The sequence below is a fragment of the Oncorhynchus mykiss genome, chromosome 10 (genome assembly GCF_013265735.2).
Source record: "Oncorhynchus mykiss isolate Arlee chromosome 10, USDA_OmykA_1.1, whole genome shotgun sequence".
In the NCBI taxonomy this organism is placed as follows: Eukaryota; Metazoa; Chordata; class Actinopteri; order Salmoniformes; family Salmonidae; genus Oncorhynchus; species Oncorhynchus mykiss.
The window spans coordinates 10923840-10995928 of NC_048574.1; the positions used below are offsets into that span (position 1 = coordinate 10923840).

General features: G+C 41.1%; 4 protein-coding genes across 8 annotated transcripts; 3 read left to right on the top strand and 1 right to left on the bottom strand.

Moving 5' to 3' along the window:
• The first annotated feature begins 17960 nt into the window (after positions 1–17960).
• Positions 17961–22147, top strand: LOC110533334 (V-type proton ATPase subunit e 1). Its single transcript, XM_021617446.2, has 3 exons — positions 17961–18521; positions 18768–18815; positions 21116–22147. Exons 1-3 carry the CDS (start codon positions 18427–18429, stop codon positions 21207–21209), a joined length of 237 nt encoding a protein of 78 aa, XP_021473121.1. The 5' UTR covers positions 17961–18426; the 3' UTR covers positions 21210–22147.
• A 177-nt stretch (positions 22148–22324) lies between these two features.
• crebrf (creb3 regulatory factor) lies at positions 22325–50757 on the top strand. Of its 5 annotated transcripts, none has more exons than XM_021617442.2 (9): positions 22325–22715; positions 32514–32615; positions 34271–34396; positions 36385–37609; positions 38324–38518; positions 38894–39083; positions 40333–40406; positions 40618–40740; positions 40860–50757. In XM_021617442.2, the coding sequence occupies exons 1-9, from the start codon at positions 22701–22703 to the stop codon at positions 40976–40978; spliced, it is 2169 nt and encodes a 722-aa protein (XP_021473117.2). In that variant the 5' UTR covers positions 22325–22700; the 3' UTR covers positions 40979–50757. The 5 variants fall into 5 exon arrangements, with proteins under 5 accessions (XP_021473117.2, XP_021473116.2, XP_021473118.2 ...); XM_021617441.2 differs by having other exon boundaries at positions 22329–22715; positions 36385–37624; XM_021617443.2 differs by having other exon boundaries at positions 22330–22715; positions 34337–34396; positions 36385–37624.
• Positions 50758–59784: 9027 nt separating this feature from the next.
• On the top strand, positions 59785–62588 carry bnip1b (BCL2 interacting protein 1b). The gene is made up of 6 exons (XM_021617447.2): positions 59785–59917; positions 60133–60225; positions 60321–60412; positions 60513–60617; positions 60856–60974; positions 61423–62588. The coding sequence occupies exons 1-6, from the start codon at positions 59834–59836 to the stop codon at positions 61617–61619; spliced, it is 690 nt and encodes a 229-aa protein (XP_021473122.1). The 5' UTR covers positions 59785–59833; the 3' UTR covers positions 61620–62588.
• A 2361-nt stretch (positions 62589–64949) lies between these two features.
• On the bottom strand, positions 64950–69954 carry LOC110533336 (stanniocalcin-2). The gene is made up of 4 exons (XM_021617448.2): positions 69673–69954; positions 68418–68560; positions 67357–67568; positions 64950–67218 (listed from the first exon to the last, which is right to left on the bottom strand). The coding sequence occupies exons 1-4, from the start codon at positions 69815–69817 to the stop codon at positions 66840–66842; spliced, it is 879 nt and encodes a 292-aa protein (XP_021473123.2). The 5' UTR covers positions 69818–69954; the 3' UTR covers positions 64950–66839.
• Between the last annotated feature and the right edge of the window lie 2135 nt (positions 69955–72089).

Sequence of the window (72089 nt, forward strand, 5' to 3'; positions counted from 1 at the left end):
ATTAGATAATTTGTAGTCATGTTGGGCGAGTTGGAACCAGTGTTTTTCTGAATCAAACGCGCCAAATAAATTGACTTTTTGGGGATATAACAATGGAATTAATCGAACAAAAGAACCATTTGTGATGTTTATCGGACATATTGGAGTGCCAACAAAAGAAGATCTTCAAAGGTAAGGCATTAATTATATCGTTATTTCTGAGTTTTGTGTCACACCTGGCTTGTTAAAATATGACTGTCATGTGTTTGTTTGATGGGGTGCTATCCTCAGATAATAGCATGGTTTGCTTTCGCCGTAAAGCCTTTTTGAAATCTGACACGGTGGCTGAATTAACAAGAAGTTAAGCTTTATTTTGGTGTATTGCACTTGTGGTTGTATGAAAGTTAAATATTTCTAATAATTTAATTTGAATTTGGCGCTCTGCCATTTCACCGGATGTTGTCAAATCGATCCCGTTAACGGGATTTGATCCCACTCACCCATTGTAAACAATGTTCTCTACGAGTATGATATTTTTTTATAAGCTCTCAGCAAGCCTTTTTAATAATGTACATATAAAATTGTATTTTTTAAGTGTATCTGAATGCTTTGGAATGTAGACTGCCTATATATGAGTGGGACATATGGAGTATTTTCCTTCTTCCCTTGCTCGCACCCCTGTTCATGCCATTCTGCTGTGGGGAAGCCCGTCTAAATCTATCCGGGTCTTCATTGACTCTGGGGCCAATAAGAGTTTTTTTGGACGCTACCCTGGCTTCCGAGCTGAACATCCCCAATCAGCCCCTCTCAGCTGGATGGGCACTCTATAGGCTGGGTCACTCATATTACCACACCCATCAACCTACGGGTGTCAGGGAATCCCAGCGAGACTATTCAATTCCTGCTCATCAAGTCTCCTCAGATTCGTGTGGTATTTGGATTATCCTGGCTCCAGCGACACAATCCCCTCATCAACTGGTCTACTGGTGCCATCATGGGCTGGAGACCGTTCTGCCACATCCAGTGTCTGAAATCAGCGCAACCTGCCCCGGGACGTTTTCCTGAGGGCTCGGAGGGTGCACCGCACCTCTCCACCATTCCCGCGGAGTACCAGGACCTTCGGAAGGTGTTCAACAAGGCCTGGGCCACTTCACTTCCACTGCACAAACTATATGACTAGGAGAGGGGGACGAGTGGAAGACCGCCTTCAACACGGCCAGCGGCCACTACGAGTATCGGTCATACCATTTGGCCCCACCAACGTCCCTGCTGTGTTCCAGGCTCTGGCAAATGATGTTGTCTGCGACATGTTGAACCGGTTCATCTTTTTCTACATTGATGCCATCCTTGTCTTCTCCCGCTCCCCACAAGAATATGTGCTCCACATCTGACAGGTTCTTCAATGCTTCCTGGAGAACCAGCTAAAAGTCAAAAAAGGCAGAGAAGTGCGAGTTCCATCGCTCCACCATCCCCTTTCTGGAGTACATCATCTCCGCTGGGAGTATCCAGATGGATCCCGGGAAGGTGAGAGTGGTGGCGGATTGGCCCCAGCCTTCGTCCAGGGTGCAGCTGCAACGTTTCCTGGGGTTCGCCAACTTCTATCGCCGCTTCATCCGGGGTTACAGCACCCTGTCTTCCCCCGTCAGCACTCACTTCTCCCAAGGTTCCGTTCACATGGTCCCCTGCTGCTGACTGCGAAGTTCCGGAACCTAAAACACCACTTCACCGATACGTCGGATGTAGAAGTGGGGGCGGTTCTGTCCCATCGTTCTGCCCTGGACCTGAAGCTACATCCCTGCTCCTTCTTCTCCCATCACCTCAACGCTACAGAGAAAAACTATGATGTGGGAAATTGTGAACTTCTCGCAGTGAAGATGGAGTTGGAGGAATGGAGGCACTGGCTGGAAGGGACGGAACATCAGATCATCGTATGGACCGACCACAAAAATCTGAAGCATCTCCGCACCACCAAATGCCTCCACTAGAGGCAAGCTAGATGGGCCCTGCTGTTCACACGGCTCAACTTCTCCCTCTCAAATCAGCCGGGAACCAAGAATGTCAATCCGGATGCACTGTCTCACCGTTATAGCCCCACTGCTATTACCCCAGAGCCCGAGACCATCCTTCCCACCTCATGCCAGGCAATGGCACTCAGCTGGGGTATAGGGAAACAGGTCAGGGAGGCTGAACCCCGGTGGGGCCCCGATAAACGGATGTTTGTGCCTGACGCAGTCCGCTCCGCGGTCCTGGAGTGGACCCACTCCTCCTGACTGGCCTGCCACTCGGGTACCTGCCGGACCATGGCATTTGTGCGACAACGCTTTTGGTGGCCCACCATGGTCCCTGACCTCTCACTTGCACAGTGTGTGCTCAGAAAAAGACTCCTCGGCAAGCTCCGGCTGACCTTCTGCAACCTCTGCCTGTCCCTCACCATCCCTGATCCCACATATCCCTGGATTTCGTCACGGGTCTTCCCCCATCTGAGGGCAACACTGCCATCCGGACTGTGATCGATTGTTTTTCCAAGGCCGCCCACTTCATTCCTCTCCCCAAACCACCCTCGGCCAAGGAGTCGGCCCAGCTCATGGTGCAGCATGTCTTCCGGATCCATGGACTGCCCCTTGACGTGGGGTCCTCAGTTCTCGTCCCAGTTCTGGAAGGCGTTCTGCACCCTCATTGGGTCGTCGGCCAGCCTGTCCTCTGGGTTCCACCCCCAGTCCAATGGCCAGTCGGAACGAGCCAACCAGGACCTTGAGACAACTCTGCATTTGCCTGGTCTCCGCCAACCCCACCACGTGGAGCCAGCAGCTTGTGTGGGTTGCCTGCTCTGCCACGGGCCTATTGCCCTTTGAATGTTCCCTGGGGTACCAGCCCCCGCTCTTCCCCAAGCAGGAGGAAGAGGTTGGCGTATCTTCTACCCAGATGGTTGTCCGCCACTGTCGTCGTACCTGGAGGAAAGCCCGGTCGGCCCTCCCATATTAATATATGTAGCCTTAGAAATAAGATTCATGAAATCAATAACTTGCTAACATCAGATAACATTCATATATTAGCCATTTCTGAGACTCACTTAGATAATTAATTTGATGATACACCAGTAGAAATACAAGGATATAACATCTATAGAAGAGACAGAAATGCTTATGGGGGAGGTGTTCCTGTATATATTCTCAGCTTGTAATGCTTAGAGAAGATCTTATGTCAGGTGTTATTGAAGTGTTGTGGTTGCAGGTTCACTTGGCACATCTAAAGCCTTTCTTTTGGGGTGTCGCTATAGGCCACCAAGTGCTAGCAGTCAGTATCTAACTAATATTTGTGAAATGCTTGATAGTGTACAGTGGGGCAAAAAAGTATTTAGTCAGCCACCAATTGTGCAAGTTCTCCCACTTAAAAAGATGAGAGAGGCCTGTAAGTTTCATCATAGGTACACTTCAACTATGACAGACAAAATTCAGGGGAAAAAATCCAGAAAATCACATTGTAGGATTTTTAATGAATTTATCTGCAAATTATGGTGGAAAATAAGTATTTGGTCAATAACAAAAGTTTGTCTCAATACTTTGTTATACACCCTTTGTTGGCAATGACAGAGGTCAAATGTTTTCTGTAAGTCTTCACAAGGTTTTCACACACTGTTGCTGGTATTTTGGCCCATTCCTCCATGCAGATCTCCTCTAGAGCAGTGATGTTTTGGGGCTGTTGCTGGGCAACACAGACTTTCAACTCCCTCCAAAGATTTTCTATGGGGTTGAGATCTGGCTGGGCCACTCCAGGACCTTGAAATGCTTCTTACGAAGCCACTCCTTCGTAAGAAGTGGCTGACTAAATTCGTAATATAAATTCATAAAAAATCCTACAATGTGATTTTCTGGATTTTTTCTTCTCATTTTGTCTTGCACAATTGGTGGCTGACTAAATACTTTTTTTGCCCCACTGTATGTGATGTAAACAGAGAGGTCTACTTTCTTGAGGACCTGAATATTGACTGGTTTTCATCAAGCTGTCCGCTCAAGAGGAAGCTTCTTACTGTAACCAAATCAAATGTATTTATATAGCCCTTTGATATCTCAAAGTGCTGTACAGAAACCCAGCCTAAAACCCCAAACAGCAGGCAATGCAGGTGTAGAAGCACGGTGGCTAACAAAAACTCCCTAGAAAGGCCAAAACCTAGGAAGAAACCTAGAGAGGAACCAGGCTATGTGGGGTGGCCAGTCCTCTTCTGGCTGTGCCAGGTGGAGATTATAACAGAACATGGCCAAGATGTTCAAATGTTCATAAATGACCAGCATGGGCAAATAATAATAATCACAGGCAGAACAGTTGAAACTGGAGCAGCAGCACGGCCAGGTGGACTGGGGACAGCAAGGAGTCATCATGTCAGGTAGTCCTGAGGCATGGTCCTAGGGCTCAGGTCCTCCGAGAGAGAGAAAGAAAGAGAAAATTAGAGAGAGCATATTTAAATTCACACAGGACACCGGATAGGACAGGAGAAGTACTCCAGATATAACAAACTAACCCTAGCCCCCCGACACATAAACTACTGCAGCATAAATACTGGAGGCTGAGACAGGAGGGGTCAGGAGACACTGTGGCCCCATCCGATGACACCCCCAGACGGGGCCAAACAGGAAGGATATAACCCCACCCACTTTGCCAAAGCACAGCCCCCACACCACTAGAGGGATATCTTCAACCACCAACTTACCATCCTGAGACAAGGCAGAGTATAGCCCACAAAGATTTCCGCCACGGCACAACCCAAGGGGGGCGCCAACCCAGGCAGGAAGATCACATCAGTGACTCAACTCACTCACGTGACGCACCCCTCCTAGGGACGGTATGAAAGAGCCCCAGTAAGCCAGTGACTCAGCCCCTGTAATAGGGTTAGAGGCAGAGAATCCCAGTGGAAAGAGGGGAAAGTGCCTGTAATCTGGTTCAGGTTATTAATCAACCTACCAAGGTGTTTACAAACACTACAGGAACAAGATCATCCACATGTATTGATCACATTTTTACTAATGCTCAAGAACTTTGTTCTAAAGTTGTATCCATACCCATTGGATGCAGTGGTCACAATATAGTTTCTATATCCAGGAAAGCCAAAGTTCCAACAGTTTGGCCTAAAAAAGTGAATAAGAGAAATGGCATGTCTTTACTATGGATTCAATTATATATAACATGCTATTTTATTAAATCAATTCTCTGTAATTAATATTACCTTATTAAACTAATCATGTAAATGTAATTAACTAGGAAGTTGGGGCACCACTTCCTAGTTATGCTTATAGAGCTGTTGTCTTCTCTTAAAGACTTGGTAATCTATCAACGTAAGCATATTGTCCATGTGAAAGTCATGGAGTGCCTGGGTCTGTGCTCTTGGTAAATCCCTGGATAACTCTTGTGAAATCTCCAGCCTGCAGTAGCACAATGACCAGTGTCACAAGGCATCAGAACTGCCAAGACCATATTATAGTCCTTCAGTTTACTTAACTCGTGTAGGCTAACGAGTGTGTAGGTAGGCCTCATTTGTTTAAAAAAAATATTTAAAAGATTTGGAGCACCTTAAATGACATTTTGGGGGGAAAAGCCCCCATTTCATTGAATCAGATGGCTCATTTATCACAAAACCCACTGATATTGCCAACTACTTTAATTACTTTTTCATTGGCAAGATAAACAAAGTAGGGATGACATGCCAGCAACAATACGCTAAACACTACACATCCAAGTACATTTGGCCAAATTATTAACTTTCACATGGACAATATGCTTAGCAAGATGGCACCAATAGAGATGGCAGCTTTGCTTCTAGTCCTTAGGAAACGGTGCAGTATTTTTTTATGTATTATATCTTACATTGTTAGTTCAGAAAACCTTAAGTGTTATTACATACAACCGGGAAGAACTATTGGATATCAGAGAGACGTCAACTTACCAGCACAACCAGTACTACAACCAGGAATACGACTTTCCCAAAGCGAATCCTTTGTCTGCACCTCCCAGGGGATTTGAACTGACTCCAGAGGCAGATCCAAAACAACACGGAGGAGAGGGTGCCGGAACGGTCTTCTAGTGAGGCTTTGGATGCGCACACACCACCCACCGCTTCCCGAGTATATTCCCGAGTATTTGTTACAGTCCCTAGTTAACAAAGTCGACAAAATCAGGGCAAGAGTTACTTTCCAAAAGAGATATCCGGGATTGTAACACACTCCGTTTCACGGAAACATGGCTAGCTGGGGACATATACATACACGTGCACATGGATTTTGCGTTGTAGATATGTGGTAGTGAAATATGGGCCTGAAGACACACACTTAGTGTGTTGTGAATTCTGTAATGAAAGTATTGTAATGTTTTTCAAATTAAGGATCAACCCTTTTTTTCAATTTTTGTTTAAAATGACATACCCAAATCTAACTGCCTGTAGCTCAGGCCCTGAAGCAAGGATATGCATATTCTTGGTACCATTTGAAAGGAAACACTTTGAATTTTGTGGAAATGTGAAAGGAATGTAGGAGAATATAACACAATAGATCTGGTAAAAGATAATACGAAGAATAAAAACAACGTTATTTTGTATTTTTTTGTACCATCATCTTTGAAATGCAAGAGAAAGGCCATAATGTATTATTCCAGCCCAGGTGCAAATTAGATTTCAGCCACTACATGGCAGCAGTGTATGTGCAAAGTTTTAGGCTGATCTAATGAACCATTGTATTTCTGTTCAAAATGTTGTATCAAGACTGCCCAAATGTGCCTAATTTGTTTTCATGTTCAGCATTGTGAACTCTTCTCAAACAATAGCATGGTATTCTTTCACTGTAATAGCTACTGTAATTTGGACAGTGCAGTTAAATTAACAAGAATTTAAGCTTTCTGCCAATATCAGATATGACTATCTCCTGGGAAAATTTATTGTAACTTACAACCTCATGCTAATCGCATTAGCCTACGTTAGCTCAACCGTCCCGTGGAAGGGACACCGATCCCGAAGAAGTTTTAATTTTGCCAGATCCCAGGAAGAGTAGCTGCTGCCTTGGCAGGAACTACTGGGGATCCATAATAAATGCAATACAAATACAAAACACAGTTGCTGTAACAATTAAAAAGGTACAATGGCAAACTAAGGTTTTAAGACTTGACATGATGTGTTAATTTAGTCTCTATTCAATCTATCCAACCGTACACCTGTGTAAATGGGACAGATTACTTTGGCAGTTACACAGATTTATCACAGAGTTACACACTTTATCAATGATTTGGTTGATAAAGGTGTCCATTTGATTACAACACCATAGGAGCAAAATTGACAAAAACTTTGTGATTTTTTTTCTTCTTCTGTGGATGCAATTTATTTAGTTCAAACAGGCCCGGAGTTGTGTGTTTAAACTCCTCTAAAAACACAGCATATGGGCAACTACTGATGACGTTACCCAAGCAGGCCGTCTACTCGATCCATTAGTGTGGCAGGCTGCCTCTCTCCTAAGTCATTCAAGGTATCAGGCACACATCTATAAGAATGTATGACACAGTATTGTTTAATGACAATATAAAAACAATGACCACACAAAAAGCGCTTTACATGTTTACTTGTTTTTCTCTGAAAGGCTTCTTTGTCGTTTTACGAAACATTATAACTGTGGTCGGCACACAGTGAACAGAATACACAGAATCTTGTCGGATCACAGAAAATGAAGGAACGTTTCCAACAGAGCACATAATAAGGTGTCTAATAGCTATCATTAGCAGCCTTACCTCCCCACACACCCCCAGGTGGGGATCCATCTACTGGGCTCTTACAACAGAGTTTTCCCTACTTATTAACAGGTAATTATTATTAACAAATAATGTAGGGTATGTAAACATTATATTAAGTAGCATTGTTTAAAGTGGCTAGTGATATATTTGACATCAATTTCCATCAATTCCTGTTTAACAGTCTGATGGCCTTGAGATAGAAGCTGTTTTTCAGTCTCTCTGTCCCTGCTTTGATGCACCTGTACTGACCTCGCCTTCTGGATGATAGCGGGGTGAACAGGCAGTGGCTCGGGTGGTTGTTGTCCTTGATGATCTTTATGGCCTTCCTGTGACATCGGGTGGTGTAGGTGTCCTAATGAACTGGACACATTGTTATTTTTTGGGAAACTTCTTAAAAGACATTTGTTTATTTGTGCTGGATGAGTAGTGATTAATGAATGGATACTTTGACTTGTTTTTATAAAGGATGGTGAGAAAGTTCCACAGTGAGTTGATCTTGTTTTGATCCGTGTCCTCTTCAGCTGTGGAACATAAACTAAATAAACAAAATATTTAATAATAATATTGCGACATTTTCATTGTTCATTTGTACATTCTCAAATTAGCTCACTATGGAAAAAGGCTGACACTGAGGAGAATCGGCAGCAACCGTCTTGAGCTCTGAGTAAACCAAAGATACAATATTTTGGGCTAAAATTACAGCCTGGTCTATTTATGTTTAATCTACAATATCTTCTATCAGGCCTACGGACAAAAAGGAGCCATAGAGCCCATTTAGAGAATAGTCCAGCAACATTCAAACTGACACTTAGCCATCAGTTAGAGACTATCACAGCATAAGAAAAGGCAGGTGATATATCTGCAACAAGTACACTTTAAAATCAAGAAAATATCACAAATGTTGGGGTTTAAAGACAAATGTGTACAGCATAATAACCAAATCCAGGGTTTGATTGAAATCTTTTTTTTTTTTTTACAAGAATGATATTCGAGTAATAATACTATGCAATGGAGGTAGTTACTTTGGGTTATTTCTTTCCGTTTTAGGTTGCTCTGGTCACATATCTGTCTGTGCAAGATTAGGGAGCGTCCAGGCTTAAGAACTGAGCTCCATGGGCTGACTTCAGAAATACAACCCTTGGAATTCAGTTCTCAAAGCTAAGAACTCAGGGTGTGTTCAGTGCATTCATTTACAGATGAATGAACAGCTCATCCTTCCTGTAAAGTGATGCGATCACACAAGCATAAACAAAAAACAGCCATACCGTTTATTTAGTACATGAGTTCAATTAAAAGATAACTCACTTTAAAAAGTTACATCAGTATGAAAAAAAAATCTAAAATATGTAGACTATTCCCAAATTTGAAAAGTATTTGGTGATTGATTCTGTCTCATTGTAATACCTTTAGGTACAAAGGACATGATACTGTGACTGAGAAAACAAACTATCCCTTGAAAATATGTCAGACTTGATTTTATTTTTTATTGTAGGCTACCTCCAAGGATCACTTGTATATTTGCAGTATTGTTGCATCCATTCCCATGATGCTGCACTGAAGTTACACGCTGGCATGTCCCTGTTTTATGTAGACAGATGACCGATACCAGGTTTTCAAGTGTAAAATGTTCACTTTTAAAGAATTTTATATTTGTAGGTTTCTATTCTTCAACGCAGGGCACGTGACTGAAACACAATAGTGCCAATTGCCAAACATCCAGCATAAAAACAGGAACTCACTAAGAAAATATTAAATTAAAGGCCTGTTCAAAGATTTGAACAATTAAATTAAATCTGGACATTGCTCTTTAATTTGACTATTTTCAAAGCAGATATTTGCCCATAAATTCAAATAATTAATTAATATGCAATAAAACAAATATATATAAAAAAATACTAGGCTAATAAAATAACAAGAATAGGTGCATTTATCTGAATATTACTTGTTTCTGTTATTATTGTTGCAACAATACTAATGGATTATTTAGAGCTGAAGTAGACCTATCTTTCTTCAAAGTATATGACTTTACATTAAAGGTTAGGTTTCACTATCTAACAACACAGTGTCTTGGTATTTCATCATGTATCACATGAATTCTCATAAACTGTTTTAAATCAAAAGGGATACCTTAGTTGGGGCATAAAATGTAATAGCAGTTTGTTGGTTGATATGTTACTAATTGAACAATTTAATCAGAAGTTATTCAGAAGTTATTTGTAGTCGCTAAATTGTTAAATTGTCTTAGGAAAATTGTACTAGTTGCAAACATATTTAGAACATGTTTCAATAAGTTACAATTACTAGGGCTATAATTGTGTATCGAATATAAAATGTTTAACAATCTCTTGCCATGCGTTTTTAAAATTTTAATTAGGCTATAGTCTCCATTTTAGCAATACTTTTTGATGATTCAACAACATTATCAGACATGGGTCTATTTCACGTGGATTAATGACGCTATACATGTGATTATCCTGTAATTACATTATTGTAGCCTATTCATATCATAGAGTACTATAAAGTATTGTGCTTTAACGTTGTAGGGAGATGGCTAGCCTAATGTTAGAATAGTCTAAACCCTTAAATGCAGTAACCTCACCTCTGAATGCATTCTGCACAAATTACTCCGTTTATTTAAATAGAGGCCATTAGACAGTACAGGCCTAGTCCTCTTAATAAAATAACCATGAATTTGAATACAAATTAGACAGCTTAGAACATTCTCATTTACCCCTATAGCCTAGGGTTCTTTCATTAGGTAGTTAGTCACTTTCTTTTTGTACTTACCATGAGGTTCTCTCTCCTTTTTCTTTCTTTGGCTTCATCATCAGGATGAGTCATTTTGGTAACAGTGCTGTCAGCATCACGGCCGTGCCACTGCTGAATCATCCTGCCGTGCTGTCTGGGTAAAGAGGCGCTCTGGAAGATCATTAGCCGCCTTCTCCACACTCACAGCGTTCATGATGGGCCTCACATAGTAGTTGGTATATAAGGGAAGCGACGACTGCTCATTTGCATAGGCGTATATTCCAATATAGTCATGGAAAGTCCCTTTTATTATCCCACTGCACATAGAGAGATTGCACAACTCTATGACAATGCTCATGACGCGTACAAGCGCATATCCAAACAGACATAATTTTCAATCATTCTCAATAAATTGCAACATCGGACAAATAAAAATTTAGTTTTTTCAATTTTCATGTTAATGTAAACATACAGGATGGTGGGTTTCAACCGATGTCTGTTGAGAAAACGCCAGAAGCCGGAACAGGAGGAAATGTTGGTTAAGTATTCAATACAGCGTTTCCGCTCTGTAAACTCCGTGGGTTGCGACGGGGAAATCCTGTGACCTGGTACCAGCCACCATAAGACATCTATTTAGATCGAATCTTCACTGATGACTATGCAACTATGCTGTCTTTCTTTTGTTTTCATCAGTGGTGATCAAGGTTAGACGTGATCAACAAAATAAACCAAATAAATACAGTTAGCATGACAACAATAATTATTGCTTTCCTATGTGTGGGTGTGGGTGTGTGAGCGAGAGGGGAGGGGGGGAGGGAGGGGGGAGAGAGCAACCTCTGGCCTCCAAAATGATAGAGAAAATGTAGCTGGACATCCATCTTTATGAACAGTTTGTTCCAGCTCTACAGGAAAACAACAACATATGGAGCACAATGGCCTTGCACAATACCTGGGAATGTCCCTCAGTGAAACCATTGAGGTTGTGTCTTGTTTATCTTGTGATATCAAGTTGTGTGTGTGTGTGTGTGTGTGTGTGTGTGTGTGTGTGTGTGTGTGTGTGTGTGTGTGTGTGTGTGTGTGTGTGTGTGTGTGTGTGTGTGTGTGTGTGTGTGTGTGTGTGTGTGTGTGTGTGACAGAGAAAGAATCATGACATCTCTGCATGCACTTGTGCATGTCTTGCGGTGTGAGCCACAGCAGAAGGTCACACAAACAGGAGAGGCGCACACAAAATATCTGAAGATGTGGCTGGCCTAAGGCATAGAAAGACATTTAAGTGAAGAGGACGCATGAAAATTCTACATTTTGAATGCACTTGTAATAGGCACATCAAACATAATTGGTACTTCTTGTCCATTTAACTTCATGTGAAAAGAGTTTGGAAATGTTTAGATATTAAACCGTTGGTTTTTAATTTATAACTTGAAAATGCTTCACGAGGTTAGTACCTTCATGAGGTTAGTACCTTCATGAGGTTAGTACCAGCTCTTTCTAAACTGAAAAAAAATATACAAATGCAACATGCAATAATTTCAAATATTTACTGAGTTACAGTTCATATAAGGAAATCATTCAATTGAAATAAATTCATTTAGACCTTAAATTCATTTAGACCTCAGACCTTAATAGACCTTAATCTATGGATTTCACATCGCAGCCAGGGGTGGGCCTGGGAAGGCATAGGACCATCCACTTGGGAGCCAAGCCCACATACTTGGGAGCCAGGCCCAGCCAATCACAAAAGGGCTTTATTACAGAGAAATACTCCTCAGCCAACTACTAGTAAATAACCTTTATCATTTAATTAAACTTTTATACAAATAAACAAACAATATATACTTTAAAATGTCATGGTCACAAAATGGTTGCTCTCACAGAAATGACTATCAAAGCAGTAACACCGCACAGAGCCTATAAACAAAGGACCACGTGAAAGCTCTCACCTGAAAGCTATATCATATTAGTGTATACTCACACTGCTCTCAGGGCAGGTCTGCTGGTTTTGACTAGCAGAAGAAGTGACTTTTTGTAGCAGCTTAGGAGAATTAGCATTAGTAGGTTAGAATAATTCATGTGGCAGGTTAGGAAAATTAGGTTTGGGTTAGCTAAAATTGTCCCAGATGCAACATATCTAGCTACAGCCAGGCCTGCACTGAGAACAATCTATGCTTCCACTAATACGATGCTGCCACCTGAAACAAACTAGGGTCAGAGATTGGATATTATGACGAAAAGCTTATTGTTGTCCACAGTGTGGAACAGCGGGCTGTCAGTCTCCCACCTATTCCTTTCTTTGGATTGGTGGATACATCTCATTTATTTTAATACTTTTTTGAATATTCACTGAGGGGTTGACGTCAACTGCTTGTATTCAATGGAGAGTGAGATGGATTCATGGTTCCAGCGAAGGGAAATCTTAACGCTACAGTATACAATGACATTCTAGAATCTAGACGATCCTGTGCTCCCAACTTTGTGGCAACAGTTTGGGGAAGGCCCTTTCCTGTTACAGCATGACAATGCCCCCGTGCACAAAGCGAGGTCCATAGAGAAATGGTTGGTCGAGATCAATGTGGAAGAACTTGACTGGCCTGCACAAAGCCTTGACCTCAACCCCATCGAACACCTTTGGGATGAATTGGAACGACCAACTACGAGCCAGGCCTAATCGCACAACATCAGTGCCCGACCTCATTAATGCTCTTGTGGCTAAATGGAAGCAAGTCTTCCCAGAAGAGTGGAGGCTGTTATAGCAGCAAGGGGGGGACCAACTCCATATTAGGGCCTATGATTTTGAAATGAGATGTTTGATGAGCAGGTGTCCACATACTTTTGGCCATGTAGTGTATATATAGAGTACCAGTCAAAAGTTTAGACACACCTACTCATTCAAGGGTTTTTCTTTATTTTCACTATTTTCTACATAGTATAATAATAGTGAAGTCATCAAAACTATGAAATAACATATGGAATCATGTAGTGACCAAAAAAAGTGTTAAACTATTTAAAATACACCACCATTCAAAAGTTTATGGGTCACATTTTTGTCCATTAAAATAACATCAACATCAAAAAATACAGTGTAGACATTGTAAATGTTGTAAATGACTATTGTAGCTGAAAACGGCATATTTTTTATGTAATATCCATTGCCACGCAGATGAGCTCAGTTCTGCCAAGAACATTGCTCTGCTGGCTTACCACCGCTGGAGCAGGCAGCTGGAGATGGTTGACCAGAAAGATCTGATGGACTAGATCAAGACTGAGCTGTGACACATCCACCCCCACAGGCTCAGACTCCGGCTAGCTGCAGGGGTTGTTTCTACGGCGTGGCTGCGGTCTGACTTTTCTGGACCGCTCTTCCCAGGGGCTAAAGGTCCCGAAGCTTCTGCACATGTGCCGGATTCTCGACATACGTACAGTCTCAGCTCTACTAGTAGAGAGTAGGCTACTCTGGCGAATGGTGCTCTTTTAATAAAGTCTTATGTAGCTAAATTTGAACAATGGGAAAGTAATTCTGCTTTGAAAGTTGATAAACTTGTAACCTCACTTTTGAGAAAATGGCCTTTGAATATTTCCGTACCTACTGGAGAGCTCTTCTTTGTCTACACCCATTCAGCATCGTTCACACCTTCTTAAGCTTTAGCACCACCCATCTCCTTAACCTCTCTAGGCTAGGGGGCGGTATTTTCACGTCCGAATGAAAAGCGTGCCCAAAGTAAACTGCCTGCTACTCAGGCCCAGAAGCTAGGATATGCATATTAATATTAGTAGATTTGGATAGAAAACACTCTGAAGTTTCTAAAACTGTTTGAATGATGTCTGTGAGTATAACAGAAGTTATTTGCAGGTGAAACCCAGAGGACAACCCAACCAGGATTTTTCTTTTGAGATCACTCTCTTTTCAATGGGTTTTCAATGGGAATCTAGAATTCTAAGGCAGTTGCTTGCAGTTCCTATCGCTTCCACTGGATGTCAACAGTCTTTAGAAATTGGTTGATGTTTTCCCTTTGAGAAATGAAGAAGTAGCCCTGTTCAGAATGAGGGTCGAGTGAAGTGTACTGTTGTGGTTGAGGCGCGTGACCTGAAAGCTCGCTCCACTTTGTTTTTATCCGCTATTGAACGCAGTTTATCCCGTCTTCAATTTTATTGATTATTTACGTAAAAAAATACCTAAAGTTGTATTAGGAAATTTGTTTGAAATGTTTGGACAAAGATTACAGGTAACTTCTTAGATATTTTGTAGTCATGTTGCGCGAGTTGGAACCGGTGCTTTTCTGGATCAAACGCGCCAAATAAATGGACATTTTGGAGATATAACAACGGAATTAATTGAACAAAAGGACCATTTGTGATGTTTATGGGACATATTGGAGTGCCAACAAAAGAAGATCTTCAAAGGTAAGGCATGAGTTACATCGTTATTTCTGAGTTTTGTGTTGCGCCTGGCGGGATGAAATACGATTGTCTGTGTTTGTTTGATGTGGTGCTATCCTCAGATAATAGTATGGTTTGCTTTCGGCAGTAAAGCCTTTTTGAAATCTGACACAGCGGCTGGATTAACAAGAAGTGTATCTTTAATCATATGTATAACACTTGTATCTTTCATCAATGTTTATGATGAGTATTTCTGTCATTTGATTTGGCTCTCTGCAATTTCACCGGATGTTATTTGAGACAATGCATTACTGAACATAACGCGCCAATTTAAACTGAGGTTTTTGGACATAAAGAGGGACTTGTTGAACAAAACAAACATAGAGTCCTGTGAGTGCCACCAGATGAAGATCATCAAAGGTTAGTGATTAATTTAATCGCTATTTCTGCCCTCTCCTTGGCAGGAAAATGTCTGTATGTTTTTTTGTGGCTAGGCGCTGTCCTAACGTAATCGCATGATGTGCTTTCGCCGTAAAGCCTTTTTGAAATCGGAGACTGTGGTTGGATTAACAAGAAGTGTATCTTTAAAATTGTGTATAATACTTGTATGTTTTAATTATGAGATGTTTTAATTATGAGATTTCTGTTGTTTGAATTTGGCGCCCTGCAAATTCACTGGCTGTTGTCGAGCCCAGAGAGGTTGATCTGAGCGTTCTGTCCTAACAACAGCAACAGTCAAGCACCCAAGCTAACTGGCTAACATTGGCTAGCCTGTTAGCTATTTCCAGACACAAATGAGAGAACAGCTCACTGACCAATTTACTTGCCCTAGCAGAGCTGGTTAGGCTGTTTTTATGCTATCCAGGGCGTGGTTGACAGCGACTGTGCTGCTGGCAACAATTTATGCTTTTTTGCCAACATTTACTGACATCAGCCAGATTCAACGGGTGTTGAGCGTTCATAAATGTATCAGTTATTTTGCGCTCAGAGTAGATAGCCAGAACGAATTTACCTGCCACGTCTATCAACAGTTGTCACAGTGACATTCTATTGAAATAATTACTTGCATTGTGGAGTCTTTTGTTAAGACATGTAGCTAGCTAGCTAGCTAGGTAAACAATGAACCATAATCCCAACTCGTGACATTACTACCCTGCATGAATCTGCAGGTAGCTAACCAACAAGGTTCAATGTTAGCTAGCTAACATTAGGCTATAATTAGCAAAGCAAATGGTTCTGAGTTACGAATAATAAGATCATACACTTAACGTTGGCTAGCAAGCTAACAGTACATTAACTTGAAATGAAAACAACCTTCTGTCAAAATTAGAAACGTGTAATATCTGAAAATGTAGCTAGCTAGACTGTCTTACTCATGCTCTGAAATCGGAGTAGATAGCCAGAGTGAATTTACCAGCTACGTCTATCAACAGTTGTCGCAGTGACATTCTATATAAAAAGTTACTTGCCTTATGGAGTCTTTTTTTAAGACATGTAGCTAGCTAGTTAGGTAAACAATGAACCATAATCCCAACTCATGACGTTACTACCCTGCATGAATCTGCAAATAACTAACCAACCAGGTTCAATATTAGCTAGATAACATTAGGCTATAACTAGCAAAGCAAATGGCTTTGATATACGAGTAATAAGATCATACACATAACGTTAGCTAGCGAGCCAGCCAACTAACGTTAGCTAACTAGCTAACAGTACATTAACTTGAAATGAAAATGACTTTCTGTCAAAATTAAAAACGTGTAATAACTGAAAATGTAGTTAGTTAGACTATCTTACCCATATACAGTTAGGCAAAAAAGTATTTAGTCAGCCACCAATTGTGCAAGTCCTCCCACTTAAAAAGATGAGAGAGGCCTGTAATTTTCATCATAGGTACACTTCAACTATGACAGACAAAATGAGTGAAAAAAAATTAACAGTGTGTGAAAACCTTGTGAAGACTTACAGAAAACGTTTGACCTCTGTCATTGCCAACAAAGGGTATATAACAAAGTATTGAGATAAACTTTTGTTATTGACCAAATACTTATTTTCCACCATAATTTGCAAATAAATTCATAAAAAATCCTACAATGTGATTTTCTGGATTTTTTTTCTAATTTTGTCTGTCATAGTTGAAGTGTACCTATGATGAAAATTACAGGCATCTCTTATCTTTTTAAGTGGGAGAACTTGCACAATTGCTGGCTGACTAAATACTTTTTTGCCCCACTGTACATTGTGGATGGACGCTTCTCCCTGTCACGGATGCCATGGTTGCCCTTAGTTTGAAGATGTAATCCGGAGACAGGTGTTTTCTCCATCTCCTTAGGTATCATACTCTAATTACCCTGTTTTCAAAACTCGGACCTCCAGAAAGTGGAGAGCCACACTTTTGCATTTCTACTACGTGATAAAAATTTTAAAAACAGGTGTTAAACTTGGATTAGCTATACATACTGACCAGCTCAGGCAGAAGTGGGCTATATGGCAGACCAATCCGAACTCATCTCTCGGCATGTCCAGCCCACTCGTTATCTCAGCCAATCATGGCTAGCGGGAAGGTTGCTCACTTTTTCTGTGGCTAAACCAACTAGGCTCATAATTTAACAATTGTATTAATATTTACTGATGGCATACAAGAGCTGGCATTTTACTCTCATGTGGCCTTAACTCAACAGTGCTTGCCACTAGGCAAAATATGTGCTTTGAAACAAAACACAGGTAGGCTACAGTTTGTTAACACGATCTGCTCTGAAATTCGCTCACTGTACATAATTCGAAACAACACTGTACATAACAAAGAAGATCTAAATGCATATTCCCATGAAACTAATTGAGATCAAATGGTTTGCATGCAGATGCTGCATGAATGTTTCACCTGTAAAACTTTAAGAATTATCTTTCACGATTGACAGTGAGAAATGTGTGAGGGGGTGACCACAAAAAAAATGTGTGCGTAAAGTTAAAGTAAAAATAAACACAGAACATGATACAGATCTTTACTGGAGCGGGACGGGGGCAGAACGCGGCGGTTACCTACTGATATGCAGCCTCGGCCTTGTTTCTATGGAATCTTGCTGAAAGGTTGCCAGTAATGGGCAAGCAACGTAAACAGAAATGGTACCGTATATCTGTCTTTAAACTATGGGCACCTTCGATAGATAACTAGCAGAAATAGTTTGGTGCTTCTGTTTTTCATCACTGGTTATTTGGACAAATCACGAATTCGCAGCTGTTCGCGTCACTCAAATTTCGGAAGCGGAGGGGACATTCGGTCCATGGACTGGCCCGTAACTTTGAAACGGAGAGGGTGGAGCTCAAACGTAATACTTGTTACTGCATTCATTTTGTTACGCACTTCTACAATGTATCAACAATAGGCTACATTATGCATCGCGATTCTTGACGTAGGCGCTTCATCATGTGACCTGATTTACCGATATGCTACTAAAGTTCTGTAGTTCTCATGGACTTCTCGTGAATTTAGTCTAATGTAGTAGGCATTAAACAGTAAACGGTTTTTAAATCAAAATTCTTAAATCAACAATCATAAGACGCAACATGGCTTTTGCCATTCCTATGGTTATAGTTACACTGTTTTGGGGATTTGTTGGAGGGGTGGTACCATGGTTTATTCCGAAGGGACCAAACAGAGGGTGAGTATTGCGGGACAGAATTCATTTTCTACTGTGCAGGAAATGTGAAAGAGATGAGAATGAAAAATAATCCTGGCTGTCGGATTTTGTTTATCGATATTATATCACAAAAAGTTAATGAAATGTATAAGCAAATTACGTTTTTGTTATGGCCCACTCTTTGATGGTGTGGCTTTTAAACTTTAGAAAAATAACATGTTTATTCCATTGCATTACTGTATGAATAGCCATATCTGCTTCTCACAGGGTCGTCATTACCATGCTAGTATTGACTGCAGTTTGCTGTTACTTGTTGTAAGTATCACGATTTTTGTTTTATTCCTTGTGAAATGTATAGATGTTTTGCTATACAGCACAGGCTTCATTCAACTTGTTTGCTCTTTTTTTTTAATCGACAGAGCAGTGTAGTCACGCGCGTCAGCCAGGCTAGTGACCTCTGAGCTAGCTAGTGACAGGCAAACACACATACCTACTTATTAACAACATTTAAGGAAGTTTATTTTAAAATTATTCATAAATATTATCCTGCCAACCACTAGAAGTAAAAAATATATATATAAAAAAAACATGCATTCAAATTGTACTTTTTGTAATGACTATCCAGAAACAGTGTTGCATCTTTTTTGGCATTGTATTCATTTTTTTACCCTTTATTTAACTAGGCAAGTCAGTTAAGAACAAATTCTTATTTTCAATGACGGCCTAGGAACAGTGGGTTAACTGCCTGTTCAGGGACAGAACGACAGATTTGTACCTTGTCAGCTCGGGGGTTTGAACTTGCAACCTTCCAGTTACTAGTCCAACACCATAACCACTAGGCTACCCTGTGGCAATACATCAGTAGATTTATAATTGTACACATTTATGAAGATTTTACACTATTATGGAGAGATGTACTGCTTGTATTCTTTACTTATGATAGAAATAAGTTGAAACAATTTTATGTAATTAATTTCATTATTCTTTTGGCCAAATTTCATATTCACAAATGTAATTTACAAACAAAACACCACATTTTCTTACCTTGCAAAAATAAATTGAACTATATTTTAAGACAATGAAATACTCTGCCAACAAAAAAAGCTGTTGTGATGAAGGAATGTGATATTGTACCCCCTAATCCCGCCCCTAGCCCAAATGTCCTTTGTATATTCTTTATATATACTTGTGTTCCTCATGTACTTTTTGTATTGATTTGTTGTTAATAAAAATATATATTTAAAAAATTAAAAACATTGTGACATCCATGCATATTGTTCCACCGGTAGGGGGCAGTAAATACAAGGCATCGTGTGCATTTATTGGTTCCTTAGCTCTGCCAAGAATGTGAAAGAAACAGAATACCCTTTTGTATTTAAGTGTGTGAGAAACCAGTGTGATTCACACGAGGATCAAATTGGTGAACTTTGACCTGAAAAACTGGGAGAAGTTGCAAGGAGCTCAATAAGCCACGTCTTTGTTACAAATCCACTGTCTTTAATTGGGGCTCTGTTCAAGTATTTATGAATCTTCTGTTCACTTTGTCTATTTTGCCTGTATTCACATTTTACAGATAGCACCACTTAAAGGGGCAATCTGTAGTTCAAACTATTTACAAAGCGGTCAGTCCACCACTGTTTCTGTAAACAGCTGAGGGACAGGGCTAGAGAAATGTAACCACGCTCAAATTAATAGACAGCTATGGATACAAGATATAACAAGTGTCGTTTTAATCATGTTTTGAGGCTATAAATTGTTTGTTTACAATTACATTGTTTTCAAACAACAGAGGAAAACAAGCTTATTTTGGGTTCTGGGTTAGAAAGTTAAACAAAGCTTGTGAGGCAATTCTAAGTTATATTCTTCAAGAATCAATGGCTATATATCATAAATTTAAAAGTGGGAAAAAAGGATTGCAGATTCTCCCTTCAAACTATGTTGCCTAATGAAACCACTCTTGCCAGTTATCAGTGTTTAATGGATAAGGTATAGGTCTCTGTGCTTCAGAACAAATACCAGAGAGTGGGCTATTAGTTGCTGCCAAATATGACAGCTGGCCTGATTATAGCACAGTCAGATCCATCCAGGCGGACCCAGGAAACAGTCAAAACAAACAGCAAACAGTTACTTGGATTGTCTGCTGCATCTATTTACATAGCGACTCTTTTTGATAAATATTGAGCTTGTGGAGCAGCCTATGCCTGTGTGTTACTGAGCCGTTGTGTTAATGAACCAGCTGACGACTGTAGTTGGCCACAACATTGAAAGCAAATGTACAAAACAAGCACAGTGCATTGTCTCCTCAGTAAAATGTTGGGAATTCATGATGGAGAGAGGTTTGCTGAACAACTCCTTCTTTGTTCTCATTAAACTGTATTTCATTGATCACTCCACAGTACATACTGTTATTGTACGATGCATAATTTCTTCTTTTTTTTTTTACATCATTGGATCTAAAAAACAAAACAATCCACATTCTGGCTTTGTTCAAATTAAAGATGAATTCAACACAAAGATGATAAGAGTGCTTGAAGCAGATGAGGAGAGTGCACAATGAATATGATAATTGAAAGGCTATCATAATGGGTTTTTTTCTCGTCCCTGTTCTTTCACAGCTGGTTGATAGCCATTCTCTCCCAGCTGAATCCACTGTTTGGACCTGCTTTGAGTAATGACACTATTTGGTATCTGCAATTCCACTGGCGCTGACTCTGCCCTCAATGACTGTGAAAGGCCCAGGAGGACCAAGGACAAAGGCATCATAAACCTGTCCATTTAGCTTTTTTAACTTTATATCTGACTCTTGGTTTACCTAAGATAATGGTAATAAATATACTGAAATAGCTTGCAAGATGGAATTCATGATAGCCTGTAAAACGGTCACCAACATCTAGGGAAGCTATATCTATGTAGGAATTTGAAAATGAGGGGGCAAGTGGTTGAGATACACAAAGCACATTGAGTGAAAGTGATTGTTTTATTTCTTACTGCTGAGTAATAGCCTCTTCTATTGATAGGGGGGGGGGCTGGCGGATCTAAGTCCTCCAGACTTTCCCACAAGGCCCTGAGCTCAGACCCTCCCACCAATGGAATCCTTGGCTTTGTTTATATGTATTTTATTAACCACACAGTTACTAAGTGTTTTAGGTTAAATGCGAATGTATGACATAGGATCTTCAGCGATGATCGGATTCACATTACCTTGCTCATCCTATCAGCTTTAAGTGTTTCTCAAAACTTATGTTGTGTTTATTTATCTCACCCAACTTGTCTGTTACAATTAATATTTGAAGGTGCCTCAAAATCCACTTTGTGATTTTGTACTGTATGTACATTTTTGGGGACACAATGTGCCCAAGAATTTCCTGTACAGGCAGTAATGTTGACTAAATGAGTTAACCTAGGCTGTATGTTCCATGTTTATCTTGCCCTGGACAATTTTTTCCAACATAGTAACAATGTCAAATCACAATACATAACAAATAGCATTCTGGCAGATCTAATCAAAGATGGTATTTGTAAACCCTAATGACTTAAGTTTCATGCTTGCACCAAGCAAGTGTAACCTAGAGCCTTTGGAGATACAGTGGGACAAAAAAGTATTTAGTCAGCCACCAATTGTGCAAGTTCTCCCACTTAAAAAGATGAGAGAGGCCTGTAATTTTTATCATAGGTACACTTCAACTATGACAGAAAAATGAGGGGAAAAAAATCCAGAAAATCACATTGTAGGATTTTTAATGAATTTATTTGCAAATTATGGTGGAGAATAAGTAATGTGATTTTCTGGATTTCTTCTTCTCATTTTGTCTGTCATAGTTGAAGTGTACCTATGATGAAAATTACAGGCCTCTCTCATATTTTTAAGTGGGTGTCATAGGTGTATGTATATTACTTCCCTATTTATACAAATGTCTGGATAACTGTATTACAGCATCTGAAGTGTGTGCAATGCTCTGCATTGTGTGCAGTAGTATACTGTAATTTAGGTGCAATGTTTTGGGTCAAGCTTAAAGCTTCAGTGCGATTGGTCAGTGAAGGACCAGGTGACTCGGTAGTCACGCGCTTTCCAACGAACCCGTCAGGAAGAAGAAAAACAAAACAAACGCAAGAGAAAGGCAGCGTGGACTCCATTGAAATTGCTTTGTTATTGCTCAGATAGGAATAAACACGAAGCGAAACACGACACAAAACGTTCATATGGGGTTTCTAAAGGTGAGCTGAACGTTTTTAAAACGATTTGCCAAACTTTGTGGATAATGTTTCTTCGTTGTATGCTTGTTACCTCTTGTCTTGGTTAGCTGGTTATATCGTGCTGCTGTGAGAGGGGCGGGACGGAGGCCATACTGGAGCTAGTTGGTAGGGAACAAGATTGAGCTATTTTCGTGTTAAATCCTGCTGAACTAAAACGTCTTACTTATTTGACAAACCATGTTTTTGTTGTATCACGACAACTGTATATATGTGCATGCACAATGTAGCTCCTTTCAATAGCTTGCATTTTTGTTTACGAAATTATTTTTATTTGTAAGATTGACATTTAGATTTATTTTTGGGGGGGATCATGCGGGTGTTGAAACAAGGTGCTGTGAATCAGGCATTCCCCATTAATGCTTTTTGGGTCAAGTAAAATCAACATCCTCTTAGGGTACACGCCCCCCACCCCCACCATGCTGCTACAGAGCTCGAGAAAAAGATCTAGAACATTCTAGGTAAATTGAGCAAAGAATAAAGACAGCATTTGACAGAGTTTGTTAACAAATTGGCATTTCGGGGATTGAAGGGCGTCAGCTAGTCGGGACGGTTGTCAATGCTTACTTTTGTTCAGTGTCACCGATATATCCACGTCGTGTGTTTATAATATTGACTAACTAGATATGCGTGTTCCCTCAGTAATTTATAAGATGATTACATAGACCTCAGAAAAATGATCTCCTATGCGAATTCTGCCTGTCAAGGGGTCATTTTGCATGTATTTAGTCAGCTATTTAGGCCACAAAAACAATCCTTTTAAATTGCTTGTTGTTTTCAGTCTCAACCTACAATGAAATCTCCTGCTATTGACAGCAAAGCCGACCATTCGTGCATATCTGGAGGCGGGCTATAACTGCGCTTTGACCAATAGGGCTGTTGGATTACGTGGGTGTTGGCCCAGGATAGTAGTAAGTTAGTTTGACGTTGTACTTGTTTGTGTTGGGATCCATGTTGAGTCAGCCTCAAACTATTAATTCAGTTGATTAGTGATTGTATTAGTTTTTTTGCTCACTGCAATCCTGTATTGCAGAGGTATTATGTATTATGCTGTGTAGTTAGATCGTCCATCCTCATCGTGTGTAACGCTAGACATCTAGTCCTATATCTATACTGAACAAAAATATACATGCAACAGGCAACAATTTCAAATATTTTACTAAGTTACAGTTCATATAAGGAAATCAGTCAATTGAAATAAATAAATGAGGCACTATTCTATGGATTTCACATGACTGGGCAGGGGTGCAGCCATGGGTGGGCCTTGGAGGGCTTAGGCCCACCCACTCAGGAGGTTTTTTTTCCCACAAAAGGGCTTTATTTCCAACAGAAATACTGCTCAGTACCCCCCCCCCCCCCCCCGCCCTGCGCAGATGAAGAAGCCGGATGTGGAGGTCCTGGGCTGTTGTGGTTACACTTGGTCTGCGGTTGTGAGGCCGGTTGGACGTACTGCCAAATTCTCTAAAATGACAATGGAGGCAGCTTATGGTAGAGAAATTAACATTCAATTCTCCTGAAACCGCTCTGGTGGACATTCCTCTGCCAGCATGGCAATTGCAGGCATCTGTGGCATTGTGTTCTGTGACAAAACCGCACATTTTAGTGACCTTTTATTATCCCCAGCACAAGGTGCCCCTGTGTAATGATCATGCTGTTTAATTTCAGGGAAATACGATTTTTGTGTGTGGAACATTTCTGGGGTCTTATTTTAACTCATGAAACATGGGACCAACACTTTATATGTTGCGTTTATATTTTTGTTCAGCATAGTTTATCTGAAGACTTAGCCCATTTCTGCTGTAATTCTTTCCTGCATGATCGATTTGCCCCTGTAAACTTAGGGGTGACCAGTGTTGCAAATTTGATGTGGAGTGCTCTGCATGCTGAGAATACCACACACATTCTTGTCTTGACTCTTTGCTCAACATGTCCTCAAAGCAAGGTTGTCATTACCAGCTGTGGTGGTTAGACCAGAAGTATATCCTTCAGAGTACATGAAAGAAAGATGTCTGCCTCAGTGTATTGGATAACTTTGTGATAATAATAACATGGTAATAACTGAGATAATAAAACGGACCTAAACTTCGTTGTTACAGAAATTCAACAATAATCCTGAAGCAGTCCATTTTGTATATTGGTAGTACAGTATCTCAAATGTTGCCAGCCTTGCAGACAAAATCAATGCAATTTAAAACATCTAGGCTATCTAGATGTACACTGAACATTTAATGGTAAACAAACAACCCTTGAAGTTAGGACATTTCTCTGTATTGTCTCTCAGGCGTAGTCAGTTAATTATTATAAGGTTGCTGGTACTGCATTTGCTTCCTGGTTTGTTTTGGTATTGGCCCTAGACCTATAAATATGTTTGCATGATATTGATAGAATTTGCCCGATAATATAAGTTTGCGTGACTCATCTTGCCATGTTTATAGCCTACTTTTCTAATGTAGTTGTAGAGAACATAGCTATTTCTCTGTGTAATTAATTAGCGAATGGAGATGACGACAAATAATTCCTGCTACCACTACCAAATCGGCCTATCACACTTGAGATTATTATCTCTCTGTTATTATATTATAAAGCCAACACACGTGGCAAGGATTCAGTTCAGCACGGAAGCGGAGCTTTTTCTGTAGGACGCTACCTTCAATATTATCAGAATGATATGAAACTTGGATATGCTAGTGATAGATTTTTTTGGTGTGCTGCAAAAGTTGCACAGGAGAGGTCCCTGTGTTTCTAAAATATACCTATGCTGGCCTTTACACCAAGGTTTTTTTTGTTGTTTTTTGTGAAGCATATCAGTTGGTGACGGGGTAGCAATTGATAAAGTAGATTATCACAATATTATCTTTGACGATATTTATATACAATACCAGTCAAAAGTTTGGGCCTACTCATTCCAGGGTTTTTCTTTATTTTTTACTATTTTCTACATTGTAGAATAATAGTGAAGACATCAAACCTATGAAATAAACACATATGGAATCATGTAGTAACCAATAAAGTGTTGAACAAATCAAAATATGTTTTAGATTCCTCAAATTAACCACCTTTTGCCTTGATGACAGCTTTGCACAGGCTTGGCATTTTCTCAACCAGCTTCACCTGGAATGCTTTTCTAACAGTCTTGAAGGAGTTCCCACATATGCTGAGCATTTGTTTGCTGCTTTTACTTCACTCTGCAGTCTAACTCATCACAAACATCTCAATTGGATTGAGGTCGGGGGTGATTGTGGAGGCCAGGTCATCTGATACAGCACTCCATCACTACTCCTTGGTGAAATAGCCCTTACACAGCCTGGATATATGTTGGGTCATTGTCCTGTTGTAAAACAAATGATAGTCCCACTTACCCCATTCCATCTAGTTTGCGCTATCACTGTAGAATGCTGTGGTAGCCATGCTGGTTAAGTATGCCTTGAATCTGACAGTGTCACCAGCAAAGCACCTCCTCCATGCTTCATGGTGGGAACCACATATGCAGAGATCATCCGTTCACCTACTATGCGTCTCACAAAGCCATGGTGGTTGGAACCAAAAATCTCAATTTTGGACTCATCAGACAGACCAAAGGACAGACTAATATCCACTGCTCGTGTTTCTTGGCTCAAGAAAAGTCTCTTCTTATTATTGGTGTCTTTTTGGTTGAGGTTTCTTTGCAGCAATTTGACCAAGAAGGCCTGTTTTCTATTATTGTGTGCATGTAGCTCATTGTTGTCAGGGATCAGAGAAGTTGGGTTAAATGCGGAAGACACATTTCAGTTGAACGTATTCAGTTGTACAACTGACTAGGTATCCCCCTTTCCATGGTTGTAAAGAGTATGTTATTAAAAAGATGTAGGTCCATTATATTTTCTACATGGTTTAAGTTTACAAAGAACCCCCCCACCCCTTTTTAAATGGTCAATTTGCTGGTAGGCTGGTTTAGCCTTAATGTTTTTTGTGTGCTTATGAGTGAGACCCTCCCACCCTGAAGTTGGTACAGGAGTATGACTGTCCTTTGTATCTGTCATTCTTTCCCCACACAATCAGATTGTGAAGTGGGCTCATGTTTCCTAAGGCCTATGGCTTAATGCCTTTCCAATTGTGTTGAGACCTTTGAAGCCAGCTAATGCATAGTGAAGTTTAATGTCCGTCAGGAGCAGCTTGTGACATCCATTGTGACCAATGATATATACAAAACCTAGATTGCTGATGCTATGTATTGGCCAATGAGAGGCTTTGAAGCCACCGGTCGGCCATATTGGTAATCCTCAGCAGCAGTCCTCCATAGGAATGAATGGAATTACACAGTATTTCAATTAAATATTTCAAGGACAAATTAACATGTATTTATGTTTTTTTTTTTTTGGTTTTAGTGGGGACAGTAACATTCATATTTTTAAAATTAAACTTTAAGTAAAATGACTTGCTATATTTTTGATTTGCATGTGCAGCTCACGTAACACAATTTTAAAAAGGATGCTTTAAGGTGTCTGTGATAGAATAAACATGGCAAAAACCAATGTAGACTTTAGTAAATGCATTTCTCTAGCTTCCAAAAGTTATTTTACAACGGTGGGGGGAGTAGTAAAATGGATCAGCGGTGGGGGGGGAGGAGTAGTAAAATGGATCAGCGGTGGGGGGGGAGGAGTAGTAAAATGGATCAGCGGTGGGGGGGGAGGAGTAGTAAAATGGATCAGCGGTGGGGGGGAGGAGTAGTAAAATGGATCAGCGGTGGGGGGGGAGGAGTAGTAAAATGGATCAGCGGTGGGGGGGGGGGAGTAGTAAAATGGATCAGCGGTGGGGGGGGAGGAGTAGTAAAATGGATCAGCGGTGGGGGGGGGGGAGTAGTAAAATGGATCAGCGGTGGGGGGGGAGGAGTAGTAAAATGGATCAGCGGTGGTGGGAGGAGGAGTAGTAAAATGGATCAGCGGTGGGGGGGGAGGAGTAGTAAAATGGATCAGCGGTGGGGGGGGGAGGAGTAGTAAAATGGATCAGCGGTGGGGGGGGAGGAGTAGTAAAATGGATCAGCGGTGCGGGGGGAGGAGTAGTAAAATGGATCAGCGGTGGGGGGGGGGGAGTAGTAAAATGGATCAGCGGTGCGGGGGGAGGAGTAGTAAAATGGATCAGCGGTGGGGGGGGAGGAGTAGTAAAATGGATCAGCGGTGGGGGGGGGAGGAGTAGTAAAATGGATCAGCAGTGGGGGGGAGGAGTAGTAAAATGGATCAGCGGTGGGGGGGGAGGAGTAGTAAAATGGATCAGCGGTGGGGGGGGAGGAGTAGTAAAATGGATCAGCGGTGGGGGGGAGGAGTAGTAAAATGGATCAGCGGTGGGGGGGGAGGAGTAGTAAAATGGATCAGCGGTGGGGGGGGAGGAGTAGTAAAATGGATCAGCGGTGGGGGGGGGAGGAGTAGTAAAATGGATCAGCAGTGGGGGGGGGAGGAGTAGTAAAATGGATCAGCGGTGGGGGGAGGAGGAGTAGTAAAATGGATCAGCGGTGGGGGGGGGAGGAGTAGTAAAATGGATCAGCGGTGGGGGGGGGGGGGAGTAGTAAAATGGATCAGCGGTGGGGGGGGGGGGAGTAGTAAAATGGATCAGCGGTGGGGGGGGGGGAGTAGTAAAATGGATCAGCGGTGGGGGGGGGGGAGTAGTAAAATGGATCAGCGGTGGGGGGGGGGGAGTAGTAAAATGGATCAGCGGTGGGGGGGGGTAGTAGTAAAATGGATCAGCGGTGGGGGGGGGGGAGTAGTAAAATGGATCAGCGGTGGGGGGGGGGATCAGCGGTTGGGGGGGTAGTAGTAAAATGGATCAGCGGTGGGGGGGGGGGGGGGGGGGAGTAGTAAAATGGATCAGCGGTGGGGGGGGGGGGGGGGGGGAGTAGTAAAATGGATCAGCGGTGGCTTCAGAACAGTGCTCCCTGTCTGTCATCTAGTGTATATATAAATAATTGATTGTGACCCATATGTCAGTGCCCATGGTAAACTAACTTGACCTGTCTGCATAGCATACTGAAGAGCCCATAATGCTTTAGTCGTGATCTCCTATTTCAAAATCTTGCGCCAACAAGGCTAAAACATGTAGCCTGCCCTAATCTAGATTGACTACAGTGCTGTCAATATCAGGTGTGGGGCGCACAGTTGTTTATGTCTGAAATCTGCAATTATTTCGGCCTTCCTTTCATCTCTATATTCTGCCGTCAACAGAAACCTATCATCAGAGAAATCTGACTAGGAAGTGAGTGGTCAATCGTAAGCGTAAGAGAGGCCTACTCTGTAGCGTGCATTTTAGAAACTGTTGCAGTAAGGCATCACGCAGTGTGTTTTCAATGTCCAGGGGGATGTTTCTGTGTAGAGAGGACAAGGATATTAAAATGGCAGAGTGCAGTAGCCAGGCTGGCAGGCAGTTTCGCATGGCATCAGCACATTGCAGCAAGGGCTTCCCCACAGTGCCTCCCAAAACACAATCGCCCTCATCTGAGTGGCTCTAACAGGTGTGGTGTATTTTCAGGACCAGGACTGTACTCGCAGCACAATTACTTTTCCTTTGCATACTGACTAGGTATGCGTAACCAGTAACATACTGACTAGGTATGCGTAACCAGTAACATACTGACTAGGTATGCGTAACCAGTAACATACTGACTAGGTATGCGTAACCAGTAACATAATGACTAGCTGTGCGTAACCAGTAACATACTGACTAGGTATGCGTAACCAGTAACATAATGACTAAGTATGTGTAACCAGTAACATACTGACTAGGTATGCGTAACCAGTAACATACTGACTAGGTATGCGTAACCAGTAACATACTGACTAGGTATGCGTAACCAGTAACATACTGACTAGGTATGTGTAACCAGTAACATACTGACTAGGTATGCGTAACCAGTAACATACTGACTAGGTATGTGTAACCAGTAACATACTGACTAGCTGTGCGTAACCAGTAACATACTGACTAGGTATGCGTAACCAGTAACATACTGACTAGGTATGCGTAACCAGTAACATAATGACTAGGTATGCGTAACCAGTAACATACTGACTAGGTATGTGTAACCAGTAACATACTGACTAGCTGTGCGTAACCAGTAACATACTGACTAGGTATGCGTAACCAGTAACATACTGACTAGGTATGCGTAACCAGTAACATAATGACTAGGTATGCGTAACCAGTAACATACTGACTAGGTATGCGTAACCAGTAACATACTGACTAGGTATGCGTAACCAGTAACATACTGACTAGGTATGCGTAACCAGTAACATACTGACTAGGTATGCGTAACCAGTAACATACTGACTAGGTATGCGTAACCAGTAACATACTGACTAGGTATGTGTAACCAGTAACATACTGACTAGGTATGTGTAACCAGTAACATACTGACTAGGTATGTGTAACCAGTAACATACTGACTAGGTATGTGTAACCAGTAACATACTGACTAGGTATGCGTAACCAGTAACATACTGACTAGGTATGCGTAACCAGTAACATACTGACTAGGTATGCGTAACCAGTAACATACTGACTAGGTATGCGTAACCAGTAACATACTGACTAGGTATGCGTAACCAGTAACATAATGACTAGGTATGCGTAACCAGTAACATACTGACTAGGTATGTGTAACCAGTAACATACTGACTAGCTGTGCGTAACCAGTAACATACTGACTAGGTATGCGTAACCAGTAACATACTGACTAGGTATGCGTAACCAGTAACATAATGACTAGGTATGCGTAACCAGTAACATACTGACTAGGTATGCGTAACCAGTAACATACTGACTAGGTATGCGTAACCAGTAACATACTGACTAGGTATGCGTAACCAGTAACATACTGACTAGGTATGCGTAACCAGTAACATACTGACTAGGTATGCGTAACCAGTAACATACTGACTAGGTATGTGTAACCAGTAACATACTGACTAGGTATGTGTAACCAGTAACATACTGACTAGGTATGTGTAACCAGTAACATACTGACTAGGTATGCGTAACCAGTAACATACTGACTAGGTATGCGTAACCAGTAACATACTGACTAGGTATGCGTAACCAGTAACATACTGACTAGGTATGCGTAACCAGTAACATACTGACTAGGTATGCGTAACCAGTAACATACTGACTAGGTATGTGTAACCAGTAACATACTGACTAGGTATGTGTAACCAGTAACATACTGACTAGGTATGTGTAACCAATAACATACTGACTAGCTGTGCGTAACCAGTAACATACTGACTAGGTATGCGTAACCAGTAACATACTGACTAGGTATGCGTAACCAGTAACATACTGACTAGGTATGCGTAACCAGTAACATACTGACTAGGTATGCGTAACCAGTAACATACTGACTAGGTATGCATAACCAGTAACATACTGACTAGGTATGCGTAACCAGTAACATACTGACTAGGCATGCGTAACCAGTAACATACTGACTAGGTATGCGTAACCAGTAACATACTGACTAGGTATGCGTAACCAGTAACATACTGACTAGGTATGCGTAACCAGTAACATACTGACTAGGTATGCGTAACCAGTAACATACTGACTAGGTATGCGTAACCAGTAACATACTGACTAGGTATGCGTAACCAGTAACATACTGACTAGGTATGCGTAACCAGTAACATACTGACTAGGTATGCGTAACCAGTAACATACTGACTAGGTATGCGTAACCAGTAACATACTGACTAGGTATGCGTAACCAGTAACATACTGACTAGGTATGCGTAACCAGTAACATACTGACTAGCTATGCGTAACCAGTAACATACTGACTAGGTATGCGTAACTAGTTTCAGCCAGTGCTACTGCTCTACTTTGCAGGCTCTGCTGCCGTGTCTGTGTGTCTCTGTGTGATGCTGTGGCAGGCAGAGAGAAGAGGAGGTGGTGTTTTTCTGTTGGTGTTTTTCCTCTGCGGGCAAAAGCTGCTGTGTGAAAAGCAGACAGGGGTGATAAGAAGCTCATTTGACTGAGTTGGCAAACCAGGTGGAAAATGTCATCCACCACTAGAGGAGCTGGGTTGTTTTGCTCTGTGTCACAGCTGGCCAGCACAGTGCCCTCCCTCCCCAGCATATTTCTCATGATTTGTTATGCAAACGGGGTCCAGTGACTCTGCTCCCTCTCTGTGTGACTCTTCGTTGGCAGCGGGGAATGGTAGCTAGCTAGAGTCGTTTTAAAAATAGCCTAGACACAGTGTTTATTCAATGCTCATTCTGTCTCGCATCAAACTAATCTGCCGTCTGCAGGGAGGGCTCCCAGTGTATTTTCTGGATCTGAAATGCTGCAATCGGACAATGTCTGCAACTTTGCTCGGCTTCGACTGTCTCTTTTACAAACATGGAAGCCCCCCCCCCCCAGTCTTGCACTGAGTGTAACCAACACAGTCATGAGTTAAGATATATCACACTAGAGTTGATAGAAGTAGGCTATGTGTTCTGATTTAAATGAACAGCCGGTCTTGACAGTCGCTCTCCGAAGCCGTGTTTGACGATCTGCACAGAATCTCAGCTTGCAGGCTAAGTGACAGTATTATGTGTTTTTGGCGTATAGGAGTGTAGGCGGGGAAGTGGGAAAATGTGCAAACATATGTAATATCTTACTAATTGAACCCTTCCATTGCCCCCTGTGTTCTCATCTCTCTCCAGACGCCAGGCATCAGACGAGAACTAGACTTCCATGAGTTCACAGAGTTTTCCACAATAAAGAAGACTCTTTTTGTTACTTAACTCATAGATTTTTCTACTGTCGGTTGACATCATCCGAAGACGACTGGGACACGAGGTGGAGGAAACATTCACAATAAGGAACAGAGATCGGTGCTCGGCGATGCCTCAGGTAACGGAAGGGTTAGGGTTCTTTAGACGTGGTCCAGCTTTAGCCAGTTGTCTCTCTATAGTCTTGCAATTGACCAACTTCTGAAGTGAAAACAACTAGGTTGCTGGACAGTTAATGGACAGTCTGTAGCTTAAAACTGACAGACCTCAGTCTAGTTGCCCTGCAATTACAATGTTGATGATATAGCTAAAAAAAGTATTTGATACAGCTGTCAGTGAACAGACAGCCTATGGCGATTTCCCACGTCCATGGGAACATCCCCCTTTTTATCCAGGCTGTCCCAACCCCACAAATGTTGTTTGTTCACTGTTACTCTCCATGCTTAACTAAATGTTAAAGGGGCAATCTGCAATTGGTGCATCCATTAATTCAAATTTTAAATAATTAATTAATTAAAATGTACTTTTAAGTTCATTTTATATATATACCCATTTGATTCTTACAGAATGTAACTTATATTGTAATTGCCTCATGACCTTAGTTTAAAACAGGTAGCTTCTTTAAACTACAACTATACTGAACAAAAATATAAATGCAACATGGAACAATTTCAAAGATTTAACTGAGTTACAGTTCATATAAGGAAATCAGTCAATTGAAATAAATAAATGTGGCCCTAATCTATGGATTTCACATGACAGGGTCGCAGCCATGGGAGGGCATAGGTTTGCAGCCATGGGAGGGCATATGCCCACCCACTTGGCAGCCAGGCCCAGCCAATCAGAATTAGTTTGCCCCCACAAAAGGGCTTTATTACATACAGGAATGCTCCTCAGCAACCCCACCCTCCCTTCTCAGACGATCCTTCAGGTGAAGAAGCCAGATGTAGAGGTCCTGCCTATTGTGGTAAACATTCAATTAACATTCAGTTCCCTGGCAACAGTCTGCGGTTGTGATGCCGGTTTGACATACTGCCAAATTCTCTAAAATGACGTTGGAGGCGGCTTTATGGTAGGGAAATGTAACATTAAATTCCCTGGCAACAGCTCTGGTGGACATTCCTGCAGTTAGCATGCCAATGGCACTAACCACTAGGCTACCCTGCCGCCCCAGGGTTGGACTAGTAACCGGAAGGTTGCAAGTTCAAACCCCCGAGCTGACAAGGTACAAATCTGTCGTTCTGCCCCTGAACAGGCAGTTAACCCACTGTTCCTAGGCCGTCATTGAAAATAAGAATTTGTTCTTAACTGACTTGCCTGGTTAAATAAAGGTAAAAAAAAATTTTTGACAAATAAAAAATAAAAATTTTTTTAAAAAAAACTCTCCCTCAACTTGATACATCTGTGGCATTGTGTTGTGTGACCAAGCTGCACGTTTTAGCGTGGCCTTTTATTGTCCCCAGCACATGGTTGATATGCCACACTTGTCAGGTAGATGGATTAACCTGGCAAATGAGAAATGCTCACTCACTAAACCAATTTGTGCACAGAAATACGCTTTTTGTGCATGTGGAGCATTTTTGGGATGTTTTATTTCAGCTCATGAAACATGGGACCAACACTTTTACATGTTGCATTTTTATTTTTGTTCAGTATAATTATCTCTGTTCACTCTGAAATGGAAAAGCGGTATTTAAATATGTTCTTCAGAGTATTATAACAGGACAACAGGAATTGCAACAGGTTGAATAGTTTGGAATGTTTATTTCCCCTTAGCCCGGCATCAGTGGAATGGATCTTCCCTTTGGGGATTTCTTTCAAAATTATACTTTTGCTGATCAGGCGCTGACCAGCACGGACCTGTTGGCGAGTAACACAGACCCAGACTTCATGTACGAACTGGTAAGTGTTCTCCGTGCAGAGGAGCCTCCGGGCAGGATCACAGCTTACAGATGATAGAAAGAATGATAGTAAAAAGCTTTGGCGCACCTTAAATGACATTTTGGGCAAAAAGGCAAACTCAGCTCCATCATTCATTGAATCAGATGGCTCATTCATACAAAACCCACTGATATTGCCAACTACTTTTTCATTGGCAAGTTTAGCAAATTTAGGCATGACATGCCAGCAACGTACGCCGAACCTACACATCCAAGTATAAATGACCAAATTATTAGAGACGAGCATTGTCATTTTGAGTTCCGTAAAGTGAGTGTGGAAGAGGTGAAAAAATTATTGTTGTCTATCAACAATGACAAGCAAAAGTCATTCCGCTACCCAAGAATTCCGCTGTCCCCTTTACTGGCTCAAATAGCCGACCAATGAGTCTGTTACCAACTCTTAGTAAACTTTTGGAAAAAATGGTGTTTGACCAGATACAATGCTATTATACAGTAAACAAATTGACAACAGACTTTTAGCACCCTTATAGGGGAGGACACAGCACTTACAGAAATGACTGCTATATTGTGGATAAAGAGTTACCTAACAGAACACAGAGGGATGTTCTTTAATGGAAGCCTCAAACATAATCCAGGTTGAAGTAGGAATTCCCCAGGGCAGCTGTCAAGGCCCCTTACTATTTTCAATCTTTACTAACGACTTTGAGTAAAGCCAGTGTCAGCTACTACAGCGACTGAAATTACTTCAACACCTAACAAAGAGATGTAGTTATTTTCAGAATGGGTGGCAAGAAATGTTAGTCCTAAATATTTCATTTAAAAGCATTGTATTTGGGACAAATCATTCACTGAACCCTAAACCCCAACAAAATCTTATAATAATGTGGAAATTGAGCTAGTTGAGGTGACTCAACTGCTAGGAGTAACCCTGGATTGTAAACGGTCATGGTCAAAACACATTGATACAACAGTAGCTAAAATAGAGAGAAGTCTGTCCATAATAAAGCGCTACTCTGCCTTCTTTACAACACTATCAACAAGGCATGACCTACAGGCCTGAGTTTTGTCTCACCTAGACTACTGTACAGTTGTGTGGTCAGGTGCCACAAAGAGGGACTTAGGAAAATTACAATTGGCTCAGAACATGGCAGCACGGCTGGCCCTTAATGTACACCGGGAGCTAACATTAATAATATGCATGTCAATCTCTCATGGCTCAAAGTGGAGGAGAGATTGACTTCATCACTACTTGTTTTTGTAAGAAATGTTGACAAGCTGAATGCACCGAGCTGTCTGTTTAAACTGCTAGCACAAGACATACCACCAGAGTTCTCTTCACAATCCCCCAAGTCCAGAACATACTATGGGAGGCGCACAGTACTACATAGAAATCAAATTTTATTTGTTGCATACACATATTAAGCTGAAGTTATTGCAGGTGTAGTGAAATGTTTTTAAAATACTTGACTACATGGAATTCCACATCAGGTAACTGAAGCAAACAGTAGAATGAGATGAAAATACACCTTATGGAACAGCGGGGACTGTGAAGAGACACACACACACACACACACACACACACACCGGTACAGACACCCACATACTTACACACACCAATGCACACGTACATTGTAATATTGTTGTATGGTGGTATTATACATTTTGTATTGTAGTAATGTTATCTGATGTACTGTTTATCTTTTGTTTTTATGTGTTATGTAAGTGTCTTAATGTGTTTGGACCCCAGGAAGAGTAGCTGCTGTCTTGGCAACAGCTAATGGGGATCCATAATAAATACACACAGAGAGACAGGACAGGTGGTGTAGTAGAGAACACAACACGTCATGTCAATACAATTAAAAAATTATAAAATAAAAAACCTTTATTTACACAGAATATTGTTGATTGAAGATGGTTGCATACTTATCACAGGAAATAATGTAAATTCTATGCACTATTTTCATCTCTGTACTTTCTTTTCCTCCCCAGGACAGAGAAATGACTGCTTGCCTAAGTCCTAGAGTTGATCACTTCACGGTGGGGGACTGCAAGGAGATGGAGTGTGGGGAGCACCTCATGGAGCTGGTGGACAGCGACCCGGCCTACAGCTCGAACTTTGAGCAGTGGGATACGTACTGGGAGGACCTGACCAAGTACACCCGTTTCACCAGCTGTGACATCTGGGGCACCAAGGAGGCAGGCCTGGATGACTTCTCCAGCCCTTACCAAGATGAGGAGGTGATTGCCCGGACCCCCACCTTGGCTCAGCTCAACAGCGAGGACTCGCAGCCCCCTGTGTGTGACACACTCTACCACCCTGATCTGCTGATAGGGGGCCAGAAGCAGCACACCTCCCTCCACCCACTCTCCCTGAGCAAGAAGACAGCCGCCCGCCCGGGCCCCTCCTCCTCCTGCTCCAACCTGGTCAAGAACCCCCTGGGCGACTTTGCCAAGGGTTCCCAGAAGGCCACCTGGCCTGTCCCCTCCAGCACAGAGACAATGTCCAAGGCCCAGGGAACCAGCAAGATGGCCACCCTGGGCTACCACTGCAATGACTACGTGCGCAAGGCAAAGGTTCGCATCAGCATGCCCCACCGGCCCCTAGTCGACATGCCCATGGCCTCCCATCAGGTTGAGGCTGAAAACCACTTCACATACAGCAGCAAGCCCCCAGAGCTGGCCACCACATCTGGCTGTGCTGCCCCTGTGGCTGCTCCTGCTACTGCAGCCTCCGCCTCTGCCTCCGCCAGCACCCTGGCCTATGAGAAGACGGTAGAGCTGCCTCGCCGGGAGATGCCACCCGCCTCAGTGGGCACGTCTGGCGCTGTGCCCCCTATGCTCCACTACCCTGTAGCTGGGGCTGGGGCCAGCGAGACCCTGGTGACTGCCAGTGGGACTGACCCAGTCTCTGACAAGAAGAAGGAGGAGGAGCACAACTACTCCCTGTTCCTAACCCGAGCCAGGCTGGCCGGGAAAGCCCTCACTGAGGAGGAGGAGGAAGAGGTTGAAGAGGAGGAGGAGGAAGAGGAGGAGGTGGGGGAGGACGAAGAGGATGCTGAGGGGGTGGAGCTGGATGAAGATCTCGATGAAGATCATGATGAGGGTTTTGGCAGCGAGCATGAGCTCTCTGAGAATGATGATGAGGAAGATGAGGAGGACGATGATTATGAGGGGGATAAAGATGATGACATGAGCGACGCCTTCTCCGAGCCAGGTAGCCATATATCAGGTAGACATTCACCTTTTTTGAGACTCACATTGGCCCCGAGCCCAAGCATGTACCTTTATAGCAACCATTTTGTTTTTCCATGTGAAGTGAGGTTGGAGTTGCTGCAGGTGCTCTCTTCAGACCGGCAGTTTATTACAAATGTCAGCTCCCTGTAATAGTAATGATCCCTTAGAGTTCTGGATGGGAATATCTTTGTAGCTGCAGAGTCCCACAGAAAGGAAATATGTGATTGGTGAACTTATTCCCTGTTGGGAGTCCCTGGCCTGGCCCATTGTGGTCCAGTGAGTCAGGATTATAAATGGATCTTGAGAATGGGGTCATGTTTCTGCTTTGGGTGGGTGTTAGTGTGACCCTGGCCGTGCTCTGAGATGGAACAGTATAATCAAGGGTTTATTTAAGCTGTTTTATACGTGGAAGGCTCTCTGATCGACTGACCCTCTGCCATTTTCTCATCCTCGCTCTCTCCGTCTTCATCTCTCTCCGTCTTCATCTCTCTCCGTCTTCATCTCTCTCCGTCTTCATCTCTCTCCGTCTTCATCTCTCTCCGTCTTCATCTCTCTCCGTCTTCATCTCTCTCCGTCTTCATCTCTCTACCCTCACCCTTATCTCCCTTACTAATATTTTCTCTCTGGTCCTTCTTTCTCTCAATTGTGTCTCGCTCTCCCCCTCCCTCCCTCCCTTCCTTCCTGTTGTGATCAGGATGTGACAATGACGCGGTGGAGGACGTGAAGGGGCTGACGGCAGGGATCTCCAGGAAGAGGGGCAAGCGCCGCTACTTCTGGGAGTACAGCGAGCAGCTCACCCCCTCCAAGCAGGAATGCTTGCTCAAGCCCTCTGAGTGGGACAGGGAGACCCTGCCTAGCAACATGTACCAGAGGAATGGCCCACACCACGGTGAGACACACTTTATCATAAACACACACATCTGGTAAGTGGTGACATGTACAAGCACACACCACAAGCACACACCACAAAATATCTATTGCACTACAATCATGTGAAGAAGTATGAATTCCCGCATTTACACATGCACTCGATGGAAGCCACACTCTTCATAGTTCATCGATTACAGTAGATCACATCATACAGTACATTCTACCCTGATAATGTATGTAGGTTACAAATGTAACATTGTTGTTCCATTATTTATAGTGTACATTTTGGGTTTTTTAATGAATCCATTTGAGATACAAATGTGTCTGACTGTCCCTGCTGACTAAGGGACATGTCTCAGTGGTTAACTGGCTCGGTGATTGGCTGTGTGAACAGGGAAGTACACTCTGAAGAAGTCTCGGCGGACAGATGTGGAGGACTTGACCCCTAACCCTCGCAAGCTGCTGCAGATCGGGAACGAGCTGCGTAAGCTCAACAAAGTGATCAGTGATCTGACCCCGGTCAGCGAGCTGCCCCTCACAGCCCGCCCACGCTCCCGCAAGGAGAAGAACAAACTGGCATCCAGGTACTGGATACTCACCTTGAAACCCTGTTCAACTCTTGTTCCCCAGAACCTTCTCTTTCTGCTTTGTTACAGTTAACTTTGATACACGCTACTACTACTACTACTACTATTATCACTGCTACTACTACTACTACTATCACTACTACTACTACTACTACTAGTACTGTCACTACTACTATTAGTACTACTATCACTACTACTACTATTAGTACTACTATCACTACTACTACTACTACTACTACTAGTACTGTCACTACTACTATTAGTACTACTATCACTACTACTACTATTAGTACTACTATCACTACTATTACTACTAGTACTAATATCACTACTACTAGTACTGCTATCACTACTACTACTGCTATCACTACTACTACTACTGCTATCACTACTACTACTACTAGTACTGCTATCACTACTACTAGTACTGCTATCACTACTACTACTACTACTACTAGTACTGCTATCACTACTACTACTACTACTAGTACTGCTATCACTACTACTAGTACTGCTATCACTACTACTACTAGTACTGCTATCACTACTACTACTAGTACTGCTATCACTACTACTACTAGTACTGCTATCACTACTAGTACTAGTACTGCTATCACTACTAGTACTAGTACTGCTATCACTACTAGTACTAGTACTGCTATCACTACTAGTACTAGTACTGCTATCACTACTAGTACTACTAGTACTGCTATCACTACTAGTACTACTAGTACTGCTATCACTACTACTATTAGTACTGCTATCACTACTAGTACTACTAGTACTGCTATCACTACTAGTACTACTAGTACTGCTATCACTACTACTATTGCTATCACTACTACTATTGCTATCACTACTACTATTCGTACTACTATTGCTGCTGCTACTAGTGCTAACGCTGCTAGTACTATCACTGCTAATGCTATCACTGCTAATGCTAACACTGCTAGTACTATCACTGCTAATGCTAACACTGCTAGTACTATCACTACTACTAATACTACTACTGCTACTATTACTACTAATGTCACTACTACTGATACTATTACTACTAATGTCACTACTACTGATACTATTACTACTAATGTCACTACTACTGATACTATTACTACTAATGTCACTACTACTACTAATGTCACTGCTACTATTACTACTAATGTCACTACTACTACTAATGTCACTACATAAGGGGTGTTCTTGTTATATGTATACCTTTACACAAGCTGTTTGTCTCTCTGTTCAGGGCCTGTCGACTGAAGAAGAAAGCTCAGTATGAGGCCAACAAAGTCAAGCTGTGGGGTCTGGGCACAGAATACGGTATGTTGATCACTTATGTTGAAAATTCCCTCTTGATTTCCATTTACTACATTGTGCGATTGGTAGACTGTCAATTGTCCTTCTGTATAATGTGTGATTTAGGGAAGGAAGTTTATTATGTTTTGTGTTTGTAAATAGCTTTATTGCCAATCTCTTTCTCTCTAAAAAAAAAAAAAAATGTACATTGCCCTTGTTTTATTGTTTGTTCCAGATCGGCTTCTGTTTGTCATCAACACCATAAAGGAAGAAATAGTGAACAGAGTGCAGGATATCTGCGACGACAAGGGAACTAGCATGGCTGAAACTCTGGACAAACTCATCCAAGAGACCCTTGGTAAGATGATGATGTGTTTTTCGTAAGTAGCAACAGAAATATAGTTTTGAGCCCAAACACAGTTTAAACAATGGCTGTTGTTTAAAAAAAAACATGTCCTTTTATTTTTTTTTCTACAGTGAAGTCACCAGTTGCCGGGCAGACGTCTGACTTTGTTAATCAGATCCTAGAGAACACTGGCAAGGGGGATCCCACTGGAGGACTGGTCGGGCTGCGTGTACCCACGTCTAGAGTGTAGATGGACCATGTAGAGGTCTGGTGATGGCATACTCAAAGCCATCCGCGCCATTCTTGTCCCACACTGTAACGGCTCACCCTCTGCATGACCATTCCATCCAGGAATCGCATCACCATGCCCTGTGGGAAGACATACATACCACGCTCCAAATGTATGTGTGTCTTCACACTGTGAGCATGCGCTGAAATGAAACTTAGTATCTATCTCTGCACTAGTAGTCTGTTACTCGCCATTTGTACACATGGCTAGTGCACGTGGCTAGTGTCTTTAGGGCCGCAGTGTTTGCGAATTCAAAGCCAATATATGAAAAATACCTCCCGAAATGTTTATATTGGAAGAAAAAAAGATGATTATCAGTTCTAGCTGTAGCCATTTCCTGTAGCGTTCAAACGACCCGTTTCATGCCTGCGTACCTGGGTGGGAAAGGCAACACAGGATGCCGTTATAATTAGAGCGAGACGACGGGATGGCACGAGATATTTGCTATTGAAACGTAAATAGTAACTTGTCAATCCCATGTCCTTGTCACCTTTACTGAACTGTGCTTCTCGGATGAAAAAAACAAACAACTTAAAACAGCCTCTGGGTATTCCATAGTGTCTACTGTTGTGGAGGTATAGGGAACGCTTCATACCCGTTGTCTGCTTTCCCATTCTAGCACCGTGGCATTCACATAGGGGGAGATGATGTTACCCAATACTCTCAACCTGCCAACCACATTATAAGGCAACAAAAACACACAAGCACCTGAATTACTACTAACATTAAGAAAGTCTACTTTGACATAATGCGCTAAAAATTAGTAGAAGTTAGGGGGGGGGGGGTACACAGGAATGCAGTGAAATGTTGTTTTGCGATTTGGCCTGATTTTTTTTTCAATTCCATTATCCTGTGTTTTTGCAGTTGAGAAGATATTTCAAATAGACTTGAGCAGAAGGCCACTATATTCCCATCCGTTGCATGGGAAAAATTCTTAGTCATCTGACTATAAGCTAGATGACGTGATTATAACAACCATTTCCTCGATCTATATACCCTTTGGTTGAAGCGTCTTCAAATGAAAGCACCATTGGCTTCTTGCAAAGTAGGGATGAGAGGGCTAATAGTTTGAAGTTCCTTAGTTTGGTGTGTTCATATTTGTATTTAATAACAGTACTGTTCATTGTGCCTTGTATTTAAAGTGAGATGATTACACAAGTGGTTGAAGGATAGTGGACCATTTTACACTGAGGGAGAGCAGAACATGGTGCAGGAAAGGTAAAGAGGTTTGTTATGTATTTCTGCTCTTTCAAGCTATTCTGAATGTACATATGAACATGGACCATGTAGATATATGCCACAGAGTCTGTGCATTGTATTATAAGATGGCTCTGACAAAAAATGTACTTTGGTTATCGGTACTTGGACTTTGGGGCAGAGAATGGGAGGGTTAAAAAAAGGATATTCGTATAGAATTTAAAAAAAATATTTGCACACTATATTTTGATTGCTTTTTGTACCAAAGACACATGCAACGAAAACGGCGACTAGCCAGATAAAGTAAGGTTTTGCACAGCTTACCTGACACCGTATTGAATGTAGGAAATGTGGTAGGGTCAGGGATTTTCATTGAACTGTGAAATTGGCTTGGGTCCAATTACGTACTGAAAGAAGCATTCATTAACTTTTTCTAAACGGCTCCTGTCAGTTGGCTTCTCAAGTAGATTAGTTGCTTTAAAAACATTTGATAGATTCCAGAAGTTACATGTTATACTTCCACTTCTATTGTGCTTTGGCACGAAGTAGAAAAGAGAAGGAGAACATACAATTTTTAATTTTGACTGTTTGTCAAAACGTCACAAATAACCAAAAGGTATATCACTTCTATAATTTATGTAGGTGAGACGAATACACATATGTCATATTAAGTGTTGCGTATTTATAGTAATGTCCATTCATGCGTACACATATGTCTATCTATTGTGAATTGCCACTTTTTCAAATTGATACGTTAGTAAGCATGACACATTTCTAAGGCCTATCCTCACATTCAGAGAAACTTTGGAGAAAAAAAAATTGAATGAAAAAACAAAAACATTTTTGTACTATTTGCCTTTTTCTGTTGGTGCGCATGTATGTCATTTGAGAGATGTTCAGAGAAATACATTTCTGGATGGAGACTCTGCATGAGATAGGGTGGGGTTTCTGGATGGAGACTCTGCATGAGATAGGATGGGGTTTCTGGATGGAGACTCTGCATGAGATAGGGTGGGGTTTCTGGATGGAGACTGCATGAGATAGGGTGGGGTTTCTGGATGGAGACTCTGCATGAGATAGGGTGGGGTTTCTGGATGGAGACTCTGCATGAGATAGGGTGGGGTGTCTGGATGGAGACTCTGCATGAGATAGGGTGTGGTTTCTGGATGGAGACTCTGCATGAGATAGGTTAGGGTTTCTGGATGGAGACTCTGGGAGGGGTTCCTCCTGTTTTTTGTGATCTTTGTGAAGAGGCTCTAGTTTTTTAGGGGTTGTTCTGAAAGTAAGCGATTGAATATCATGGATATCATTCTGGTTTCTTTGTGCCCTCCGCCTCAGTTCTTGACACAAAGCTCCTCTGTTGCGCTGAGTCACGGGGAAGATTGATAGAAAACGAATGGATGATAAGTCTCAATTGTATACTTGCAATTGTAGTCTTAACCTGTATTACAATCTCAGCCCAGACGAAATGAGGTGAGCAGCTTTTAGATAGGTCTAGCGTCTGTCTTTGCTGCTGTAACTTGTCAATGTTGTCAATTTGAAAGACTAGGTTTGCTAATTTCAAGAAAACAAGGAGACTTGAGGCTGAATTCAATCAAACCGGCACAGCTGAAAAACCCTCTCTGTGGGAACGTAACACTGTCCTTATTCTGAGAAAGGGCATGTTTTAATTGAAAATGTAGTGAACATTTTCTTATTTCAGTACTGAAGCTATCTGAACATGCCTTTTGTTTGCTGTAGAGAAACAATGTTATTGTTCTGCAAAGCAGGTTTCCGCACTGCATGCCATACTCCAACTATTTTTTATTGAATTAAAAAAAGGAAAAAATACACTCTCTGAAACTAGAATGATACATTTGATAAGATATCTTATTCTACTTACTTTGTTAGTGTGGTAAATATTCTCTATATACCGTCCATGGTTTGTTTTTGTAGTGTTTCATTTTGTAAATGGATTTATCTTCTAAAATATTATATTTGTATAGTATATTCTATATTACATGTATGAAAAAGAAAGCACTTTTGTTCAACAAAAAAACAACAACAAAAAACAAGTATGAAGAAAAGCATTTTTCCTTCCATTTGCTGCTAAACCGACCTTGTTTGAATGCTGCAGTGAGTACTTGACTTCTGTAACCTGACCAGGACAGTGTGTTGGGGAGGTCTTAAGAGGGCAATCAACCTTTGATTACAATGCCCCTATGTTCTGAATGACTCTTAACGTCATGAATTCATTTGCCTTCAGTAGAGATTTCCTATGGAAAAACAAATTCTGCTTTGGGTTTTTCTTCAGGTTGATGTACAGTGTAGACACACTTCTTCTGGGCATTTGCCAGAGAGTTATATTGTTATCATTTTAAAAGTAATTTGTACTTGTAACTTGTACTTAATGGGGAGGGGGAGACTGAGGTACTCACAACAGCCCACATCCTTTTGTGAGTACCTCAGAAGGAAAACTATATCACTGTACTGTATGGCAAGTAATTTGCAGTGGAGATTTAATCCGGGATACTTTTTGCCTTCTCAAACACCCATCCATTCACTTAATTAAGATGGCCAATAGTGGGTTCAATTGCAAAGTGGTTTGCTGTGGCAACCGATCTTGGCCAATATTGTACTGTCTACAATCAAGACCTTCAACCTGGTGATATGCTCAAATCAACGATGGCCTCTCCATTGGGATCACTGATGGCAAGTGAGGTTGAGCTAGGGGAATTAATGTTGTGTAAGAAGCTAGTGGAACATAGTGTTGTGAGGCTGATTCCAGCATCGGGTGTGTGTGTCCACGCAGGTTTTCACATTTAACATGATGGGCGCAAGCTGTGCAACTTTACATTCTAACCAGGAGACTCTGTGGCATTTTAACAGTCAAGGAAGTGGTTGACATTCAAAGCCAGTAACTATTCCTTCTGCTCTATTGACATCAAACATATAAACAGATAATAGATTGTGTAATTATGTGCTAGTCTCGTCTGATAATTGAATCCATTATGGTCTCTTCTGCAGCGAATCAGGGTAACTACCATTCTTCTAATAGAAATAAATGTAATAGAATAGTAAATCAAAGGAAAATATATTTATGTATTCCAATTAACGTTGCGATTTTTATTTCTGCAGTTCAATAACTATGTGTGCGTTTTAATGGAGATTCAATGTAAAACAAATGGTGCGATGCTCTCTACAGGATAAGAATAGACAAAGGCCAATGGATTTGTGAGTATAAATATTTTACCTAGATTAGTTTTTCTTTATACTCTAAGAAATTTAAACGTACAAACTTTTTTTTTTTTTTTTTTTTGTATTTTCAAAAGGGAAATAAATTTATATTTCTAGTTTTGATCCAACTTCTGTTTTACTGTGCTGCTGCTCATGTATGGGTTGGTTATTAATGGATTATATTGTATTAAAAAGATGATAGTTCATTATACATTACATATGCCTATGCTTAACAGACCTTTTTATACTTTTTAACAAATGATTAACGCTTTGATCACATTTGAGTTAACCTTATAGTCTTAGACCTTGTGGATAGATGTCTAATGGTAGCATTAACAAACCGCTGGATCACAATGAGAAAGAGACCGATCTCAATTTATTCCAATTCTCCCAAATGGCTACAGTAGACTAGAGAGGAGGCGGCAAGCGTGTTTGTCCTCTTTTCTTTCAATTCCTGATATGATTTTGGCTTGCTTTGTATGTAGTTGTTTGTAGTGTATGTGATGACAATGTTCTTAAATTGTGCACTATGCATGTCTTACTTGTTTTTTTTTGAGTAAGACAGCGTGTTGCTTTAGTTTTCAGCTGTCTCGTGTCTGAGCAGAGCATTTTCATTGTATAAAGTCAGACTCTTATCCTGTCTCCATAACCCTATGGAGGTGTTCCTAGTGGTGATAGACAGGTGGGGAATGAGTGGCGCTATTTCCTCTGACAATGGAGGAGCCACACGTGTGTGTAACGGAGAAAGACCTGTCTAATAATTGCTAGATGAGTATGTTCCTTTCCATCTTAGCTAACCAGTTGAATGCTTTGTTTTTTTGCTTTAAACTGTCATTCAAAGGACCTGCATTCTGCCATTTATGTATATATATATATATATACCTTTTCCCATACACCCATAGTATCTATAGAAATTGAGAACTTAAAGTATGAACACCTGTATAGTTGATATTTCATGGGCTGTATATTGCCTATATAATTTCTTCAATGCTTAAAGGGGCGGGCACTCAGCAGTTGCTACCTTTTATAAATTAATGATACGTATCCATTGTTTCTTAAAGAATATAGCTTGTAAAAATGCCTCATGAGGTAAGTTCAACTGTCGTAACCCATCGGAAACCAAAATATAAGCTTTTTTTTTTTTTTACTCCAATGTTTGTAAACAAAGTAAATGTAAACGAACACTGTATAGCCTAAAAACAGTTTTAACCATCGTTTTTATATAACGCATGGTCAGTCCTTGCATCCATAGCTCTTTGAATTTGAGAGTGCCTACTGGTGCTTAGCGATTAAACTACGTTTTTGTATTTTTTTGTTATTAAACAACTTGACCGTCAGTTCAATTACTTGAATTCCATTTAGTTTGTTTTATTTGGGGGGTGGCCCAACTCGTTGTTTTTCTTGAGATAAATCATTCACGAGAGAAATCATGTCAGGAACTATGTGGGACACTTGGCTGAAGGGAGTTGTAGTTTTCATTAAGCAAACTTTCAACCTAGTTCAGCACAAGAACGTGGTAATTAACTACAATGACCATAATCCATTACGCCTGTTTTTTCCGTCTTGGACCGAGAGAGATATACAATTTACACCTGTTAAGTTAGATACACACAGGCCACATGAGAGAGGAATGTACACAACACGACTACGAGAGAGATGGAGACAGTTTGTGAAAGTATGCCTTATCTAATTTGAAAAACAAGTACAATTATTTCATCAGACAGCTCGGCAGCACGCTAGGCAGGCTAGCCTAGCTAAAAAAGGATGACTAGACAGTACAGTATGGGAAGCACAGGGAATGTTGTCTGGCTGCTACTGCCTGAGCAGAGAATAGGACTTTAAACAATGAAAAATAATGAAGTCCTCAAATAAAAACTAAGTCATATGCACATCTGAAATGTTTGATTTCAAAGTCATTTTCTTTTGATGTCATACCTAATGTGGACTTGATGGAGACAATGGAATATTTTCATTTTTTTTTAGCAATTGAATGTTCACAATTTTTGGCTTTGGAATTTCCATTAATAAGCTCTAAAATATTGTCATTATTTCATAATGCATTTAATGTAAAAAATGAAATAAAAAAAATGTTATTTGTTAATAATCAAACTGAACTGACCTCAAAAAAATCACTAATCGCGTAGCGCTAGTGTTACCATTATTACATCCCCATCCCCCAGTTTTTTTCCAGAAACAGTGGTGAGGAGGACGATTTGCTATTGTTTCAACTGCTGATTGCCAGTTTTAAGCATTGCAGAAGCATTTCAAACGCATCCTTTTCGTATTATAACTTGCTCAACACCCTATATTGCTTGTGGAACTGCTCATACTCAAAGGTTATATGCTCAGTGCACTATAACCGTTTATGTATTATATTGTTGGATAATTAAATGCAGAGAATATGCGTAGGGAATGACCATTGTGCATGAAAATCTCACTCATCTGATTAGGTTTGTTACTGGGTCAAAATGTACTGAGATATACAGGGTGCATCTTCACCCTGAGTTCAAGGATTTTGTAGGTGTCAAGGACTATGTCCACGTGGCATTTGAACTTAACAAGCATAGAGAGATTTGGTTTTGGATGTTGAACATATTCAGATCAAACTATTTTCCATTGCTTACCCACTGTTTTTATGAAAACAAAATCGTACAAACAAAAGCATACCCACAACTCACTTGGTTTTACAAAATGTCAAACATTAATTTTAATACAATGCCTGCTAAACCAGGTGCCTTAAAAAAAATAAAAATTGAATCCAAACGTGATCTACTCCCTTCAAAGTCTTGATGTTTTGTACAGATACAAGATTTACTCTCTTTCTGCCCACTATGCCAAGAATTCTGACATTTTACTCTGTCTGGTGTTTTAACAGGGATCTCATGTACAAATGAAAATTGATGCTGCTTTGCCTCAGACAGTTTTCTCATCAGTGGAATGTAGTCTTCCTTCAAACGATTTCAATTCAATATAAGGATATGTTCATACTCCAGATGTCCAGTGTAACATTGGGTGACAGAGACTATCCAAAGTGTGCTGCAATCATGATTCAGAGGAATTTGAACTTGTTTGTATGGTTGTCCTTATTTCTGTAAACTTTTTTTTATTTATTTTGTATTTGTGCTCAAAATCAGTCAATTGTTGCACACGTTTGAATTTTTAAAATCTTTTTTTGCCTTTTCTACTTAGACCTTAGACCTACTTGCCATACCATTTATTTTATATTTCATTTGAAATATTTCCTCTAGTTTACCTATAGAAATTATTTTAGATATTCATGATACCGCAGCGAGCTATATGTTCTTGCTGAATTACATTTATCAGACCCAGAGCATTCACCAATGGTGATTGATTTAGTTGAGTTTTCTATAGAACCGGTAGATCTGCTTTGCAAAAACTGTCAACTTACCAACCTATTGTGTCCCCTCAAAAATTATCAAGATAATTGTGCCTCTTTGGTCCTCATTTTCTACTGTTCCACAAACGGCTGAGTTTCATTTTACCCGGAGCAGTGTCACATGTACAAGCAGATGGCCTTTAGCAGCCTTTCTTCAATGAACAAACAAGGTTTGAAACAGTAACTCTTAATGACACATGTTGAGGTTTGCATTGTTCAACATAGATCTGTTAACCATGGAGTTCCAGGAAACAAAGCTCGGATGTCTGTAGTAATTACGCAGGAGCAGGCGGCGTTTTAAACGTGGCACGGCCTGTATAGCGCTTAAAGCAATGGTGATGGTGACGTGGTGGCTGCTGCACAAATCCAGGTTCCTTGATTTCGCCAGTTTGCTCCAAAGTGCCACCACACAGTTAAGATTGAAGGGGGCACTAATTGGAGAGTGTGTTTTAAAACAAAACAATGCAAACAGCTGATCATTCGCCAGCCATGGAGCTGAATCTCAAAGACGTACTTGAACTTCCTCAAGAGCTGCCACTCGGGCCCTGTTGCTGTGTTGGAACGCTGCCTGAGGGGTGTTGCAACTCTTGACCAGTTCCCAGTGAACTTTGGACAGTGACTGACTTCTCTTTTAAGACCTGCTGTAGCCACTGCAGTGTCGGTGTCAGTAAGGCCTTGTCCTCAGTAATGGTGGTTGACGACCGTGTTTTTAAAAATGTAATTGAAGTGGATTGGCTGGTAGCTTTGATAGGATTATTATTATTATTATTATTATTATTATTTTGCTTCAGGAAAAGGCATAGAGATCGGTAAGGGTCACTAGGGCTGCTGGGCAGAGATCTCTCATCCCTTCACTGAAGTGTTGGAATATGTGTTCCTGCATAGTACACATGCAGACCAATTCAGTGATTACCAATGACATTGAGAAAACAGATATAACCCTCTTTCAAAGCACCATAAACACATCATATTCACACTGCAATGATTTACATTTTCCTTCCAAACTTGCCAAATTATTTTTTTGGGAAATCCATACAACTCCCAATGAGGACAATTTTTTTTTTTAAAAGATATCTCACCCATTCTTAAAACTACACAATTCATGCCCTTGATGTAATGCTTCTGATGTTGTATGGTATTTCAATAGATAATGTAGCATGGGAACTTTAAGTAGTTAGTACTGTGTGTGTACTCCCCAAGTGAAAAATATTTGTCACAGTAGGAAGGCTGTATTTCATTGCTAAGTGCTCTGTAATAAATCTCTTGGGTGATACTCAAACAAATCTGTATCCTGCTGAAACTAACAGTGACTTGATCCTATTAGAAATGTCTATATTTGTAGTTCACATGTATGCCTGTTCAAATTCAATAATATCTTGACAGTTCTATTTATGTTGTTTAAATGTTGTGCTGGGTTTATACTTTTGTCCTTCGATCTCTTTCTCTTTTTATTTTTGTTTCCATTTTTTTTGGAGGCACAATTAGTTGGAGAACAGATAATGATCCTTGTAAATGTACAGATGTGATGTAGGTTGGATTCAGTTATGATTGATTGGAAAAATGTGTCTGCTTGTGTAATTGTGCCTCTCCTTCATTTTAGTTTAGTTTCGTTTTTTTTTCATCATACTTTTTCTCACAGAATTGTATCAGCCAGGAGTTGGTACCACAGTTGTGGCTAGGTGGAGTACAGCTATGGACTGAAGTGACTTTACGTAGCAGGTTAGGATAATTTAATGTAGCAGGTTAAGGTTAGGAAAAGGGGAAAGGTTAGCAAAAATGCTACAGCTGACCCCGATGCGACTCGAACATGCAACTTTTGGTCCGTAGCTGTACTCCAATCTAGCCACAACCCAATTTTGCTTGTAACCATGATTCTATTGTCCAATTATATTGTTGATTTTAATATCAAAATAAAAACCTTTGAAAACCACTATTTGTCTTCTTTTACAACTGGTATGTTTTATTTGGGCTATCAGTTTACTTGTATGATTTAACACTGAAGCACATTCATGACCTATGTCTTCCATACTAGAAAGCATAGTTCAAATCCAGTCCAGACATATGACATAATATTGATGTTAGAGGCTGAATCATAGAAATTCAATCACATTCTAGTTCTATGAACCAACTGACCAACTGTACTGAAAAGCCAGTTCAAATAGCCTGGCAGCTTCACACAAACACTATCTCCTCTCAATATCTGTCCTTTTCTGATTTATTGTCTTGTGTGGATGCCAGTAGCTGGTCAGAGTCAGCATGACATGACAATGTTTACCTGAAGCAAACAAAAGTCAAGTGGTTTATTATGTCACTCGCAGAAAGCTCTTACAATGGCTGAGATGCATGAGGCCATCTACCGCTTGGGACTAGAAGTTTCTATCTGGTTCTATTTGAAGAAATGCAGATAGAAACTTATACTCACTAAACACAAATTATTCATGTGTAAATTATGTGAGTGTTGGAACATGCCACTGGCTATCTGTAAATATACTGATTATTTATATATATATATATATATATATATTATTTTTTTTGCTTAAAAAGGAATTTGAAATTATTTATACTTTTACTTTAACTTTTGATACTTAAGTATATTTAAAACAAAGTATTTTACTGGGTGACTTTCACTTTTACTTGAGAAATGTTCTATTAAGTTATCTTTACTTTTACTCAAGTATGACAATTGGGTACTTTTTCCACGACTTCATCCCTGTGGAATGTTTTCAACACCTTGTAGAGTCCATGCCCTGACAAATTTGAGGCTGTTCTGAGGGCAAAAGGGGGTGCAACTCAATATTAGGAAGGTGTTCCTAATGTTTTGTACACTTCGTGTATGTGTTAACAGGGCTGAAAAGTGACTGGTTGGTAGCAGGACTATATAAATACTTATTGCAACATACTAATGGTCATATAATTATTAGCAATGAATCCTTAGGTACTGGTACTCAGCGTTCAACACCATAGTACCCTCAAAGCTCATCACTAAGCTAAGGATCCTGGGACTAAACACTTCCCTCTGCAACTGGATCCTGGACTTCCTGACGGGCCGCCCCCAGGTGGTAAGGGTAGGTAGCAACATATCTGCCACGCTGATCCTCAACACTGGAGCCCCCCCCAGGGGTTTGGCATGGGTCCTCAGATCCTCAAAAGGTTCAACAGCTGCAACATCAAGAGCATCGGTTGCATCACTGCCTGGTATGGCAACTGCTCGGCCTCTGACCGAAAGGCACTACAGAGGGTAGTGCGTATGGCCCAGTACATCACTGGGGTTAAGCTGCCTGCCATCCAGGACCTCTACACCAGGCGGTGTCAGAGGAAGGCCCTAAAAATTGTCAAAGACCCCAGCCACCCCAGTCATAGACTGTGCTCTCTACTACCGCATGGCAAGCGGTACCGGAGTGCCAAGTCTTGGACAAAAAGACTTCAACAGTTTTTACCCCCAAGCCATAAGACTCCTGAACTGGTATTTAAATGGTTACCCAGACTATTTGCATTGTGTGCCCCCCCCCCCCTCCAACCCCCCTTTTACGCTGCTGCTACTCTGTTTATCATATATGCATAGTCACTTTAACCATATCTACATGTACATGCTACCTCAATCAGCCCGACTAACCGGTGCCTGTATATAGCCTCACTACTGTATATAGCCTCGCTACTGTATATAGCCTCGCTACTGTATATAGCCTCGCTACTGCTGTTTCTCACTGTCTTTTTACTGTTGTTTTTATTTCTTTACTTACCTATTGTTCACCTAATACCTTTTTTGCACTGTTGGTTAGAGCCTGTAAGTAAGAATTTCACTGTTGTATTAGGCGAACATGACAAAAACTTTGATTTGGAGTTGATTCTTATTATAACTCTACATTGTCAATGGATTTGGTCTTGTTTCCTATAATTACATAGGCCTATAGAACAATAGGATTTCTATTTTGCTATTCATGATTATTTTATTTAACTAGGCAAGTCAGTTTTTATTTACAATGACAGCCTACCAAAGGCAAAAGGCCTCCCTGCGGATAGGGGGGGGCTGGGATTAAAAATAAAAATATATAAATATAGGACAAAACACACACCACAACAAGAGAGACAACACAGCACTACATAAAGAGAGACCTAAGACAACATAGCAAGGCAGCAACACATGACAACACAGCATGGTAGCAACACAACATAACAACAACATGGTAGCAACATAACAACAACATGGTAGCAGCACAAAACATGGTACAAACATTATTGGGCACAGACAACAGCACAAAGGGCAAGAAGGTAGAGACAACAGTACATCACACAAAGTACATCACACAAAGCAGCCACAGCTGTCAGTCAGAGTGTCCATAATTGAGTCTTTGAATGAAGAGATTGAGATAAAACTGTCCAGTTTGAGTGTTTGTTGCAGTTCGTTCCAGTCGCTAGCTGCAGTGAACTGAAAAGTGCAGCGACCCAGGGATGTGTGTGCTGTGGGGACCTTTAACAGAGTGTGACTGGCAGAACGGGTGTTGTATGTGGAGGATGAGGGCTGTAGTAGATATCTCAGATAGGGGGGAGTGAGGCCTAGGAGAGTTTTATAAATAAGCATGAACCAGTGGGTCTTGCGACAGGTATACAGAGATGACCAGTTTACAGAGGAGTATGGAGTTCAGTGATGTGTCCTATAAGGAGCATTGGTGGCAAATCTGATGGCAGAATGGTACAGAACATCTAGCCACTTGAGAGCACTTTCACCTGACGATCTATAAATTACATATCCGTAATCTATCATGTGTAACGATATTCGTAGGTGGAAGAAGGTGAAGAGGACCAAGGTGCAGCGTGGTACGTGTTCATGGTAAATTGAATAAAGAAACTGAACACTAGAACAACAAAAACAAAAACAAAGCGGAACAAACAAAACAGTTCTGTCTGGTGCAGACACACAAAGACAGAAAACAACTACCCACAACCCATAGTGGGAAAACAGGCTGCCTAAGTATGGTTCTCAATCAGAGACAACGATAACCAGCTGCCTCTGATTGGGAACCATACCAGGCCTAAAAACATAGAAACACAACACCTAGACATACAACATAGAATACCCACCCACATCACACCCTGACCAAACTAAAAATAGAAACATACAAAGCAATCTACGGTCAGGGCGTGACATCATGGGTAGGATGGTCATCTGAATCAGGTGTAGCAGCTGGGGTGAAAGAGGAGTGATTACAATAGAGGAAACCAAGTCTAGATTTAACTTTAGCCTGCAGCTTTGATATGTGCTGAGAGAAGGACAGTGTACCATCTAGTCATACTCCCAAGTAGTGGCGGTTCTAGCTTGTATGACTCCCTGGGCTAACTGTCATTTTTATTCAGTCATTTGGAACAACACAAATAAATAATAAACATTTAAAACTATATAAATATTAAAAATATATACGAAAATAAGACTCATAAATATAAAAAAGAAGTCATAAACAAATAGTATATAAATATAAATGAAAAAGATAATTTAATTATTACACTATTACCCTATTGCTAACAAAAAATACACAAATAAAACTAAATTGCACAAATCCTAAATACACAACTATAATAACACACTTATAAAGAAGATGATTATTACACTACTGCACTTCAAACAGGAAACACACAAACTAAATTGCACAACTACAATCTAAACCCTGACCTTTCTTGCCTTCCTTGATGCAAAGTCATCATCATCATAAGAAATCTGCCCAGCAATTGCATGGTTAATACTGATGACAGCAAGGCCACTAAGGTGTTCCTGTGACATGGTGGCCCTCAGGTAGGATTTGATGAGCTTCAGCTTTGAAAAGCTCCTCTCTGCTTCAGCTACGGTCACTGGAAGAGTAAGACAAATTCTGAGAGCAGTTCATAAATTTGGATACATTTCTGAGAGCTCCCTTTCGTGTATAAATATCAGCAGCTCAAACAGGGTTATGGTCTTCTATGGCAAGTCAGGCAAGTTCTTCAGTTCCTGTGCAAGATCTCTGCCATCCAAGTCTGAGTGTTCTTTATAGTGCAGTACCCCCCCCCCCCACACACACACACACGTGCGTGCGCACAAACACACCTGAAGAATCCTGCTGGGTAGAAGTGGAAGCAAATGGGTCTTCATCCTCATCCTCAGGCTCAGACAACATTTGTGAAGACACCTGTGTGGCTGAGGAGGTGGATGGCTCCTCATTCTGAGGTCCCGAGATAATTTCTGAAGAGGCCTGTGTGGCTGAGGAGGTAGATGGCTCTTCATCCTGGCCAGTGCCAGAGGGTGCTCCAAAATATTTCAGAAGTACCCCTGAATTTGCATTGAAATACAGTATTTGAGTCTGACACCCTAAATACATTTGTTGCACAATTAAATATGTCATTATGCACAATTTATCAAACTTTCAGATAGGAACCAAATGAACCATACAACCTTATTGGCTAATTCTAGGCATTAGACACCCCAAAATACTCAATTTATCACAAAAGGTATAAAATATAAGCATGTTATAGACGTATTTTAAGTTAGCCCCCTTACTGAGCTCAGGACCTAGTCAATACCATCACAGAAAACCTTTGTCACCTCAGTGAAAGTTAACCAAATCAATAATGTGCTGGTTAGGTTTTAATCGTTTTGCTGCAGGCTACACACATTATCATGTGAAATGATATCCAATGTTATGTAAGCTAGTTGGACAGAAAACTGAATATTGTCGCCCTTCAGTGGGGAGAACAAGTATTTGATAACCTGCAAAATCAGTGTTTCCTACTTACAAAGCATGTAGAGGTCTGTAATTTTTATCATAGGTACACTTCAACTGTGAGAGACGGAATCTTAAAACAAAAATCCAGAAAATCACATTGTATGATTTTTAAGTAATTAATTTGCATTTTATTGCATGACATAAGTATTTGATACATCAGAAAAGCAGAACTTAATATTTGGTACAGAAACCTGTGTTTGCAATTACAGAGATCATACATTTCCTGTGGTTCTTGACCAGGTTTTCACATACTGCAGCAGGGATTTTGGCCCACTCCTCCATACAGACCTTCTCCAGATCCTTCAGGTTTCGGGGCTGTCGCTAGGCAATACGGACTTTCAACTCCCTCCAAAGATGTTCTATTGGGTTCAGGTCTGGAGACTGGCTAGGCCACTCCAGGACCTTGAGATGCTTCTTACGAAGCCACTCCTTAGTTTCCCTGGCTGTGTGTTTCGGGTCGTTGTCATGCTGGAAGACCCAGCTTCAATGCTTTTACTGAGGAAAGGAGGTTGTTGGCCAAGATATCGCGATACATGGCCCCATCCATCCTCCCCTCAATACGGTGCAGTCGTCCTGTCCCCTTTGCAGAAAAGTATCCCCAAAGAATTATGCGGGGTTGTACTCATCCTTCTTCTTCCTCCAAACATGGCGAGTGAAGTTTAGACCAAAAAGCTCTATTTTTGTTTCATCAGACCACATGACCTTCTCCCATTCCTCCTCTGGATCATCCAGATGGTCATTGGCAAACTTCAGACGGGCCTGGACATGTGCTGGCTTGAGCAGGGGGACCTTGCGTGCGCTGCAGGATTTTTATCCATGACGGCGTAGTGTGTTACTAATGGTTCTTTGAGACTGTGGTCCCAGCTCTCTTCAGGTCATTGACCAGGTCCTGCCGTGTAGTTCTGGGCTGATCCCTCACCTTACTCATGATCATTGATGCCCCACGAGGTGAAATCTTGCATGGAGCCCCAGACCGAGGGTGATTGACCGTCATCTTGACCTTCTTCCATTTTCTAATAATTGCGCCAACAGTTGTTTCCTTCTCACCAAGCTGCTTGCCTATTGTCCTGTAGCCCATCCCAGTCTTGTGCAGGTCTACAATTTTATCCCTAATGTCCTTACACCCTCTCTGGTCTTGGCCATTGTGGAGAGGTTGGAGTCTGTTTGATTGAGTGTGTGAACAGGTGTCTTTTATACAGGTAACGAGTTCAAACAGGTGCAGTTAATACAGGTAATGAGTGGAGAACAGGCGGGCTTCTTAAAGAAAAACTAACAGGTCTGTAAGAGCTGGAATTCTTACTGGTTGGTAGGTGATCAAATACTTATGTCATGCAATAAAATGCAAATTAATTACTTAATCATACAATGTGATTTTCTGGATTTTTGTTTTAGATTCCGTCTCTCACAGTTGTAGGAAGTAGGAAAACCTGCAACATTGGCAGTGTATCAAATACTTGTTCTCCCCACTGGATGTGTAATAGCATAGAAAGCAACATAGGCTAAGTGTTATACTAGTCTATTTCATTAAATGCATAATATTATAGTCATAAAGAGAGGACATAGCTGCATAGCTTTATCTTTCACGAGTTTCTGCTCCTCTTCTTTCCTCTTTTTCCTAAACTGGACACCTGATGGCTTAGACCTTTTCTTATCCATTTTGTGTTGATTTGGCACTCGAGCATCAATACATTACCCATCCCCCAACACTGTCAACCAAGAGTCAAGACTAAACCGATTCACCTTGGTGGTGTGCAGACTGGTTTTATACTATTCTTAAAGATCTCACACAAACCAGAAAAAAATGCAACAACATGTCTGTGAAACTATATATTCACAGTATTATGGATGAATTGTGGTTTATTTGGTAGCATTTCGTAGTGTGACTGATTGACTAATTGCATTAGTACTGTACAAAGTTAGAGGTGCACTATTTGATAGATTCCCCGCTCCCAAGACCTCGGGCTTCCAGTGGGGAGACCTGAGGTCAACCTATCCCCGCCCCCCTCCCCATCTCGTACTTCTGAGTGGGAGACCTTCCCAGGCAGTAGCCTGCGTAGCTCACAAACTAGAACCATGGCGCCCACTCCGACAAGGTTAATTGACCCACAGTCCCACACGGTGACATGATATCATTTACGTGACGTGCAAATGAGCGATAGAAAACTGATCGCGCAAACGTCACCATTCCAAATGTTTTTCTTAGGGCGCCCAGTGCCAACCCCGGCAAGATGCCGCCCTGGGCGGCTGCCCATGTAGCCCATACCTAAATCTGCCACTGCTCCCAAGTACTTGTATGAGGTGACCACCTCAAGCTCTAAACCCTCAGAGGTAGTAATCACACCTGTGGGGAGAGGGGCATTCTTCTTACCAAACCACATGACCTTTGTTTTGGAGGTGTTCAGAACAAGGTTAAAAGTAGAGAAAGCTTGTTGGCCACTAAGAAAGCTTTGCTGTGGAGCATTTAACACACAATCTGGGGAAGGGCTAGCTGAGTATAAGGCTGTATCATCTGCATATAAATGGATGAGACAGCTTCCTACTGCCTGAGCTACGTTGTTGATGTAAATTCAGAAGAGCGTGGGGCCTAGGATTGAGCCTTGGGGGTACTTCCTTGGTGACAGGCAGTGGCTGAGGCAGCAGATTTTCTGACTTTATACCCTGCACTCTTCGAGAGGTAGTTAGCAAACCAGGCCAAAGACCCCTCAGAGACACCAATACTCCTTAGCCGGCCCACAAGAACGGAATGGTTTACCCCCTATCAAAAGTTTTGGCCAAGTCAATAAAATTAGCACATTGCTTAGAATCAAGGGCAATGGTGACATCATTGAGGACCTTAAAGGTGGCAGGGACACATCCATAACCTGAGCAGAAACCCGATTGCATATCCGAGAGAATACTATAGACATCAAGAAAGCCAGTCAATTGATTATTGACAAGTTTTTCCAACACTTTTGATAAACAGGGCAAAATATAAATAGGCCTATAACAGTTAGGATCAGCTTGATCTCCCCCTTTAAATAAAGATGAACCGTGGCTGCCTTCCAAGCAATGGGAACCTCCCCAGAAAGGAGAGACAGGTTAAAAGGTCAGAGATAGGGCTTGGTGATGATAGGGGCAGCAACCTTAAAGAAGAAAGGATCTAAACCATCTGACCCAGATGTTTTTTTGGGGTCAAGTTTAAGGAGCTCCTTCAGCACCTCGGACTAGGTGACTGCCTGCAGGGAGAAACTTTGTAGTGGGGCAGGGGGAAAAGAGGGAGAAGTATTGAGGATAGTCGCATTAGAAGGGGGGGCATATAAGGAAATGTTGGACGGGCAAGGAGGCATGGTTGAGTCAAATAGGAATCCTGACTTAATGAAGTGGTGATTAAAGAGCTCAGCCATGTGATCCTTGTCAGTAACAACCACATTGTCAACATTAAGGGACATGAGAAGCTGAGGAGGAGGGTTTATTCTCCAGGTCTCTAACCGTTTTCCAGAACTTCTTGGGATTAGACCCACAGAGAGAGAACAGGTCCTTAAAGTAACTAACTTTGGCCTTCCGGATAGCCTGAGTGAACTTATTTCTCATTTGCCTGAACGAGAGCCAGTCATCCTGAGTATGTGTGTGCCGAGCCTTTCACCAAATGCAATTCTTGAGGTGGAATAACTCTGTAAGATCACGTTCGAACCAGGGGCTGAACCTGTTTTTAATTCTAATTTTCTTGATGGGGTGTGTTTGTTAACAATAACACTGAAAATATAAAAAAAGAAGGGGATCAAGCTGATTCTATACCATTTTACAGAGGCCAGTTCACAAAGGAATTAAAGTTTTTTAGCAAGTGTCTATGACAAAGCAGGACATGTCGTTTCACTGAGAAACCATTACGAACACAGGCTGTAAAACAGTGATCACTAAGGTCATTACAGAAAACAACACACTGATATCTATCAGGATTAGTCCCGAGTGTGGGAACAAAGATAGTCTGTCCCACGGTTTGGTAAATAAAGTTTGTAGTCAACAAAGCATGCAGGAGCCATGAGGCAAATAGCAAAATGCACAAGAAAAAAAATATTATTCAAATAAGTACTTTTCGTATATAGACTATGCACAGCTGCTTATCCTATATATATATTTAATACGATGTGTTCATGAGTTATATTAATATTGCATATAATGCATTTCCCATTTATATTGAACACCCAATCTTTTCATTGAAAAACGCGCTTCAAATAGCACGCACTTTTTGGATTTGTGGGTTGCCGTACAACAACAGAAATGGCCTCTTCCCAGGATGTCCACGTCCGAATTTGTGGACAAGAAATAATCAAATATGATCTCGAAATTAAAGCTCTCATTCAGGTAGCTATATTTTATCAACTGTTTACATATTTTCTTTGTTCACTTTGTGTCATTTAAATGTGTGATTGGGGGACAAGTCAGTGTACATTTGGCAAACTAATCTAGCTAGCTACTGTAATTGTTGAGAGAAAGCGATGCAATAAACTATTAAACAAATGTGGATTATATTGAATGGTCAGTTAAAGTTTAAAAAGTATGTATCTTATCTTGCTTAGGACATTAGAGAATGTCCGGGGCCACAAAGTGTGTTGATGGATTTCAACTCCGAAGTAAAAGAGAGATTCAATCAGCTACGACTGAGAATCCAGGTATGTAATTCAACGCATTAGTTTAACTTACTTTACATCGCATTCATTGTGATCAGCTAGATAAAACTCTTCTGACCTATACATTCAATTCACAGAATATGGAGCAAATGGCCAAGGAACAAGACAGAGAAACAGAAAAACAAGCCATCTTGAGTGAGACAGAGAGTAATCGTAGACAGATGCTGAGGTATGCGATTGGAATCCAGATTCCTATTTAAAATGTCATTGATCTCACAATTCCTCTTGGAATTCCTTAACTGAATATTTTCTAAATATTCCCTCTACAGTAACCAGACAGCTTGGAGGAAGGCAAACCTGGCATGTAAACTGTCCATTGACAACCTTGAGAAAGATGAGCTGTTGTATGGTGGAGACTCCACTGTGCGACAACGGTGTGTGGTGCTCTTCTCTTCACTCACAGCTGCTTTATTAACCCTCTATTTGTCCAGTTTCTTATTCCTGCAATCCTCATTCTTCACAGCTTTCTTCTGTACTTTTTCAAGAAACGTATTAACGTGCAAGTGGATAAATACCCCGTTGACAGGGTGTCACCTGAGGGTGGGGTGTCACAGGGTGTCACAGAAAGTTGGAATTGCATTGGAATTAATTGCAGTGTGTGTCCCCTCTCAGAAAAGCAACTAAGGAGAGTTTGGTCCAGACATCCGGTGATATCACAGAGAGCCTGATGAGCATCAGTCGTATGATGGCTCAGTCGGTGTCGCAGAGCGAGGAGACCATCGGCACTCTGGGTAAGAGACTACTCATTCGGGAAGGGAGAACAGTCACAAAATGGGTGCCAATGGTTTGGGCTTGCAGACCTATAATAATAATATATGCCATTTTGCAATGTTTTTGATCCAAAGCGACTTAGTCATACTTGCATAAATTTTTACTTATGGGTGGTCCCGGGAATCAAACCTACAACCAAACAAATATAAGATATGATAACTTTGTCCATTTATCTGAAAATGTATGTTGTGATGTTCACATACAAAAATTGCTGGAAAGTGAGCACACAAATATTCACATAGCCTCGTCCCTTTGGCATACTGCCCCTAGTGTCCCTGTTGGTGCTAGGCTTTGTCCACTAGTCTAGAACACTTTGCATTTCCAGCACGCATTGTAATTCATCCCATCAACGCTCTTATTAATCTAGGATAAATGAGTCATTATGTACACATTTTCTCCTGTATGTAGCTACGTCTTCAAGAACAGTCCTGGAAACTGATGAAGAGTTCAAAGCCATGACAGGAACCATACATTTGGGAAGGAAACTGATCTCAAAATATAACAGACGAGAATTGACTGACAAACTACTCATCTTTCTAGCAGTGGCTTTGTTTTTAGCAACTGTCTTGTACATTTTGAAAAAAAGGCTGTTCCCTTTCATTTAGAGAAAATTGTGAGCAATTTCCTGTTCTTAATCTATTTTTGTCCCTTGATATCTGTCCAAAACTGTCTGTAATATAACTACAGTCATGCCTTTCTAACCTTTCAATGAGTTTTTCTTGCCATACAGTCGGACTGTCTACAGAACTGTGTCGGACTGTCTACAGAACTGTGTCGGACTGTCTACAGAACTGTCAGACTATTTTTAAAATGTTATTTAACCTTTATTTAACTAGGCAAGTAAGTTAAGAACAAATTCTTATTTACAATGACAGCCTAGGAACAGTGGGTTAACTGCCTTGTTCAGGGGCAGAACGACAGATGTTTACCTTGTCAGCTCAGAGATTCGATCTAGCAACCTTTCGGTTACTGGCCCAGAACTGTGTCAGACTCTCTTCAGCACTGTGTCAGACTCTCTTCAGCACTGTGTCAGACTCTCTGCAGCACTGTGTCAGACTCTCTGCAGCACTGTGTCAGACTCTCTGCAGCACTGTGTCAGACTCTCTGCAGCACTGTGTCAGACTCTCTGCAGCACTGTGTCAGACTCTCTGCAGCACTGTGTCAGACTCTCTGCAGCACTGTGTCAGACTCTCTGCAGCACTGTGTCAGACTCTCTGCAGCACTGTGTCAGACTCTCTGCAGCACTGTGTCAGACTCTCTGCAGCACTGTGTCAGACTGACATGCATTATCTATCTATACCACAGAGGAATAACCTTGTTTCAGGGCTCATAGCTGGCAGGGGCACTTTTTCAAATATATTTTTTTATCCCATTGCCCTACTTATTCTTACTGTACAGTTTACCTGGAATGTACAAATACAATAAGGAAATGGTTACTGTAGATCTGTATTGCTGATGGAATAGTGTTCCCAAAACACATGAATTTAGCAAATTGTTGTGAGATAGAAGACTACTTATTGTATAAAAGAATCAACCGTTTTACAACATTTTGAATAAACAAATATATTTCTCAAGTCTCTTTAATTATTGCTAGCTAGCCCAAAGATCTGTCTCCACTTTCACATGACATAAGGACAGATATAAATTTACCTCAAAAGTTTAGGTATGGTGTGGCTATTTATGAAGCTTTAGCTACCCAGGCCTACGATATGAAGGCAGTACGCCTTGGCGGTCCAAATAAGTTGAACTTGAGGTGAGGAAGTTTCAGACCTACCAGAGTTACTCCTTTAATACAATGCTTACCTTTATACAAAATGTTCAGAGAAATTAACAAATGATCCTCCTTCTGTATAGCAGATGCAGTAGCCATCTGACATTAAGAAATGCATGTCGGTGTCTTAGCATGCCACTGGCATATCTCCATCTCTCTGGGGTTAGGCCTCAGCTTCTCTTTGTTTATATGTATTTATTAAAATATGAATATCATACAGTAGACAACTAAGCCTGTAGGTCTTTGCATGCAGTGCCCTGATACATTTAGTGCTCAAATCTCTGAGACCTGAACTCTTGAGGTGGACAATTATTGTTTTAGGAATCCCCCCCAAAATAATAGGCTATAAAGTTTTGCATATGCTACACATCGAAACCCTACAAGGAATAGGGTTTTTTGTCATTTGTTATAGGCTGTTTTTAAGGACATGTAAATGTGTCTCATTTGGCAAACATCCCTTGTTTATTGATGGTGCTAGCTGTGTTGGATCTGAATGCGTATGGATGTCCATTAAATTTGTAATTTGTCCAGTATATTAAAAACTTCCCTGTCATGTTGTCCGGCGCCAAATTTTCCTAAAGGAAACTCTGAAATGGCATATTGTTTTTATGAAGATTTTTGAATATTCACATGAAAATCTGTCGCCAATTGGAAGGAAACCTAGCTATAGACACCCTAAAGACTGGCAACTCACTAGTCCAGTGTCACTTTGAATATGCCTAAACATCATGATTCATCATCAGCCTCAAATGTCTGAAAAATAAGCTACCACCCAAACAAGCTTGTAAGAATTGTACTTAATCTCTCCCCTTAAACTTATCTGGAGGTTGATAGAGACAAAAAATATCTATGTAATGTGTCTATCTACGCTGAACACAAATATAAAAGCAGCATGTGAAGTGTTGGTCCCATGTCTCATGAGCTGAAATAGAAGATCCCAGAAAGGTTCCATACGCACAAAAAGCTTCTCTCAAATTTTGTGAACAAAATGTACATACCTGTTAGTGAGCAGTTCTCCTCTGCCAAGATAATCCATCCACCTGACAGGTGTGGCATATCAAGAAGCTGATTAAACAGCATGATCCTTGTGCTGGGGGACAATAAAAGGTCACAACACAATGTCACAGATGTCTCAATTTGAGGGAGCATGCAATTGGCATGCTAACTGTAGTAATGTCTACCAGAGCTGATGCCTCACAACCGCAGACCACGTGTAACCAAACCAGCCCAGGACCTCCACATCCAGCTTCTTCACATGAGGGGGGTATTTGTCTAATAAATCCTTGTGGGTTAAAACGCATTCTTTGAAATTGTTGCGTTACATTTGTTTTTGTTCAGTAGCCAAACAAGAAGACCTGTGACTGGCATAAGGGAATAAGTTGCATTATCATTGACAATCATACACAGAAGAGGTTTGCCCCTTTGAGCAAAACATAATGTAAATATATTTGTTAAACATTTTAAGGGACCACAATAGAAATATGTCCCCAATTTTGTGCAGTCCGAGTCAGTTTAAAAATGTGTATTTAAGACAAATAAAATCAATCCAAACTGTGCAGCGAACAATTGAACGGAAGAGACATGCTACAAAACACCAAAAAGTCTAACATTCAGAAAATGTCAACCAAGCCTTCTATACTGGGTAAACCTACAAGTGTCCGTGTGGTGCAGAGAAACTTGGAAATTGTTGCATGTATTTTATAGAACTATAAATCTGATTAACCCCTAGCTGATCGTAGTGTAATGAAACAGGCTCCAGGGAGAGTTCTCATCTGGGCTGATCGGCAAACCCGCAACCTTCTGGCCCGTAGCGGCAGCGAATGTGCCACAGAAGTCGGGCCGCTGCGGTTATTGATGGTCGTAAACATGAGGCAAGGGGGGGGGGGGGGGGGGGGGGGGGGGGGGGGGGGGTTGAACGAAGTCACTCCTCAGTAAATCTTGAGCTGGCTGAATAGTATCCACTTTGGATTCCTCCTATGTATTACCAGTAGATGGCAGTAAGCAACAGTATTATGGACAGATGGTGTCTATGTACATCTGATTTTGGCAAATTTTACAATATTGCCGCGATACAACTTTTGCGCAACCTGACGTTGATTGTTCTGCACGTCAGTGTCATTTAAGTTACATTTAACAATTTACAGAGTTGACTCAAGCCAACTAGTAGAATTTGTTAGTTTTATTCAACAATATGCTTATAAAATGATTACAATGCATTGTCATAGATTTAAAATGGCAAAGTATCTGAAATGTTTAATGTCCAAAATAACTAAAATGAAAAGTATAAAATGGTAGTTTGCTTGTATCAAGGCCTAACCCTACACCACAAATAAAGGTAATGCATAGCTTAAGAAAAGTCGTCAAAATAAATAAAAGTTAAATACTTAAACATCGAATCAGAGTACAAACAAACTTCGTAAGAAATAAGTTGCTGTATTCAAGTACAGAGTCTGAATGCAGTCATCCATTTGATGACATTTAGCCGATAGTACTGACAGAAGTTGTGTAGAGGGCAGTTGATGCTCATCTTACACATGCACAACTGGACATACCAAAAGAAAATCCACATCATACAAGCCAACTGTACAAAATGAGTGTAAAAAAAAATAAATGTGAGAGACAGCAGAGTGTCTGTTGTATTCATACCAGTTCAATGTCCTCTGAAAGTGTCCAGTATTAAACATCTCTAGAGCTGGCATGACTGGTGAGGTAGGTTACTTGGAGTACTATTGAGGTTACTACTAAAGGACAAGCTAGCTAGTTGGATCAAAAGCTAGTAAAAACATTCAAACTGTCAGATTTGAAAATGTTTGACAAGACATTCTGTGGTCATCCTGTGTGAAATGAAAAATTGCAGTAGACCCTGATACATATAAACGAAGGCCTCCGTGAGAACAGGCCAAGACTCAACATTCCATTTAACTAATACATTTTGATGGGTCTCATTGTTTTGTTATAACACCTGAGGTTTCCTGATGTTTGCCGAGGAGTGAACGCGCATTACCATGTTTCAGAGTTTATGGTTGCGAGATATCTTTTAAATGAGCTTTCCTGATTGTGGTAGAAGGGCCACTTGTCAGCCAAGTTGTTACTTGTGATGAGAAATCACACACACACAAGGCATCATACGGGCCAGTAATGGACTTCTCTTTGCAGAGTTGATGTGACATTGAGTTGTTACGGTTCACTTTTGTACTGCAAATAAAATAGTTTCCGCAGAAACATTGACAGCTTGCGTAAGCACAATTCTCTATTCTCTCCAAGTTTATTTACGGTAGCGCCTAGTATTTAGTTAAAACAAACGCAGTATTGAAACTAGTTGACATAATGTAAAACACAATAGACCGTTTACTTATAAATTTACCTCATCTTCTGGATACCTAGAAAAATAGGACCTAGAGCGAGTCAGCCATCCAAGATGTGGGTTTAATTAAGTCTAAGGTCTCTTTAAAACCTAATTTGTCAAACTATAATTCATAACTGTGTGTATTACCAAGTTCATGTCTAGCTAAACCTGGAATATTGCAGTCACAATTTTGGGAAGAAGTGTAAGACAACTTCCAACCAGTTCCAATAGAGTCCTTGCTGTGACAAACTCTTACATCTTTACTGAACTAACAGATACCTGGATCTGTATACATTGTTTATACTGTAAGATTGATATGCCCATGATTTACTTTTAAAAAGGAATCAAATGAAATAAATGTTACTTTAAAATATGTTTTGAATATCACTTGTAATTAAAACATGGAATTACTGAAAAACAAGGCCTCAAAATCTACATTTGACCAAATATACCCTGTCACCTGTACCATTTAGGAGAGTAGGAATGGAGAAGCATGGTACAAGGTCATTACTCTCCCTTGTTTACAACAGAGGTCGTCTGTAGTAGGGTTGTTTCAGGGGAAGGGGGTCAGAGTCATCTGTAGTGGGGTTGCTTGAGGGGAAAGGGGGTCAGAGGTAGTCTGTAGTAGGGTTGCTTGAGGGGGAAACGTGGGTCAGAGGTTAGGGGCTTATCTGTTGTGTGTTCAGGCTAGGGACCTTGCACTCCGTTTCACCCCTGGATGGCGGTACTGGGTGCTTGACCGGGCACAGCGAGCCCAGGGTCTGTGGCATCATCCAGGGGATTCTGACTGAGACTCTTAGAGGGGTGAAGGCTCCCCTCGTCTCCTAGCTGGTCTGTTCTTGGTTGGTCCTGTTCGGTGTTGGGGAGGGAGAGCTGGCCAGCAGGGGGCAGTGTGCTCCTGCCCTGCAGAGAGGCGGAAGGGACGGTGATGTGTTGGGGGTCATCTGAGCGGCCCAGGGAGCACAGGCTCAGGCTGCCACACAGGGCCCCCCAGTTCAGCTCACACTGCATCCTCACTCGCCGTGCTATAGCCGTCCTCACCTCCTCGCCACAGCCCAGCAGGATGTTCACCAGCTCCACATGAGGCCTGACATAGGAAGAGGAACAATTATATTTCTGAATGCAGATTACTATAGTCATTTAATTTCAGAGCATGTGGACTCTGGACCATTAAAATGTACTACACTGAATGGGTTTAGTATGAAATGGAAGGCTTCATGCCCACCCTTTGGGGAAGAGGTCCTGGAAGTGGATCATCTCCACCATGACGTTGACGTTCTCCCTGACAGCAGAACAAAGGTTGTGTTTGACGTAGCACTCTCTCTGCAGCTGGAACACCATCTCCTTCACCGCCAGGCACTTCCTGCTCACACAGCTGAACCGGTGCCTCAGGCCGTGGGCCATGCACTTCAGGGCATCCTTGATGAAGGACTTCCCCTTTAGAAGTTCAACATAACAAAGGTTGACATCACCTTAGGGCTGGTACAATAGTATAGCTGACAATGGACAATAACCGTGAACTGAAGTTGTAATCATCATATCCTATTACATTTATTTTAGCAGGGGGGGATTAAACTTTATTTTCAAGTAGATATAGTTCACCCAATAGCAGTTTCATTTTAACATGAAGATGCTAAAGTTGGTAATAGTGTCGAGTAGAGTGGCAGTCGAGAGAAGCTTAATTTTCGAAAGTTCCAAGTGGTCAAATCTAGTCGTTTGAGACGGGTGTCTCCAAAGCTGTATTGGGAAGGGGGATACCAAGTCAGTTGCACAATGCTTTCAACCAAAATGTCTTTCACATTTAACCCAGAGAGGTGTGGGGGGGCTGCCTTAAATTGACATCCTCACCCAGGGAGCATTTGTTGTTAGCGGTTAACGGTCTTGCGCAAGGGCAGAACAGCAGATTTTACCACCTTGCTGGCTCGGGAAAGCAAACCAGCGACCTTTTGGTTACTGGCCCAATGCTAGGTATGTTGTAACTAATTTTCTAAGATGCATTAGGAGTTCAAACTTTTTCAGCAATTATGACAATAACGGTGGCAATTTGCTTGACAAATATTCGTAAAACCAAATTTCCATTATCGTCAAAGCTATACATCTGAAGTGGCAATTTCCAAATTGTGTTCTGTAATAACTAATAAGCATAACATGTTTATACAGTTCCATAAAGCATGTAATGTATGTAAGCTGTAGTAGGGCATGGGGATACTGTCACTTTCACCCTCTACGATAGAAACAGTCCTGAGTCACTCACAATCCAGGAGGTTAGGAAGAAGTGGGATATACCTGGGAGTCAAACTTGCCGGCATTGTGCAGAAATGTCATACAGATGTCATGTAGGCCTTGGATTTCACACGAGTTGTTGTTGAAGCATTCGAACATGCCACAGCCCACATCCCCAGCATTCACCAGACAGTGCTGGATCTCCGCTGATGGAGGGAACATGAGGGAGGGCATGTGAAAACTACAAGGGAACAGTAGCTTTTTAATAATAATGCAGAAGTTGACGTGGTGCCAATGTGGTGGTTGCTAGGGGAATGATAAAAAAATCCCTAATTTTTACTGATACTTTCAATAATGATAATGTTCCAAATACAGTAGAGATTTAAAAAAAAAATAATGTCCATGATTTAGTAGCCAATTAAGCAAATAGCTTTTACAATAGGGTTAGACCAGTGATGACTATGAAGATGGAATGCTGGGACCATTCGAGTGCCTGACGCCATGTGGCATTGAATCGGTGATTACATAAACGCAGGGGATAGGCAAAAGTACATGAATGCATTGCTAATAGTGTCACAACGGCTTTGATCGAAAAAATAAAACATGGGCTTCCATTCAATGCATTTGTGCGTAATTGAAGACAAAATGGCAACTTGCGCGTTTAATTTTTTTTTTTTTTTTAAATAAAAAAAAAAAAAAAACAATCAACCCAATAGCAAACATTCAAGTAACCTAGTTAGAAATATGTCGAAACAATATGATCATTCCTTTGTAGTCTACACAACCTACCACCTTGGCAATGTATGTTTCTTAGCTAAACTGCTTATAGGTCATATAGGGTGCAAATAAAATATTCGAAAACATGCAAATGTATCATAACAATGCTACAACTTCTAAAATTGTTATCATATTCCCGCTGGTGTGCCTGCGCCGGGGTAAAAAACAGCTTGCTGTCAGAGCTTGTGTTGGCATCTAAACAGGAAGGTGCTTGGAAAAGAGCTGGCCACTAGGCGTATGGAATTACAGTGAAGTGACAGAACTAGAGATCACTGGGTACCTGCGTAGGAACAGACTATGATAAAACCACATTTCGACCACAGGTGTGTGTGTGGGGGGGGGGGGGGGGGGGGGGGGGGGGAGAGACTAAATAACCCCAAAAGACATGTAATAGAATGATTGATTTTGTGATTTTGGCTCGTGACAGAATGTGAAACTCAGAATTCAAGCAGGGAATCTTTTTCTTTTGAGTTCACCTGTTTAAAAAGTTATAATCCGAATTATTATTTTAAACCTGCAATACACAGTAGCATTCACTTACCTGTGTTTTGCAGTGAGAGTCGTCTTTTCGGCTGGTTCAAATGTTTGTCTTGAGGGATTTCGTGAAATTCGATTGGATCTGTCGCCAATAATTGCTGAAACGCTATTAAAAAGAGCGCTAAAGAAAATGTAAGTAGCATCTCCATTTGCACTATTACGCACTCAAAAAAAAAAACGGAAATTTAGAAAAAATATTACTTTTGAATTAAGTTCAGCTTGGAACCGCGCATTAATGTCGAGAGTGAGTACGGAGAGGGTATGATGCTTCCTATATCTCCCTCAACTCGTGTCAGTTTTGATTAAGTAGCTAAGCAGGTGCTGTCATTCGTGGCTGCCGACCAATCACAGTGGCAAGCATCCACCACCAAGTTTAAAGGGCGTGCGCTCAATTAAATATTCGCCTATCCTGTACTGAATAATTAGAAGCAATTAGTGACATATTACCACAACGCAGTGGTGCATTGATATGTTTTTTTAAATGATTCTCTGTAAGAATACAATGTAAGGGTGGGGTTAGGTTTTTTATTTTGGTTCAACTTCTGAATCATTTGTTGTTATTCACATCTAGTATTTTTTAGTAATTGCTGCTGCTGAGGTGGCATTTGAAAAACACAGAATAAAATGTTAGAATAGTTTGTGCATACCCAAGAGAAATGTACAATAGATGCTTATGGACTGCATGGAGTGACTTGTGGTGAGGTCAGTGTAGTAGTCACTGGCTATTATTAAAGACAGATTTATTCACAAATAAACCTTGATGAAGTCCAAGTTCCCCATACAAAAGATAGTTCCAACAACCAAAGTGACAAAATGTACACCAAATATCAATGTAGGCAAAACACACAAGTGATTTTATTTAACTAGGCAAGTCAGTTAAGAACAAATTCTTATTTTCACTGACGGCCTAGGAACAACTGCCTTGTTCAGGGGCAGAATGGTCAGAATTTGTACCTTGTCAGCTCAGGGATTTGAACTTGCAACCTTTCGTTTACTAGTTCAACACTCTAACCACTAGGCTACCCTGCCACCCTCACATATTTTGTATATGACAAAACTATAGTTTTGGCAAGTCGGTTAGGATATCTACTTTGTGCATGACACAAGTCATTTTTCCAACAATTGTTCACAGACAGATTATTTCACTTATAATTCACTGTATCACAATTCCAGTGGGTCAAGAGTTTACATACACTAAGTTGACGTTCGGTCTCCTAGAGATGAACGTACTTTTGTGCGAAAAGTGCAAATCAATCCCAGAACAACAGCAAAGGACCTTGTGAAGATGCTGGAGGAAACGGGTACAAAAGTATCTAAATCCACAGTAAAACAAGTCCTATATCGACATAACCTGAAAGGCCGCTCAGCAAGGAAGAAGTCACTGCTCCAAAACTGACATAAAAAAGACAGACTACGTTTTGCAACTGCACATGGGGACAACGATCATACTTTTTGGAGAAATGTCCTCTGGTCTGATGAAACAAAAATAGAATGGTTTGGCCATAATAACCATAATTATGTTTGGATGAAAAAGGGGGAGGCTTGCAAGCTCAAGAACACCATCCCGGCAGAACTGAAAAAGCGTGTGCGAGCAAGGAGGCCTACAAACCTGACTCTTACACCAGCTCTGTCAGGAGGAATCGGCAATAATTCACCCAACTTATTGTGGGAATCTTGTGGAAGGCTATCTGAAACTTTTGACCCAAGTGAAACAATTTAAAGGCAATGCTACCAAATACTAATTGAGTGTGTGTAAACTTCTGACCCACTGGGAATGTGATGAAAGAAATAAAAGCTGAAATAAATCTTTCTCTCTACTATTATTCTGACATTTCACATTCTCAAAATAAAGTGGTGATCCTAAAAACAGGGAATTTTTACTAGGATTAAATGGCAGGAATTGTGAAAAACTGAGTTTAAATGTATTTGGCTAAGGTGTATGTAAACTTACGACTTCAACTGTATAATAAATAAAGGTTTAAACTACATTTCATAACAATCAATGACTGAAAAATACATTTAAAAACATGGAAGTCTCTCATCAAAACAACATTTTGGCTTGATAAATCAAACACATTCATAGAGATGTTAACCCTCAAAATTGCAAAGGAAAATGCATTCTCAGCCCCACGTTGTTGTAAATGAAGTCATTTCATCTGTCCTTCAGGGTGAACCATCTCACTGACAGCGTTGTAGAATTCACAGCAGAAACACATGGCCATTACTTTATTCTGCATGGACACAACAGGCCCATGGTTGTGTGGGAGATGCATCCCCAAGGCACAAAACGTCACACACACAAACAGTAACACAGTTCTCCCACGCAGCACACAGGTAGGCAGCTCCATCCATTAGGGCAGGGTGGCCTGCGGGTGGCTTTATTTGGCCACCAAAGTTTTCTGAGCTAAAAAAAAAACCAAA

Excerpts from the sequence above, each read along its gene's own strand:
- LOC110533336 (XM_021617448.2), bottom strand. The coding sequence starts at position 69,817 with ATGGAGATGCTACTTACATTTTCTTTAGCGCTCTTTTTAATAGCGTTT. Across the intron at positions 67,569-68,417 it reads CCGGCAAGTTTGACTCCCAG|GGGAAGTCCTTCATCAAGGA; the intron begins GTATATCCCACT and ends GAACTTCTAAAG. Across the intron at positions 67,219-67,356 it reads CAGGACCTCTTCCCCAAAGG|GCCTCATGTGGAGCTGGTGA; the intron begins GTGGGCATGAAG and ends TTCCTATGTCAG.
- bnip1b (XM_021617447.2), top strand. The coding sequence starts at position 59,834 with ATGGCCTCTTCCCAGGATGTCCACGTCCGAATTTGTGGACAAGAAATA. Across the intron at positions 60,226-60,320 it reads AGCTACGACTGAGAATCCAG|AATATGGAGCAAATGGCCAA; the intron begins GTATGTAATTCA and ends TTCAATTCACAG. Across the intron at positions 60,975-61,422 it reads GGAGACCATCGGCACTCTGG|CTACGTCTTCAAGAACAGTC; the intron begins GTAAGAGACTAC and ends TCCTGTATGTAG.
- crebrf (XM_021617441.2), top strand. Across the intron at positions 32,616-34,270 it reads GGTGCTCGGCGATGCCTCAG|CCCGGCATCAGTGGAATGGA; the intron begins GTAACGGAAGGG and ends ATTTCCCCTTAG. Across the intron at positions 34,397-36,384 it reads CAGACTTCATGTACGAACTG|GACAGAGAAATGACTGCTTG; the intron begins GTAAGTGTTCTC and ends TTTCCTCCCCAG.
- LOC110533334 (XM_021617446.2), top strand. The coding sequence starts at position 18,427 with ATGGCTTTTGCCATTCCTATGGTTATAGTTACACTGTTTTGGGGATTT. Across the intron at positions 18,522-18,767 it reads CCGAAGGGACCAAACAGAGG|GGTCGTCATTACCATGCTAG; the intron begins GTGAGTATTGCG and ends TGCTTCTCACAG. Across the intron at positions 18,816-21,115 it reads GCAGTTTGCTGTTACTTGTT|CTGGTTGATAGCCATTCTCT; the intron begins GTAAGTATCACG and ends GTTCTTTCACAG.